Source organism: Lepidothrix coronata, unplaced genomic scaffold, assembly GCF_001604755.1.
Source record: "Lepidothrix coronata isolate B3197 unplaced genomic scaffold, Lepidothrix_coronata-1.0 Scaffold60, whole genome shotgun sequence".
Classification (NCBI taxonomy): domain Eukaryota; kingdom Metazoa; phylum Chordata; class Aves; order Passeriformes; family Pipridae; genus Lepidothrix; species Lepidothrix coronata.
Genome location: NW_016690240.1, coordinates 529,808 through 591,916, shown reverse-complemented (window position 1 = coordinate 591,916; position 62,109 = coordinate 529,808). Strand labels below are relative to the sequence as shown.

Below are 62,109 nucleotides of genomic sequence, written 5' to 3'. Positions count from 1 at the left end.
CCACACCTTCCCACACTTTCCCTCCCCACACCTTCCCTTCCCAAACCTTCCCAAACCTTCCCAAACCTTACCTTCCCAAACCTTCCCAAACCTTCCCAAACCTTCACTTCTCAAACCTTCCCAAATCTTCCCTTCCCAAACCTTCCCTTCCCTTTCTTTTCTCTTACTTCCTCTCTCAGCCTTTTGTTTTCTCTCTTGTCACAGAACTGTGGATGGTGCTAATGAACTTAATACTCATTTTACCAATGTCAAGTTGGTAAAAAGTACTTCCCAGTATGGAGAAGAGAACAGAAAAACACAAACAAATTGGATATGTTTGACAAGTTATCAAATCAAATTTAAGTGAAAAGATATGCATAAGTTAAGTTCAGAAACATCTTTGAAGATAAATCTTATGCATAACATTTCTAGACATAACATCACATTCAACTTACAGAGGCTGCATTACTCATGTGCATAAAATAGTAACCTTTGTGAATGGTCTAAACAAATTTTGCTCTTCAAGAAGCATATGACTCCTGATTCCAGCAGGAGGGAATTGAAAGGTAAGAAACTTAATTTCAGTATTTCCTTCAAAAGAAAATCTCAGTTTTAAAAAGAAGGCCAAAGGCTGAACAGCCTTTGAGATTTTGAGTTTCAGTCAGAGAGCTCTGCTGATGTTGCATTATTTTTCAATAAAACTAAGGTGAAGAAATAGGCTACTCTTAGTATTATTTGGAATTTAAAATCATCCACTTAGTATATGATAAGATGCAAATAAAAAATAGACTTTAATGATACACATTAGGCACAACCAAAAGCTGTAATGACATAGCCAAAACTCAGAAAAAATTGCCTATTAAATATGAATAATGTTTTGTATTTGATTATGTATTCACATATTATTTGTTTTTACAGATGTCACCTGGCATTTTCCCATACCTTTATCCCCTCTCTCTCTAACTTCCAAGCTACCTTCTCAGTCCAATGTCTTCCTCACAAGCGGTCCTTTAATTTGACTCCATTTTCACTCAGTTACGAAATCCTCTGTCAATTCACTGTTCACAGTAACAATCTCAGAATTTTTATTTGGGCTTAGACACCCTTAAACTGTCCTGATATCTCTTCTACCCATGAAGATCTCCATCTGATTTATTTGTGTGCCTTTTCTGTACTGGTTTTACTGGCTATGCCCTTTGCCAGGCTCCCTACCTCAGAGGGTAAAGGCTTCCTGCTTGCTTCCTAAAACCCACCCCAGTTCACTATTCAGTGGGATAGGTGTGCATGTGTGTGTGGACTAACTCCCTGCAGGTTTGGGACTGACTCTCTGGAGAGCAGCTTTGTTAAGGATCTGGGCGGAAGTAGCCTAAACATGAACCAACAGTTCATGTGCCCTGGTAGTTATGAAACCTAATGGTGTTTTGGGCTCTTTAACAAAATGAAAGGTTGGACCCTTCCAGCCAGGGTTCTTCTGTGGTTCTGTATTAATTGTGTTAGTGGTATTTTGAGGCAACAATTATTCTCCTATACTTGGCCAGATCCAGATATAGTGTTTGATGCACGCAAGACAAAAATAAGTATAATCCAGGGGCTACAGCACATTTCCTGTAAAGAATGTCTTTAGCAGTTGGGTTTCGTTCAGTCTGAAGAGGTTACTGCAGGGGGACCTCAGAGCCACTTATGAATAGGCTACTAAGATGGCAGAGATAAGTCTATCACTGAGGTGCATGGAAAGAGATCAAGAGATAATAGGCTTAACCAGAATGGCAGAGATTCTGAGTCTATATAAGGAAAAACTTTTTAAGTGTGAGGAAAATAAAGCACTAGGGTAGGTTGCCCAGAGACGCTGTGGAATCTGCCTCTGGAGGTTTTCAAGACCTGACAATCTGGCTTGTGAATTCAGTGTTGACCTTGTTCTTAGCAGAAGGTTGGACTAGACATGTCCTGAAGACCCTTTCAAACCTACATGAGTCTGTGATACGATGAAACCTCTGTTGAAAATGTTTTCCCAAAAGTTCCTTACTTGTCCGAGTTAGAATGGGTTTGGATTTATATCAACATTATGAGTTCTTTTAAAATTTCAAGCCTTTGCTCTCAGGCACAGAAGACTTGGAGCACTTCAAAGGAAAGACTGCCAGAATTTTTTCAGTGTATACAAAACAAGATTATCTCCCTGGAATCATTGTTGGATACTACTGAGTAGATTTGTCTGAAGTGTTTGAAGAAAGTAAAATGAAGTCCGAGGCAAAATGAACGTAATAAAAAAGTCTGATTCTCAGACTCTTGGTGGTCTACCACTAGTGCTACCAAAGTTGCTGCTAATCCTTCACAACCACAGTGAAAGCTCAGCTCCCCATACCACCAGCTAGACATCACATGTAGATAACCAGGCAATTTGCCAGACATTAGTCCTTTTTGAATGGGAAGTCTTGGTTTGGCAAATAAAGAGGTAAACCAGAATATAGCCTATTTTATCATCTGTTCTTATTGGTTTTAAGTGGTTTTGCATGGGATTAATAATTTAATGTACTGACCAGTTGTAAAAATTATGCCTGGTATCAGCTGTAATCTTATAACTGTATTTCTCCTCTCTCTCCGTGTCCCTCACACATCTAAAAAATTTATTACTGACCAGCTGTAAGATTTTCCTCTGAGATTCCTATAGTATTTTCAAGTATGTGTGATTATCTAAGAGATGAGTGCTAACATCTAGAAAAGTTAATAAAAAATGAAAACAAGGCTACATCTATAAGTAAAGATAGAGGATAGCCAGCAACAGAAAGAGAAAATAGGGTGCATTTTGTCATTTTTTATGACGCATAAGGTGAAAGATAGAGCAATGTTGATTAGGCTTGGAAGCTGGGGGTTTCTTATAGAAAAATGCCTAATTAAAAAAATGAATTGCAGAATAAATTAAACTGCAACCTGATGGGAAGTATCTAGAAAATGAAATAAACAAAGAAAAGAAAAGCTGAAATATAACACCTTCAAAAAGTATTTTCCTGAATGAAATCAGCATAGAAGAGAAAGGGAAAACAGAAAGATACTTGCCTGCATGTGTTTGAATGGTTATCAGAGACAAGAGTGTTGATTAAACTCATAAATGGTGTTATATTTGGAAGGTCCTTTGGGAGTTAAGAAACTGTATGTACTCTAAGCCTTACAGCTGATGTCAATAGTTTCAGTCCATATTTTCTGAAGAAGCCAAGGAAAAGCCAATCAGTTTGTAAGGTGTTCAGAATGGGCAGAATTACAGCAGAAAACCCAACTAGAGCTACAGATTTATGTGCAGCAATTTTCAGGTCTGTAATAGGCAATGGACTTCCTTGTATTAGAAGGGGCAAGTGAAAAACACCTTTAAAGTCCTGAAAACAGGAGTGAAAATTTGTAAAATTACTTTCAGAAAATCTGCCAGATTTTTCCTAACTTCAGGGATGCCACACTGCTTCTGCTGTAAGTATTCACCTGAAAAGCACAAAGACTCCATCAGACAACTCTATGTTCCTTGTGACTTTAGTTCATTTATACAAGTGAGGTGTGTGATGGCCTCTTATTGAATATTGGTTTGAAATTTAACTCAGTAGGGTTCTCCTTATCCATACCAATGCCTTGCACATTTCTGACTCACCTCACTTGAGTTTGAAGGGTTGTTTCAGGGTAGTAGCTTCCACAGTCCTTCCTCACTAGACATTTCCAGGTGGATATTGACATTAGTTCTTGTAGTCCAGGAATTTAGGGGCAGACATAAGTGATGGCATGCTTTGCCCTGAGTGAATACTGTGCATGTAACTGTCCGCAGCACTGCAGTCACTAGCCAGACCACCGTTTCCTGAGGCCTAGATAAAAATATTTCCTTCACCACAATGACCCTAGGGGAATGAAAAAAAAAATCAAAACCAAAACAAAACTGAACTTTCCATACAGACCTTTTATTTTAAACAGCCAATGTTATATTTCTGCCAAACTTAGAAGGTGTTTTTGATTATGTAGCTTTCAACTACCATGGAATTAATATAGAAAAACTTGTGTTCTTCAGGGAGCCCTGTCATACATCTGCAAAATAAGGTTCTTTTTATGTACCTACACATTAACATTGACATCCACTCCCTCATTTAATTAACAACATTTGAATGTTGTTTTCTTTCATGTAGTAATTGTATTTTTTTCCTAAAATGATCTCTCTTTTTGTAGAGAGATACAATTGGAAAATGTCAAGATTTGTCCAGAAAAAAAACAATAAGGGGTTCCTTTTTGCCTCATGGTTTTTGAATCTGGCCTTTCCTAGACTGTTTTGAGAAAAAATCTGATGTGGGAAATGAACCTCTAGATTTTGACATGAGGGGAGAACTTTCTAAATTTTTTTTCTTTCTCTCGGTAAGTGCAAAGCTAACATGCTGGGTCTGGAAACTTTCATGTCTTTAGGACCCTGGTAGCAACTATAAATAGTTGTGGTTGTTAATGTAGGTACACATGCTGGAGAATCTAGAACACGTATTACATGTTTACGAAGAAGTTCAATTCCAAAGAAGGAGCAGCTAAAACTGCATTAGTAATGCTTCACTTTAACAAGCAGATAAAGGATATATCGTGGAGGAATGCAATCCAGTGTTCACTACCTACTTGAATTTCTTTAATAAAGCCAGCGACCTCATGAATATTAAAATGAGTCCTGGGTTATGTGTCCTCATGTAAGGTATTCCTCTTGTATCTGATAAATAGTGTCTCTGCAGTTATTAAAAAGAAGAAAAGAGAGGAAAGTAAGGTTAGATCACAGGGGAAAGGTCAACCTGTTGGGAGGGTTCTTAGTACTCTTTGTTCAGTACTTTATCTAAAGAAGGAGGAGATAATGTGTAAATAGTTTGTGTTTTTTAAATTAGAATTTAAGTGTATGAAAGGGAATCCTTCCATTTATGAAACATATATGTGTGTACAGTAAGAGAACATTGTAGTGAGTTTTGTGGTTTTTTACTTAATTGAAAAATTTCTTCAAATTAAATACTTTTACAGATAGGTGATAATTATTCTCTTATGATAAGCCTAGTCTTTTCTAGTAATTTGTCTGGTGATTAAAATATGTATATAATTATCATAGTAAGAGAGTAGACGAACTTTGCAGCTGGAACAAAAATAAACTTTTTGAGTAGCTCTGGGATAAGATATCTGGACATTTCTCCAAAAATCCCTAATAAAAAAAATAATTTATTCTGAACATTTTTTTATTGAATTAGTGAAATTATTTAATTAATAACCTTATTTTTGTGTGAGGTTTCCTAGAAGTGGAAATTTCTAAAGTTCAATCATAAACAATTTTGAATATCCTTTCCAAGAAATTCGGAAAACTAATAGGAAGAAAAGACTTGTAACAGACATTTTTAACTACCTGTTAAAATGAAGAAATTCTTCCAAATGAAGAAATAAAAGTTCTGAACGGTTGTATGAGCAATATCAAAAAGCATGTTATGCTGAAGGTTTATTTCCAGCTCAAATTCTGGCACTTTTCTTAGCATATATTACCTTTCTTTGTCTCTCTCATCAGTCCCCACAGTCATTTGCCTTGAAAAGAAGACATTTTGCACTGTTTCCAGAAGAAAAGTATTTTTGATCAATTAGGTCAGAAACAGCTTCTGTATTTTTGAAACAAGACCTGTGAAAAAAAATTAAAAGCATCTTACAGGTAGTAGTTTATCCCCTTTAATACCTCCATTAATATTAAATAAATCCTGTAAATATGGTGTCTTGGTTTTGGAAAATATATTAATTGGGTGTGTGTCAGGAATAAAATCCAGGAACTCACTTTTAATATTTCCTAAATCAAAAGCTTCTTGTTCTTAACAGCTAGCCCATTTAGATTTTCCTTCCAATTGCCCCTTCCAAAAATCAGCTCCTTCAGCTGACTGCTGCACTCCAGTGCTGTCTGTATAGGTTACAAGCAGTGAAATACATTACAGCCATCCTCGTTTATACTTGTCCTGGTGTCAATGTTACTTCCATAGATGGCTGAAAAAATACACAATTTTTCTTAATGCTCAGAGCCAAATTTACTACCAAGCAGCTCTGTAAACTGCAATGAAGTGCTGAGGTTTTTTTGGGAGTCTGACCCAAAGTACCTTTCAAAAGCAAAAGAAGACTCTGAACATGAGTCTTTTTCTGATTTCATATATTTCAATGTAAATCACACACATATATTTGAAAATAATTATATAAATGCATGCAAAGTTGGTTAATTTTATTAAGGATTTTTATTATCAACTCTTAGGTCCTTTGGTTAGTAGTCTATGTTTTGGACATTGCTAGGCAATATTTACTGATAAAGTAGGAATCATGTAACACTAGAAGACAAATCTCTTAAAAGCCCACAACTTCAAATAAGTTTTCTTAAATGTACTCCTATGGACAGACCCATTACAATCAATGAAATTACTCATGTGCATAAATTTAAGCATATGCAAAAGTACTTGAAGACAGGAGATTTAGCTCTTAATTATTTTAGGTCACTGAAGGAAATGGAGGCCACCGTGTCTCCCAGAACAGGTGACAAATCTGCTTAGAAAGGTAATATGGAAGTGGCATAAGGAAACGATGTATAAAGCAGTCTCATCCAGGAATACATAAGCACACTGAAGCTGCCATAAAGGATACAGCTGGGGAATGGCTGATCTAGGTAATTATATCACAAAATCGCTAGAGGAGACATCCCATACAAATTTTAGAAAATACAGATTAGGGACTCAGGTAGCTGCTGGATGCATAATTCACTCCAAATAATTTGTTAGACAAATCTCATCTCCTTTTTCTATTTGTGAATTGTACAAGAGCGGTTTATGATTTTCTTAGATTTATTATTCAGAATTATTCCCTGAATGAAGGTGTATCATTTATGAACACTTCACCGTGAGTGTTTGATATTCAAAATTTGGCATTCAATATTGTTATGTCAGTTAGTCGGCGCAGAACACATCACATGTTGTGTTTCTCTGAGTGGAAGTAACTCAAAGTCAGGTTTTCTATTGTAAACCATCATATTTCAGAATTCAAAAATCATTTTCTACTCCCATTTTTCAGTAATCACAAGGCATCTCACAAACATTCTGGCTAAAGGCACATTTGTTCAAAATTAAAACATTATTTTCATGGAATTATTTTGTCCTATTATGTCTCTATTTATGTCCTATAATGTCTCTACTACTCAACTATAACAAGAAGGTTTATCAAAAGATATACCATCATTTAAAACCCCAAAATAACAGGGATAATTTTGTCCAGCTGTATAATCCCCCAGCTGGGATATTGTGGAATGTCCCATGCCTTATTCATCAGTCTTAATGTGTTAAGAACAAAACTTCCAAAAGTGACATCAATAATGACTTAAACTTCTAACTGTCTAAAATCAGTCAGAGGAAGTGTTTGAGAATGAAAAGGCTCGTATACGTCTTTAGAGTATTTTCTCGTGTGCTCATAAAATAAGAGATTTCTATCTTTGTCCTGTTTCTGGAGAGCTATTTCCCATAACATGGAACAAAACTTTTTTGTAGTTCTGCTGCTGGAAAATTCATGATAAATAGAAGATTGTAAAAACATGGGTAAAAAAAAAGGGGGGTGGGGGAGGAAACATCTTGAAATAGCTCCTGGCTCCTATTTTTTTTTTGAGGAGGAATAAAATGGCTAAAGAATCAGAAGCGATATATATAGAGAAATCATAGTGCTCTTAACACTAGCAATATTTAGTAATTTCTTAGCCCTGGCTTGCAGTCAGTCATCCTAATCATCTGCTCAGAACCGAACTTCTTCTTCAGTGTAGTTGAACTATATCAACAGAAACAATTTTTTCAGGGAGAGTAAATGTACTGCTATGAACAGTTTGATGAAAGACTGAATCTTTGTGTTCCTGGAAAGTAAGTCTTCCTGTAACAAGCAGCTAATGTTTGAACATGTCAAAGCAAGCCTTTTAGAACAGGAGATAAGAGCGCTTGAATGATTATTGCAAAGTAGTAACTGGCCCAAAAGAAAATGTTGTGTACAGTAATTTATTCTGGGAGTTACATTTTCCTCAGACTTGAAAAGATCTTTACGGTGAGTCAGTACATTGGGTTTCACTCCCACTCTCATTTGGGAGAATTGGGTCTGAAATACCCACTGTACAAGGAAATATTTTATTCCTACAGGCAATGTTATTGGCATAGACAGTGATCAGATAATGGTCAGATCCTTATTAGGAATGGCTCATAACATAATGTCAATCTGAGGTGGGGTGTTTATTCATGGTTTTAATTTTAACTATGCTGTTAAATGCTACGCTGCAGAAGCTTTAATGTTTAAGCAACTATATTAATCTAAAAGTACTGTTATTGATAAAAATTTTTTCTTTTTGAATTGGGGAATAACACACCATCAGAAATCTTTTATTGCTGGCATAAGTTACAGCTGTGCTAGAGGGGATAGCTACACTAACCTAGTGTCACTGTCTCAGCATGTGGCCTGTTCAAAGTCATTGTTTACCCGGACTTTCTACCATATGGAGTTATCAACATTTTCTTACAGAAACCTCAGTGCTGCTTTGTACTTCCAGAATGACAATACAGCAAGAGAGACTTTGTTTTCTCTTTTTCTCCTTTGAAAAAGTAAAAAAAGAGAAGGAAATATGGGAAAAGAAAGTAAAAGAAAGAAGAAGGTAAAGAAAAATATAAAAGAAAGAGTTCTCTCTTCTCTTAGTAATCCTGTCCCATTAGAAATGTATATCATAAATTAACATGTATAAGTATATACATATATTAATATATTGTAAAATCTCATATTTTGGATATCTCACTCCTTGCTCTAAAATGCCTGAATCTGACCATGGTGGCAATTTCACCTCTGTGAAAAGGAGTAACTCTTTCTCTGAGAGGTACCCCATGATTGTCCTGTGGGCTGGACCAGCCTCTGCACCCAGCAATGCCTGGGCAGAAAACATGCTTCTTTAGCACATACGACATCCTGTAAGCCCCAACACACGGGGCTTTCTTAGGTGGTATTAATATGTAAGTAGGTGGTTAGGACCCTGCCAGGCATTTTTGGGCATGCTGCCGAAGGCCCTGGTGTGGGTTGTGTGCAGGCACAGTGTGCTCTTGTCTGGTCCTGGGAATGCATTTTGAGCAAGTGAGGTAGACAAACCTCTGGAAACCTGAGTAAGGCAAACTGTTCCAATTCATGTTAAAAGGGGAAAGCAAATGAATAAACATTATAAATATTTGTTAGTCCAGCAAAAGCAAAAAGCATTATTTCATGCACAATAAAGAGTAAGAGAAATAAAAGCTAAGTAAGAGTAAAGGGAAATTTTGAGCCCTCCTCTCCATCAAGAATACCGTAAAAACACCTATAAAGATTCAGATGTGTGTAGATAAATGAATGTACTTCAAGAGTCTTTGTGAGCATGTGCACAGAGCTCCTAACAAAATGATGCATGGTGAGAAAAATATCACTTTGATAAATCTGAATGTTTTCCCAAAATTTGACAAATGTTTCTCTATTAAAAATCTGATTTGAAGAATATTTCCTTGGTCCACTCTAGGGCTGTGAAGTCTTCCATATTTACTGCTGAAGAAAGAGAAGCCTCGAAAACTTGAGCTGCAGCTCCTCAAATCTGGGCTTCAGAAGAGTAATAATGTAGCAGTTCCAACACAAAATGGTCTCTCAAGGCTTTTATGCCAGCAAGACCTACAAAGTAACTGGGTGGGAGTTCAGTAGTGGCTGCATTCCCTTCTGTCTGCCTTCCATGTGTGTTGCAGATGCATGCATATTCTGGTTCTGGAACATCACCTATCCAGGTTTCTGAAATGGGATTTTGAAACTCCAGTTGGTGAAAGATTGCTGAATATTTGATTTTATAATTAAGATGAAAGGAGATACCACATCAAAATACTGTAAGAAAAAATTGTGTTTTGCATAATTATACTCTAGCCTCCTTGGTGTTTTCATAGATCATTGATTAACTACATACAAGGAAACCTTCCTTTTTCAAGGAAATAACATGTATATATATAATTTTTTAGTCCCCACAAACACAGTAGCAATAGTTGAGATGGTGTGGAGATAAGCTTCTGATAGGGCTTTGGTATTGCTGGTGGGAGTATTCAGTTACTGGAACAAGTCCATCCTACGGATAATATAGCAAAATTACTCCAATGGCTAACATTGGTGGGACTAGGACAATGATTCAGATAACATAAAGCCACATACAAATAACTATGAAGATGGGAAGCATATGTGGCTGTATGGAAACTCAAAGCAGCTGGTGGAACAACTTAAGAGTAGAAAGATCAAAGTTACAGATATAACCAGTTAGATCAGAAAACTCCAGCAAAAGGACTAGTAGTAATAATGGACAATATACTGAACAAGGAAAAAAGACCGTGCTGTCACAGAAAAGACAAATGCTATGCTAGGTTGTGTTAATTGGAGCATCACGTATAATACAAGAAAGACAGTTTTTCCACTCTGTTTGATTCGGCTGAGCTTCATCCAGAGAGCTGCTTTTAGTTTGGGCTAACACATTTTTCAAAGGATACAGACAAATAAAACGGACTTAAGAGAAGGACATAAAAAATGATAAGAGATGTTGAAAATAAGGCTGAGGAGAAAAGCTTAAGAGGCTGTGATATGTTCAGGCTAGAGAAGAAAAACCAAAAGGGAGGCACAGCAACTCTTGATAATTGCATAAAGGGGTGTTACCTGGAGGAAAGGGACCAATTGTTCTCATTAGTCATTGGGGACAAAACAAGAAGGAATGGGCTTTAGATGCAACATAGATAACAGGGTTAAGTATTAAGAAAAACTTTACACTGCAGGAACAGTTAGGACGTGAAGCAAACCAACTAGAAGTTTTCCAGACTCACCTCCACTGCAGGATTGGAAGGCCAGACCTAATGTCGATCTATCAGCAAGGGTTTAAGTTTAATGAAATCAATCCTGACAAAATGAGGGAAGGAGAAAAAAAGACTGGGCTGAATGACCTGCATGGGGTATGTTTGCTGGTAATTAGCACTCTGATTCTCTGACCCTGTGCAGTACAATGAGAGGTTTATTTGTTATTGTGAAATTTTTTTCCCCTATCTGTAATGCCTGTCTTCATCTGAAAGAGAAAATGCAGACGTGTTTTCTAGACTTAAATTAATACTGATATGCATCTGCCTAATGCATTTAGAGGGGTGACCATGTTTCGCATCCTCAGAGCAGCCAGTGACTGGTGCGCATTTAGGTGTCAGCTGGGAACAGAAGTTTTCATATCTTCCAGACACAGGGTGACTCTTGGGTCTAAATAGTGTCTGATTGTGCCTGACACCTTTCTGCAGCCTGCTTCAGGCAAGGGTAGGATTTGTCTTTAAAGCCCTGTATTGCGTTTGCATGGCCAGGTTTTGGTAGAAGGGCTGGGAGGTGGCTATAAGGGTGGCTTCTGTGAGAAGCTGCCAGAAGCTTCCTCCATGTCCTGCAGAGCCAATACCAGCCGGCTCCAGGATGGATCCACTGTTGGCCAAGGCTGAGCCAATCAGGAATAAGAGTAACACATCTGTGATAACATATTTAGGAAGGAGAAAATAAGTTATTAGGCAGATGAAATTGCAGCCAGAGAAGAGCAGAGTGAGAACATGTGAACAACTCTGCAGACACCAAGGTCAGTGGACAAGGAGAAGGAGGAGGTGTTCCAGGCGCCAGAGCTAAGGTTCCCCTGCAGCCCGTGGTGCAGACCATGGTGAGGCAGCTGTGCCCCTGCAGCCCATGGAGGACCACGGGGATGCAGAGACACACCTGCAGCCTGTGGAGGAGACCCACATCAGAGCAGGTGGATGCCCGAAGGAGGCTGTGACCCTGCGGGGTGCCCAAGATGGAGCAGGGTCCTGGTGGGGACCTGCTGATGTGTGAAGAGAGGAGCCCACGCCAGAGTAGGTTTTTCTGGTAGGACTTGTGGCCCTGTGGGAGATCCATGCTGTAGCAGCCTGTGCCTAAAGGACTGCACCCTGTGGAAAAGTGACCCACATCACAGCAGTTCACAGAGCTGTTGCCTGTGAGGTGGACTTACACTGGAGTATTTCATGAAGGACTGTCTCCCATGGGAGGGACCCTATGCTGGATAAAGGGAAGGACTCCTCTCTCTGAGCAGCAACAGAAACAACCTGTCATTGAACTGACCATAACCCCATTCCCCATCCCTCTGTGCCACTGGGGGCGGAGGAGGTAGAACCTGGGAAGGAGGGATGGGTGGGGGGAAGGTATTTTTTAAGATTTATTTTACTTCTCATTCTCGTGTTCTGATTCTGTTAGTAATAAATTTAATATTCCCACTTTGTGCCTGTTTGGCCCATGATGGAGATCAGTGAGTGATCTCCCCCGGTCCTTATCTCAGCTCATGAACCCTATGTTATATTTTGTCTACTCTGTCCAGTTGCAGAGGGGAGTGATAGAGTGACTTTGGTGGGTGCCTGGTGTCCAGCAAGGGTCAACCCACTAAAGACCCTTTTGAGCCTTCACCTCCATACTTTCCATAAACTAGTAAAAGCACAGTTTATACACTAAACACACCCTTTCTCTGCTTGGAGCATGGCAAATGCTAAAGTAAATTTCTTTCAGGAACACAGATCCCCTAGCCCTATACTACCTGCTCAATCAGCACCATATATGTAACTTGGGCTGTTAAAACTCAAGATAAAAGCACTGTTCATCAGCATCTGTGAAATGAGCATTAGGACCAGTATCAAAATCCAGGACACTGGCTGTTTATATTAATGACAAACTTTTTCAATTACTCTAGAGCAATTCCCATGTATGAATGCAAATCAGATTAGTACTTAAGCCAAAATTCTGAGGTACCAATACACAATTAAACAGAAAGGGAAAGTGGGGTGTTTTTCTTTTCGTTGCCTACTGCACTGAAATACTAAGTGTCCTCAAACCACTGCTTAATGACATAGACTGGAAATGAAGTAGCTGAACGAACCCCCTATACGGACATGTTCTGCCAACAACCATTCCAGTGCCAGCAATAAATTCCCAGACTAAACAGTTTAAATTTGGCATTCTCATTTGTGATGCTGTGTTTATGCTACACTCAAGAGATTGATTCTCTAAATTCGAAGTATTCTAGCAAATGAATTATTAGAAATATGAAATTCTGGATGACAAACATATGTCTACAGTGAATTAATCTGATATTTGAATACTGTTCTTATGAAGAGAAATTTGTGGTTGTTTGAACAATAATACCTACATTCAAGGTCAGTCAGGTTTCCATTCTAATTCCTACTTTCAGGAGACTAAATACAAAGCTGACTGAGCCTGACAATCAGCTCTCAGATGAGACAAGATGCTTTTTTTAGTAACCAATGGAAATAATTTTTTTTGGAACCAAATCTTTGTGATTTTTTTTTTTCTAAATTTCACCTGATTTAAAAAAAGAAAATATTTCCCTTGTATAACTAAAAGTGTTTTGAATTTAAATTGGAATTTGTCAAAAGTCTAGCTCAGAGTAGTTTAGGTATTCCAACAAGGAAAAAGGAAGAACTATGCTTGAGAATGGACTGCAAAACAAAACAAACATAAAAAGCTTCATAAGCACTTTTAAATGTGGACTTAATATCCATGTGTAGCAGCTGGATTGACACAATGGACCCTAACGGCTCCTTCAGGTTCCTTTCATATTGTGTTATTCACTCTGCAGTCAGAGTACCAAAGACAACATTTTTAGGAAAAAGGCCTACATTTTTGCAAACAGCTGCATGTAGACAATGACACAGGCAATGTTATCATATGACTGTCACAGTAGAAAAGTGCTCTTGTTTAATGGAAATATTTAGTGTCCGGACATAAGGTCGTCCATGGGTAACATGGGATGCAAGTCAGAGCACTGTTTGGTCCAGGGCAGTGCAACCTTTAACTGACAGATTCCATAACCAAAAATAACGTAGCCTTGCCCTTTATTTTCTCACTTGCCAGTTTCCAAAGACCATTCAAATTTAAAAAACGTAGCTTACATAACTAAGCTCATTTTCTGTTAGAAATTATGAAAGATGTTTAGGATTTATTGAGTAGTTTTATCTGATTTATGAAAATCACTTTCGTCCACTCTTCTATTACAGGTGAGTGTACTGTACTGGGAATACTGAGCTAATGCCCTTGAGGAAGACCATGTGACTGCAATTATGTATGAATTAACATGTCACAAATTTGAAGCTTTGAGAGAAACACATTTCCCAGCTGCACATTTGTGACTTCTGAGTTTGTAAATGAAACACATGAAATAATGACTCGCTCTTCCTCTCTGTTCCTCTTATATACTGGTTAGTTTACTTGCTAGATATGTAAAGACAGGCACAAATACTTACGTAGATATTTATCATTCACAAGGAGTGTAAATTAAACATGCCATTACTTTATCAGCTATGATAATAAATGCTTGACACCAGACTGGATTTCTCTACAAGTGATGTTATCATTGTTTTTAATACATCGTTTGCCTTTAGAGATATAGAAATAATTTCTGAATGCTAATGCTGCTAAAAGACAACACAGTGCAGGAGTAAAACCCTGCAAATAAAGACTGAACTGCATTATAAAGCACAGGAATATGTGCTTAGTCAATGCTTTAACTTAATTTGTGCTCTGGGAGCTAAACAATAATTTGACTGATATTATTAGATACATACTTTTTTGGTTTGTCCTGAAAACTTAAAAGTCAAGCTGAAATCAAACTCAGATGTCTTAGTCGATAGCACAAACATAAAGGCAAGAAATAAATGTAGAATACATATGGTTTTGCGGTCAAATATAAACAAGTGTAGCAGATACACATACATATATATTTGTTAGCTGACTACGTAAATTGAGATGAAAGCCCATTTTCAAGCATGACCTGTGATAAACAAATGCATATAAATAAACAATAAACCAAGATAACACTAGAATAACATCAATTAAAACAATTACAACAACTTCTAGTCATCACGAAGTATTGTTTCAGTTCCATCTTAAAACATGAAAAGCTCTCGATTGTTCTTAAATCAACTGGTAACTGATTCCACATTTGTGGAGCCTTGAAACAAAAAGCTTTTTATCCCTATTTTGTATTCATTCTAGGGCATGGTAGTTCCACAGCATGAATAGAGTGTAATGTATAAGCTGCTCTAAAGGAAAGCAGCAGGTTGAAATAGTGGTCACTGATTGACACAGTACTCTAATTGTTATTTTATATCCATATTTTAAAAGTAAGACTTTGTAGGAGAAAAAAAAAATCATATCTAAAGTTGACACAACTGGCAAGTTGAAGTGAAATTCAGATTGATGGAATTTTACATAGCATTTGATATTATGCCAGATATACATTTGTAAGTACAGAAAAAAAACCCACAAAATCCCATAACTGAATATAATGTAGGAAAAAAGGCTTGGAATTCTGATAATCAGTCTGTGCTATTACCTAGAATACTTAAACTGCCTCTTCATGCCCATTTGAAGACAGTGGGGTATAGAGGAATTTAAAAGTGTTATACCTATGTGTTTGTCTGTGTATAAAATGTGCTTATTAGCTGTCTTTTTCTTTAAACATTCTTTTCTGTCCCTCAAAGCCATTTTTTTTCAGGTATTGATTTCCATGTTTTCCCTAGATAAGTCTTCAGGAGTCTGGAGAACTGCTAGGATTATGACAACAAAAGGGACAACAGATTGGAAGCTGTTTAATGACAGGAGGATGGGACATTTAAATAATACCCTTTAATTTTATTTTTTTCCCCCATACACACTTACAGGACTTAAAATCTTGACAAACACATAGAAAAAGGCTCAGTCAGCCCTTTGAGAAAGAGCTCTGAATACTGCCAGTTGCAAAGTTCCCTAAAAAGTCTTCATGAAAAGGAGGGGGTATCAAGATTTGATACTGTTAAAAATAAAACAAAGATAAGAGTGAGAAAGTTCAGTGGCTGTTGTTTTTTATAAATTACGAAGGCATTGTAAAGGATAGAGTAAAAAGAAGCATTTTTTACCCTTTTCCATACTTTTATAAAGGTCAGATTCAGGGGATTGCTGCGCTTCCACTGAACCCCCCAAAAAGAATACTCTGAGAATAGAAAAAAGAAGGGTGGCATGCCTAGAAAGACGAGATGTCTGTGTGAGAAAGGCGTTTTAGAAAAGAGCCTGTCGCCCACAAAGTACTGCAGCTTAAAGTACTGCAGCTTAAAGTACTCAAAGCTGCATCTGAGGCAAGCCATGGCTCCTGCAAACAGACAGAAGGGGAGGCCTGTGTTGTACCCTCCAGTGTCCATGTTGTTGGTACCCATCCCTGGGGAGGGCAGGATATCACCTGCTCACCCTTTCACAAGCTTGTGAATGAATCATGCCTTGGCCACAGCACTGCCACAATTTGTTACCACTCAGCATCAGCCACTTCCCTTGTGTGAACAGAGGAACAGTGCAGAAATGGTACTTTTACAGAGAGGGAACTGATGGGATGGAGGAAAAATGTCTATGTGTGTGGATTCATGACCCTGGTCCTGCAAATCTGCTGGACCACAGCCTTGCAAATGGAGTAAGAGGACAGTAGGTCACACTTAATACTTTTGCAGAGATAGCTCACTTTCCAATCACTCTGAGCCCTACCTCCCATGCTGCCGTCTGCCACAATGCCCTTTTATTCTAGTTTCTTACTAAGGATGAGGATTTTGAAATCTAACGCCATGTCTGTCCAAGAGGTGAACCATGCTATTTTTAGCTTCCCAGCACCTGCAAAGGCACAGAATGAAGCTGCCCTGGAAAGCAAGCAGTTTGGTCAGCCAAGCTGCCTGCAGTTGCTAACAGAGTCCTGTTTTATCCTCACTGTTACACACTTACACAAAAATCTTGTGTTTTCCTCTGTGAATTGAAAAAATTTTCCAGAGGGAAAAACAAAACACCAAGATCAAAAACTTGGACCCAGTGAAAGCAAAGGGACCAGTCTGCATCCTGATTCTCACCCTAAATATCAGGGAAGGTTTTTATAGTGGATCTACCTATCATTCGTAGTCTGATATTTAAATCTTGCAGAAGACGAAGGACTTAAAAATAAAGAAAAAGAGATATATTTTGTTTTGTTCATTCTTCTGGAGCAAACAAATATGAAATATGTATGCATCGAATTATGCAGTGAAGTAATAATTGTAGTAATAAAAACAATGATTGGGTTTAGGTTCAGACACATCATGATGAGAATATAGTGCTACAGTTAGATTCTGACTAGTGAGAACTGATCTAGTGAGAACTCTGATCAGAATTGAGTCTTTCTCAGAATCACTGTAGGGAGTGTAGAAAAATAAAAATTATCTGAGTTTAGAAAGGACAGACGGAAAAGTAAAAGATTAATATTACAGTCTCATGGAAATAGAAGGGTGTCTGTGAGTGAAATAATGATATTCAGTCTGCAAGTTCTGTAGATTGTCAACACCAAAGCATTGCAAGGGAGAATTCTGTTTATTGGAACGTACACTTAATCTGATTATATTATCCCTTAGTATTTGGATAGTCCTGGAGTCCTAAAGTCCAACAAACCAAAATAAAAGTAAATGAAATTAGAAGCAAAAAATCATTTGGAGAAAAGTTACACAGTAGGAGAAAATTGGCAAAAAATAGGTCAACTTTTGAGCTTGGCATACATAACCACAGTTATTTACCTTTCAGCTGTGCACCTTCATGAAGATCCACTTTTCTGAAATCTGGATTCAGAGAAACGGTCTGACTCAGTACCAGTACCTCACCTAATGGGTTACCAATTACAAGAGACTCTTTTGCTGTAACATGATAACCGTATGTTAACTCCACTGGAAACTAGAATAGCGCTGCAGAAAGCTTGAGCTACTGCTGAGGCATTATAACTTTACAACATGGTTGGTCAATAACTTATCTCCAATGGGTCTCAGAAATGGCAGCTGTAACTGTCTCTGGTTCTGTAACTTTAGTGTCTTTATTGTTCACACAGTTCCTTCCCTAGCATAATCCTATGATTGCTGATAGGAACCAAATACTCTTGTCTGAGTATATCTAGTAGTTTTGACTTTAATTAAACACAGTGTATCTTCACAATGGAAGAAGGTAAAAAGGTAAGAAGAATTCTCCAAACTTTAAATTGTTTCTTTCTACTCATACAATGGGAAACAAGAATATGTCTTTTTTGCTGAAAAACTGTGTTTTTTTTTTGTTGTTTGTTTTTTTGGGTGGGTTTTTTTTGTGTTTTTTTTTTTTTTTTTTTTTGTTTTTTTTTTTTTTTTTTTTTTTTTAAAGAAGCTACTTCTGATACAGCAATCACATTTTACATTAATTAACCCAGAAATCACTACAAGAGAAATCTTTTTTTCAGTAACTGCACTCCAACCTTGAAATTTCAGCCAAATTCTTTAGTTAAGATATTCCAAAGACAAATAATAAATCTTTTTTAAATCTCATAGCAGGAAAGGTTTTGTTCAGAAGCAAATGAAATTTTAAGAAAGGGCACTTGGGCACTTGTAGACATGAAAGTAAGCCAAGAAGAGTCCTTATGTGACTGCCATGGTCAGTCAAAAAAGGTTGAATTCCTGTCTTAGATGAAATCATGATTTTCTGTATGAAGTGCCTAGTTTCTGTGAAAGAAGAGAGTGAAGTTATCTACTTCCCAAAACAAGAAGGGACTAGTGACTGAACAGCAGCCAGGAAAATCTGGGACCAGAAACCCAGGCAAAGTAATAGCTAGAAGCAGTTGTGAGAGAACCTCTGAAACCCATATATAATCTGAGAGGGTATAAAGGATGCCTATACTGAAGATGCAGGAGGGAGGAGAGGACTATAGAGTCTTGATATCTTCTAGCAACATGGCATTGAGGTAGAAAGAATCAGCTTAATGTAAGACAGCTGAGGTGGAAATAGGGTCAAAGCTGTTCACCTAGTGCAGTCAGACGTTTGCTGGGTAATCTCAGTTAGGCTGAGTGATCTGAAGCATGGAATAGGGTCCCAAGCATTTTAAGGATTCCCCAAAGTCACAGAACATCCACTTCTTTGCCTAATTTTAAGTACTTGAAAGACAAGTATAGGTTAGGAGAACAATTATTCAAAACTCCCTATAGAAGAGAAACACATTTCCTAAGAGTAAATTCTATACTAGATAGGTTAACCTTATTTCAAGAGAAATTAATATCTCTGTTATTGGTTATAGAGCAAGTTGAGGGAAACTAAGAGTCAGCACATCTGTGATATGCATGGATATTATATTTTGGCCTTTGTAAAGAAGAGAAAGTTTAGTGACATTGGAAGTTTCTAAGAAGAAAAAGTTCATGATTCTAAATTTTGGAAGAAGAAGGTGTTTTTGCAACTACTTTATGGAATGAAAGTGGTGACACTTTGGTGAACCTAGATGGAAATAGAATGAGTTAGCAAGGAAAGTGGAGCAAAAGAGCTTTTGGTCAATGATTTCATCAGGGTAGAAACCAGTGAGTGAAGCATATAAGGAGGACTAGGATTCAGGCACTCCAGGCAGCTCCTTATCTTGCTATAATGCTGACAATGAAATCATGAGGGCAGAGGGGCAGAAGAATTTGACATAACAACAACAATAAGAATCTGGTAAAGGAACTAACTCCTCTTGTTCATCCACTTTCAGGTTAAGGCTTTTTTTTTTTATGATTTTTTTTGTTCTTTGTGTTTGTTGTTGTTTTGTTTTGGGTTTTTTTGTTTGTTTCTTTTTTCTTTTTTTAATGTTTGCTGCCATTCATAGTGCATACAGACAGATCAGGCTTAAACAGATTATTTGACTGATATTTTTCAATTTAACTGCCAAATAACTTGCTATGGAAGATAATGGCTTGCTTGAAAAACTGCTTTTTCAGGCCTCCAACAGGAGCTCCAGTGAAATTGAGAGAGGTCAAAAGAAGTCAGCTGCCATTTTCACTCCCATTTTTTATGGAAATGGGCAACAGATTGGCGAAGACATTGCAAAGGCTCTAAAGCAATCACTCTTTCAATTTGTCCAATATTAGTTTCAATAAGAACCGAGAACAGAAACAATTGCCAACAGCCCCTACTCGATTTGTTAAGACTCACTCTTGTCCACTTCAAATCACCTTTGACATTTACGAGCTCAACTTGGCAAACATCATTTGAGTATTATTATTTTATCTGATGCCTCTATTATGCCAGTGTCTAGATACCATCATGCTAAAAGCTATAGATAGGTATCAAGAACGCCATTGTTTCTTATGTCTCCACTTCGTGAAAAATGAGGAAGTTTTTATTATTGTATACAGACCCAATACCTTCAGTGTTACCCATGCGAGACATAGTAGTTTGTAAAAATTTATGTGTATATATTCAATTTGGAAAAAAGGAGATCTAATTGGCAGACATTTATACTAACACTAGCATACTGATAGCAAATTAGCTTTTCCCTGCACCTACATTCTCCTATGCAGAAAACATCTTTGTAGAACTCATAAGGTATAACAAGCAAATAAAGGCTAATAGAGATAATAATATTTAAATAAATGTAAGTTTTTACTCTTTGCAGCAGTCAACAGGTTGCATGCACTCACCTCTGCAGTCACAGGAAGAGGAAGAAAAATAAACCCATGCCAAAGAAGATAATGATGGTATTGACAAATATTCCTAAGACACAAATGCTCAGTGTGATTTACTCAGTATGAATCTGGTGCATGGAATTTAGGCATTGGAATAAAATATCTGTCTGGGTCAGACTTTGAGATAGTGTCCAAGAAAGACAGAGAGAAAATAATATCAGTGTAGGATGGGTGGTGTTTTGTAACTTGTGCAGATTCTTACAGAAAAGATGCCACTTTGTCTGAAGCCAAAATTCTACATTCCATTCTGCCCACGATATCCTGTAATGCTGAAATTCTGAGACTGTCAAAGAAAAGTGAAATTCTTTGGAACACAAATGATGGAAGAGTGGAATGGGCAATGCTGAGGACTACATTTATAGAGACCTGAATGGCTATGTGGGTTTAGTAACATACACTGTGTCTGCAATGAATTCTTTGTAGGAATACAGAGAGAGCCAGGATGGTTTTTGCCATGTGGGACCCTATGTAGATTATGGCACTTCTTGTCCTAAATAAAATTTAAGAAGAAGAAATAAATGCAAGGAAGGAAAGTTAGTATTTGCCTGAGAATTTGCACATAGCTATTGGAGAATAATAATGTTTTTGGGAATGCTCCCAAAGTTTTTCCTGAGAGAAAAACTTGATGATAAGGGAGTTAAGGTGGGCTGAGAAAAATTTCTATAGTATTTATAAGGAAATTCTGTTTGTAGCTCCTTTTTTAAAGTCTTACCTGCCCTATAAGTATCTAGTAACAATAAGCTTCAGGCATTATGGAAATGCACACTTGGAATTATTTTAACATAAGTTCTTTCTTGTGTGTTTGAAAAAATATTTAATATATTATTAAAATACTGCCATGTAAAGAGTAAATACATATGAAATCTGCAGAATTAATAGTAAAAAAAAGAGGTGAAGAGCTTTCCCCCCTTTTTGACTCAGGTAAAGAATAACACATGCTCTAAAGAATAAACCATCAAATATTCTTTATACGTAAGCCTTCTCTCATAGGTTGCAAGTAAGCTACAAAAATTTCTATTGACTGCACTGTGGATGGATCAGCGCCACTGAAACCTTGATATTTGCTCCCACTTTCCATTTACTTTTCACTTGTGACTTTAAAATATAAGTGACAATGAAGCATTGTCTCTCTGGTATATAAATGGGAGCTTATTTCCTGCATTTACTCTGTTTTTCTTAGGGGAAAGGGGATTTACAGTTAATAACAAACGCCGTTCCACATTTGGATTATTCCTGTGTACAGTAAAAACTCCTTGAATTTCAAATAATGCCAATTTCCATCTCAGCTGGAGAGGCAGTGGGGACTCTGGTGTGTGCTTTTTATCTCAGAACTGTAAGTGCTGCGGTAAAGGACTTGACCACAAATAATCCCACGTGTCACCAAGGCCAGTGATAAGCAGATGCTTGCGGAAAGGCCCTTGCCCCCTAATCTTCACAGACCTGCCACTCCGCACTGAGACAGGCTCCGTGGCAGGTGAGTTGCAGGGATCGGTTCAAGGCACAGTGGGTGCAGCTGCCCTGGTCTTCGCTCCCTTGGCAGTTCTGTGCACAAGTAGCATGGAAATGTCCACCACCCTCGCTCGATTGCTACCACTAATGGGTGGGCATATGGAGAATGATTTAACTGATTACCACGTCTGTCTCTAACAGTATTTTGTGAGTTGGCAGCAACGTGCAAAAGAAGGAGCCCAACAGACAATATTAAACCTACATCCCAACATTACATAACTAAAATCTTCATAAGAAGGGAGAGACAAATAAATAGAAACAATAAATAGACAATAAATAGAAATGCAATAATTTTGCATTTTTTTTTAAAGAATACATTTCTTATAAAAGCTTTTTTTTAATAAAGGAAAATGAACAAGAAGTTTATATTGAAATTCCAGTAAAAAAATCTGTTTAAAACTATGACAAACTCAGACAGCAGCAGAGGTATTGTTTAGTTTATCTGCTATTATATTACCTCTATTTAATAGCTTTGCCAGTTTTTTTCTGGGACATCCGTTATTAGAGTATACTAATATACGTTTAATCCTAGTACAATTAATTACATATTCCTTTAAACCAGTATCTTATTCTCTGCCAACAGAATTAAACCTAATGAAATATATCAATATTGAAGACTCAAATGATGGAAGTAACTTTTCCTACAAAATAATTACAACCAGTAAAGATCACATGGCTAATATTACAGTGGCAATATGTTAGAGTGGGAACAGCACGGTAGTGATGTTCAAACAGGAGCCCAGCACCCCTCAACACTGGAAGCACTAATAATTTCAGCTGGAACAATTGACAATGGGGAAATGAATCATTCCCTTTGACAAGAACAAAACCATATTAAAATGTAATAGTTTATTAAACAACTGACTTCAGAAGTTAAATTACTAAATTGTATCTCCATGGGTTTTAAGAAGTACTGTCTGATCACAATAATGGATTGCCTACAAACTTTTATCTTAGCCATCGCCTCCAGAGTTGCTGTATTTAATTATTTAAACATTGTATTAATGAAACATGTTATACTGGTAAGAAAACTACTTTTATCACAGCACATGAAAGAAAAAAAATATAATGTGTGGTTTACACTGTACAACTGCATTTGCATCCCCATTGCAAATAGCAAAAAACATCCTTTCCCTGATCCTCTCTTTCCAGCTGCTCTGCAGAACTAATTTAATGGCTGCCATTGTTCTTGATTCTGACTTGATTAAAAAAAGAAAGAAAAAGAAAAAAAAAGAATAGAAACCATTTAAAACCATTTTGGTGCACCTGTTGTGCTGCGTTATGACCCACTGTGATTTCAATTTATGTCACATGAGAACATGCCACTGGAGCACCAGCTTGCATCATGTGCAAAAACCCTAGCAGTGCTGGAAATTGATGTCATATCACATTTTACAATGCATATCTATGCATATAATGCATAGAAACAAGAGGCCTAAATTAAGATAAAGAAAAAGAAAAAAAGAAAACAGGCATGGCACAAATGAGGTTAGACAGAATCATTCTGATTTGTACTTGTGTCCTTTAGAGGCTGGAAACCTCTGCTGCAGAATGAAGATCTCTTGAACTATTAAGAACCTAGCAGCAATAGCAGATTGTCAACTTTTTTTGGTGGATCAGCTACAAGAGGGAAGCAAGACACATACTTAATTGGGTTTCAAGTGTTTGCTGACATTAGAGAGATACTGTAAATCAAGAAAATTTGGAAAAGTTCCATGTTCTAGACAGGGGTAGAATCTAGAGATGGATGCTTCTGCTTATCTCTGCTCGGAGTTGAAGCCTCTCCCTCAGGTTCTTTTCTGGTTCTGCCTTCTCCAGCTATTATCCTGTCTTCCTCCTTGACCAACTGTCCCAAGAGGGATAAAAGAATTTGGCAAAGTGCTCTGGAGCACACGAAAGACCAAAACTTAGGTACTTAAATGGAAAATGCAGAAATGAACAAAATATTAATCATATGAGCTTACAGTTAAGCGCCTTTGAGAGCCCTTAAGAAGAGAGATTTGGCTTGGAAATCTGCACTATGAACACACTCATTGAATAATCATGTTTTGTGGAAGGAGAATTCTAACACACTGCAAAATCCTGTACAATCCAGTAATGCTTTTTCTTCTCACAAGGCACAAGAAAAAACATGCCTTTGCAAAGCACATTTTGCAGACCTGCAGCCTCTTCACTGGCAAAATGATGGCACTAATATTTCTATTCCTTACAGTCGTGTTGCAAATGCTAATGATTACCAAGTTCTGCAAGAACTGCTTGGAGAGCATTTAAAATGCTAAAAATGCTAAAAAGCCATTCCTTAATGGCCTAAACAGTGTGTAAAAAAATCTAACTTCTATTAGGTGGCAACCATTTACAGCCAGAAGAGCAGATGCGCTGTGGATTAAACCAAAGAAAAGACCCCTTTATTAGGGAAGAAAGAACAAAATAACGATCTGAGTTCTGCTTGTAACCAGTGACACTACCAGTGATGTACTATGTCTACTTTTGACCACTGTCCTTAAAAACAGATGTGGACTATTTGGAGAGTAGAGGTCCGAAGAGAATGAGAATGATCAGAAAACAAGATCTGTGAATGAAAGGTGAGGGTATCATAGTTATTCTGTCTGAAAGTCTGAGAGAGAGTCTGAGAGAAGTCTGAGAGAGAAATGATAGCAGCTGAGAGATATGTAAGAGAAAGAGAATAATCTGTATGACAAGCCCAAAGTGGATAGGACAAGAAATAATAGCTTTGAGTCACAGCAAGAGGGATTTGGGTTAGACATTAAGAAAAAAATTGTAACGTTAAGGAAAGTTAAGCACTGAAGAAGAACACTCAGCTCACCTGAGGAGACTGTGGGATCTCCACTGCTGGGCGACTTCAAGAACAAATCGTGCAGATATCTTTCAGGCACATTCAAGGTTCTGCCATTTATATGGACTACTGATGGAGAGAGTTCTGTTTCCTGTGTTTCTAAGTTGTACTGTGTAATATGCACAGATAGTGAGAAATGGTTTGTTTGTGTGAGAGCTACAGAGACCAGCTGCTTAATGTGTAGAAGCCATTAATGAAAAGCAAATTTAATGGATCTTCCAAAATATTCACCTTCCTTTCAGTGTGGGAAGGTGACAGCCTATTGCTAAAGGAATCCTGCTCTACTGACAGGAAGAGATCTACAACATTAATTCTCCCTGGAAATTTCCTTCTATGAAGTAGCCAAGCCTACAGGATGACTTTTCCAGGATTGTTCTCCTACTTACAAGCGTCTACTGGGAAGTAGCTTACTGCACATTGAATAGATGGTAGATGGGTTGTAATGCTGGTGAACTTGTGCTCCAGGAGTACAGGAAGGAACTCGAATCCTCAGAGGAAGGGTTCTATTGTGCTATGACAGACAAGTTATTGAGAGTCTGCACTGAGGTCTACTTTCTGGCTTGAAAGACAAATAGCACTTTGAATTCTTCTTCAGAGTGAAGCAGAGACTACAGGGCTGGAAAATGGCCAAGAGAAAGGAACTCTGCAGGGAAAGCATGCCTTATGGAAGACTCATACTTAGCCAGGATTTCTACTTAGCTTTAGTGCCCTGCACCTGCCACATGGCATGGCTCACATATTTTAGTTTCTCTCTTTCAATGAATAAGCCTAGGTTAGAGGAACAGTTTCAATCAAGAGTCACCTGCTCCTCATAAGAAAATTGTGGTTTGTCTGGCAGATCAGAGAAGTCAGGCTACCATGACTTTTGGGGGTATGTGGTCCATGTATGGTGTAACCAGTGGGTCTAGGATCACTGGGTCTACAGCTCATGTGCTATACAGATACCCTCTCCATGGGTAGTGGCTGTTTATCCAGGATTTCTGTACAGTAGCTCATTGCTCTAACTGAATCATGAATGCCTGGAACTACTGAGCAAATTATTAGTGTCCATGAGATTTGCTTAGAACAGGAAAATAAGACACAGCAGTTTTTTTTGCAGGTCTATGGTAGTACTGAATTTGATTTTTTTAAATGGATAGTGGCTGTTCACAGAACTACCAAAGGTAGCCTTGCGCACTGTGGAAAGAAAACCTAAGCAAAAATGTAGTGTAGCATCAGTGAAAACTAACATGTATAAATAAATCTAGAGTTGAGAGACTGGTGAGGGCCTGTAGAGGATTAGGAGAGAGCAAGTAATTTGATGATAGTATCATAAGGGATGTTCCTATTGTCTCACCTGAAGGTGGAATACAACTAGAGAGTCAGAGGAACTATGAAGATATGGGAAATCTGCATCCCTACTCAAGGAAGCAAGTCCTGCACTAGGGCTGCACACAAAACTGACAACCTTTCCAGAATCTTGATTAGGAAGGTGCATTTATTGCAATAATAAATTCGGGAACCCCTCCGTGTTAAGAGCATCTTGCTTTCTGATGTGCTTTTGGAATCTCAGAGAACAAACTGACATGAGATCCAATCTATCCAAATGAAGTAACGAGTGTTGTTTCCATGGGCCCAGTGCTGTAACCACACCCATGCTCTTAGCAGAACCACACAAGGACTCTTCTCTTTCATCTTGCTTCTTTATTGCACACTTCTTAGAGTAGTCAAACGAAGATGAGAAGGACCCACAGAAAATGCATGAGTGATATAGAGAAGAGGTGAAATTCAGACAGGTGTTTATGAAGCTCTGGTTCAAGTGGATCTTCAAATACTCGTGTTTGGTAGAACTGCAGCCCTTAGGCAGTGGCTGGAAAGAAGGCAGTATAACCTTTGGTGCAAAGCTGGTGCAAAGACTCCACAAAATTTTGTCCTCTTGATCATATGAGAAATTGGAGCAAAAAGTTTCCCTTCACTAGCTTTCTTTCTTTTTAACCCGCATAATCAATTCTGTATCCCAAGGAGTTTTGCCTCTGCTTTGTCTTGGGAGCTTTCTTATGACTGTTTCTCTCATTTCCTCCTATTCTCCCGGTCTGTTTCCTCTTTCACTGAAGCAGAAATCAGTTCTAAACAACCTATAACCCCTGATTTTCCCACTAGAAAACCCCACACTGCATTTATCATGGGCTGTGGTTGCATATTTGGGGACAGGGTTTACTTGAATGCTTTTTGATATAACGTGTTGGAAGGGCAGGGTTTTAGAAGACTAGAGTCCTGTTTGTCAGTGCACCACAACACTGCTTGGGGCCTCTGGTGGTCTAGTGGTTAAGGTGCAGGACTCTCACTGCTGTGACCCGGGTTCGATTCCCGGCCCCCCGGGCAGATGGAGCTCGTCAGCCCTGTGTGGCAATCCATCTAAGAGAAGGTCACTCTAAACAAACCTAGTTCTGAGACCCTCACTGCCACTGTCCGAGTTTCACTCGGCCCCGGCAGATGAACCTCAGGATTAAAGGGTGGGCTCAGTTCAGCGCACGCTGTGTCTCACCTAAAAAATCCACTGCGCAGGCTCGAAGGGTCAATGACCTTTCCCAAATCTTCGCTCGCGAAGACTGGCCATTATTACAACACTGCTGCTTGAGCCATGACTACAAGAGGAGTCACCCAGCAATGAGATTTTGAGGCTGGATTATTGACAGTTGCCTATAAAGCATTTTGTTCTTTATGTTCCAGGGAGTACATAGCACTTTGGGTATCTGTTGACGGCCAGTCCTTCATTTGGGAGAGCGGAGGTGTGATATTACACTTCTGCTTTATCCAACTTGTCCTCCAAGTGGTAAACATGTGTGTGGGGGTATGCACATATGCAAAGAAACCTTAAAATAATTTATGAAGGAATTAAAAAATCCAGGATGCCATAATCTTATTTACTGAAGAAAAAAAAGAAAGAAACCAAAAAGCCCCTCCCACATATGAACAATAAACAGTACTGCACTTCAAAATACACCTGGGAAGAAGGAAACCTTACTGGACTTAAATACACTAACAAACTTACACTGCCACGAAACAGTGTATTTGAGGACTTCAGTCAGAGCAGCTATTCAGTGTTCTCCTGTTTTGTGAACATATTATGATACGAGAAAGCATTTGTAAATCCTGATATAAGAATGTACCATGAGTTACACTCCACCCAATATATTAAACCTATAACGTACAACATGTCTGAGTGTTAGGAAATTAGGTGCAATTTTGCCTCTGTTATTGAAGGTGAGGAAGTATTCATCCTCCTCTTTCCCTACCTTTGTCCTGACCCCTTCAGATCTCCCATGTCTCAGAGGTCCCCACAGCTCTCTCTACTTTCAATTACCTTTATTCAACCAATTCCAGCAATGCTAACCCAAAACCAAAACACATCAGCCAAATTAGAATGGTGTTAAAATTGAGTGGAATTAGATGGATTTTAAGGTTTAAAACACAGATTTCTCTTTGTGCTAGCAAGTAATATTTATGGCCAAGAAAGCTTTAAAATCCCTTTCTCAAGTTGGTTGATCTACATTTACTGCCTGGACATACGGTTTTGGATTGGAGTAGGGTGAGAGTTGATGTGGGTAAGTTGTGAAGCAAAATATTTTTCCTTATTGAAATTATTTGAGAGAGGTAGCTAAAGAGTATTATACTCATACCATAAAAAAGAGGAGTTGACAATATATAGTACTTAACAGCATTACAGTATGGTACAGATATCGCACTGGGAGAAGAATATTTCTTAATGAAGACTTACTGTTGCCTTTGAAACTGGAAAGTAAATTGACGAATTTATCTCATAGCATTCAAATATCGGATACAAAATAATCTTAAAATATCACCATAATGTCATTCTTCCTATATTTTCTAAGAAGGCCTGTTCCCTGAATTGTCTACAAACTGCCCTTTTAACCCTTTAACATAAATATTCCCCCCAAATTCTCTAAGGTAATATGTAGAGAAAAGTACTTATTAAAATAACATTGCAAGCCTGGCTAGAACTGATAAAACCAAGAAATTCGCAGCTAAGACTGAAACTCCATCTTTGAGACACTCCATTGTGCTTTGTTGCATTTTAATAAGTGTTCATCTGACCCTCTGCCAGTTAATTATGGGGATCTTCAGAATTTTGTTCTGGCCCCCTTGCTCTTCAGTACTGATGTGCTCCTTTCACTCCTATTTTTAGGGACCTTAAGGTGAGTTATCATTGTTAACCTGCTAACATCCAGATCTATTTTGACCTTTTAGATATCCTACTAAGATAGCTTTTAGTCTTTTTGTCTTACCACCCTAAAGTGCAAATTTGGACCTTAATGGAATCTCTTAAGAAAAAAAAAAAAAAAAGAGAGAGAGAGTGAGAGAGAAGAATCACAAAAAATCAGATCCCTTCTCTCCCCACCAACTTGCTAAAAAGTAGTTCCAAATTTTCAGTTCCATTAGATGAAAATCTGTTTATCATTTACAGTATGGCCAACAGAATTGAGATAGTGGTGGATCTTATTTAACCATATCCTTTGGGTCTTGGTTTTTGTTTCCTTGTTTGTTATTTAGGTTTTTTATCCCCTTTTGAAATTGCTTATTTTGCTTTACTTTGGATTTCCTATGTGAAATAAGAAGAGGCTGTGACGATGCTGTAAATCTTCCTATGGCACTACTTATCTTGTTCCAATTTTAAGGTGCAAGAATCCCCTTTTATCACCTCCACAGAGGTAAGAACAATACATGTATCTAGGAAAATTTTAATTCAGGGGAGAGAGAAAGAAAAAAACCCAACCCAACCAACCAAAAAAACCTGTGGAAGAAAATGTTTCCCAGTACCTCCTGACTTCCTGTAGCTGCTCTTTGCATCAAGATTTTGTGGGTTACTCCTGAAAAAGACATGGATTGGAGAATTAATTAATTTCCTCCAAAATGTAGCCTGTCACCAATGAGGAAACATTACTCTGCTTGGTAAAGCAAAGGAACCTCTTAAGGGGACAGAACTAAACCTAGACATCATTAAAGAATAACAAAAAATTCTGATTATTTGGAGGTTCCTGGATACAATGATGATAGAGACAGAATTTTGAAATGCTGTAGACAAACACTGATATTGTCATTCTTGTTTGAAACACTCCTCTGAATCTTCTGAGATTCATCCATCACTGGAAAAATTTAATGCACACTATTTTACTAGTGGAATTTTCCTATTGAATGTAAATTATTCCAAAATTTATTTTCAGAATGTTTCATTCTTGCCTTTGTCAGACAGCTGGTAGAGGAAAAGGGTTTCAAAAATAAAGAAAATTGTATGCAATGAATAACCAATTGCAGTAGACACTAGGACATTAAATGTATTTTTATTGTGAGGACATAATGCTGCTATAACCTAACCTTCTCCACCCCCATAGGGTAAAGAACACTTAATGAGAGAGAAGATGCTTTTACTAATCTGTAGTCAATTTCTGTGTTATATAAGATTCATCAGACATTCACTAGTAATTTCTTCTCTTTATCCCTTATTTCAGAGACAAAAATACTTTTTCAACCTTTGATAAGAAAAGACTGATAAACAGTTAACTAATACACATTGTCTGGGGTTTTTTCATATAATCAATAAGATCTTGACACAGTTACATTCCCTGTTATGTGGGAAGCCAACATGTTTTTTTTTTTTTTAGAAAATCTTTAAAGATGTGCATTACCAGTACTTCAAACTTCTTCTGTTTTTTGAGGATCTGTCAAACTGTATTTCTCAGAAGCAGTTTTCCTGGGTGTAGCTTTTTTCTGATAAAGTCAACTCTATGGCAGAAATCCCGCTGGATGATTAGAGAGACCCTGAGATTAGCTCAGTTGATTAGAGCCTGATGCTAATGATGCCAACCTTGTGGGTTCAATCCCTGTTATGGGCCATTCATTTAAGAGTTGGGTTTTATGATCCTTGTGGTTCCCTTCTAACTCAGAATATTCTGTGATACAAATAATATGATTTTCTGTTCATTTTTTTCCCTACAGTTTCCAAAGTGCCTTCTTTCCCTACTCAGGAAATATTAGATTTCCTAGTAGCTGCTGGGCTGAGCTCTTTGGTTTTGCCTCTACTCCTAAACAAAGTTAATACTAGCTTGTTGTCTCTGCTTTTTTAGCTTTGGTCCAAAGTTCATTTTCTGTTTACATTCAGACATTTGATCAGCTAGTTAGATGGTTTTATTACATTTTTATTTAAAACAATAATTATAGGAAGAATACCTTCTTATAGCAGAGAATATCTCATTAAAGCTGAGAAAGCCCCTGCTTTGGTAATTTTTTGAAAAAGAAAGGCAACTTTCTGAAATCCTAAAACATTATCAAATGAAGGGTTAAGTGATGGCATTGATTTTTATAGCATATTGTTGCTTCAGTGAACTTGCACAGTAAGTCTATGATTAACTTTTCTCTTAAATAAAAATCTAAATTTGATTTTTTGCTTTTTTATTTCTAAGGAGATTGGGTAAAAATATCCCAAACCAAAGTAATTCTACTCCTCACCCCTTTAGGGCTGTGAACACAGTGGGTTCCTATGCTCATTCTTGCTGACAGGATGTTACTGCTTTCCTTTGATATATAACTTTATAGTATCTGCTGCTAGTCAATTGCCCTTTAATACTTAATTTTATAGTATCTTCTACCAGTTTTTTAGACCTTTTTTATTGGTGTTGGTCAAATCAGGTGTATAAAGCAAGAACATCAGCATGAGAAGTTTGAGTTGAATGAGAATGAGTCGTCCATTAATTCTGATGGTAGGTTCCAAGTCCAGTGTTATGACAGATTTCTGACACCTTTTTCCATAGGTTTGTTAGCTAGTTTGTCCTGGCTTGCCCAAAGGGATACTGCCAAATCTTTAGGCCCTGATCCTGCAGCCAAATCTTCATGTTCGGGATCCTTTTGAACTCAGCAAGTTTTTAAGCAGATTTTAACTTTAGATGAACATGAATTTGTTCCAGGAGACAATCAGCTGTGTAGCTGCTGAGAAATTCAGATAGTTACAGATCAGGAAATGCACTGATCATGCAGGTTTTTGTCTTCTATATGGTCACAGTAGCAGCATCTGCTCTTGTGATGTTGGTGGGCCACAGGGACCCTGGTGTCTGTGTCCTCCGTCTCTCTCTCTTTCTGGATCTGTACATACACACTTATACATGCATACATATATATAGTAGCATACTGTGACTAATTTACATGCAGGTATACATATATACTTGTCTCCTGAGTGTGTTTATCTAGTTTCCAATTTGCTATATATTCTCCATTTGAGATGATCTGTTTTCTCCATAGGATTCTGGGCATGGATATGACTTATCTCAATCACACCACCTCATTCAGGTAAAGTAAAAAAAGTGAGAGAAAAAGTGAAAGAATAGAGAGTTATTAAATCGTTTGCATTAAAACATAAACACATAAGTAAATATGCTACATGCCAAAGTATCTTAGGGGGTTTTTTGTGCGTTTTTGTTTGGTTGGTTTTTTTGTTTTGGTTTGCTATTTTTTTTTTTTTTTGGTTTTCAGTTACAGTGTGCTGGAGGTATCTGAATTGGGATTTTGGATCTGATTAATTTCTTAAATACACAAATATAAATAAGGAGGAACACTGAGAAGTCCACTGAGGAAAGCCTTATAAGTCTATCAAAAAATGAAGCCTTTGTTTCTGGACTTTGGACTAATATTTTTATAGTTTTCTTTCTGTGGAAGTGACAAATGCAAAACTGACTTCCAAAACTCGCTCACTTCTTTTACTTATCCAGACTACGACTCTAAGATACAGCTCTAATAAACCTATCTAAAAAAGGAACTCTGATCTCCTAGGAGCACCAGAATAAAGTTTGCAGTGATTCCTGGTTACATACAATAGTTGTGTAATTAATAAAAAAGTATCCAGAACAGTTAGCACATTCTGGAGCCAAGATTATTTTACTTTACCATAATGAACATCATTCTGTTAAAGGATAGTTCATCCCTGTAAATAAAGGCACAAAACTTCTGTTAATTTCCTTGAGTATTTCATATTAAAAATATTCCAAGTGATATGTGTCACCATTTATTTAATCTATTTTTTTCAATGCAATCATCGACTTAATATAAAATACTCTTTATGCAACAAAAAACTTGCCAAGATTGAGTTCAGACGTAAACAAAATATACTGTCACAAAATACTCAGTTTTGTTTCTCTTAAAACAGGTGTTTAATTGTTAAAGTGAAATGATGGTAAATGTAAAATTGGAACTCAATTTTATAAACTCTGTTTAAAATGCAGAGTCGGTAACTTGGACAACATCTCAATGATACGTGAGGGGTGAAGCAGGAGGATTAGAGATACTGAGCAAAACCCCATAGAACTGATAATTTTCCCCACTGTATCCTTTTAAAAAGCTGCAGTTCTGGTTTCTTATAAATTTAGCCTCTTTATAATTTTCTTACTGCCTCAAATTTCTTAAAGAAAATGTGACATCACTACAGATAGCTTCTTTAAAGTGTTCTTAAACTACATTTTACTTTGTAAATATCTTTGAGTAACAGAAATGCAAGACTAGATCCTGCCATGAGCAGGAAATCCTGCTGGAGTTTACCAAGGTGAAACTAAAATTTGGCCTACCTTCCTTTATAGGGGGGTCAATGAGTCATCTTATTTTTACCTCTCTTTTTCTCCAAACTTTGGTGGGATGAGCCTTTGCTCCCCAAACAACTTTTTTTTTTTAATTAAGGAAGATGGAGAGAAAGTGAATTTTCAGGTCACAAAACTCTGCTATGCAAAGATCTACATGTTTATGCCAAGGACCTTCACCCCTGGCCATCTCAGAGAGTCAGAAACTGATGAAAGTTGTGGAGTTGAAGTAATATATAAAAGCTGGGAACAGAACTTGCTAAATTGAGCAGAGTGTTATAATTGACCACCTACATTCCATCAGACTTTGCTGAATAACCTGCTGTTACTAATATCACCTACCACAAAGGCATACTGCACACAATGATAATAATTTTGTGTTTATAAATCACCATGAAAATATACATTTCCATATGACATCAGTGCTCTATAAAATGTGCTATTGTGTGTTTTGTTTTGTTTTAAGAATTGAATTTTTCTTTGGAGTTATAATTGTAGTCCACCTTCCTGGGAAAACAGGACATTGTCCATATTAAAACACGCGGCAAACAAAATTAAAATTTGCTCTTTGTCTGAGATAAATTTTATGCTAACTTTATTTCATATAAAAGCTCTTTTTCCCTAAAAGAATATTCACAGACAAGGGATATCACAGCTTTATCAGATAAATACACTTTTAAGGAGTAAGTTTGCATCGTAAGGAGTCTTTCAGAGGTCCTGCTGCCCTGTACAAAAGATGTTCCAGAGGCTAAAAGTGAGGTCATTCCCCACTGTCAACACCTCCTCCAAAGCATGGGACAGTAGCAGCAAGGAGAATGCTGTACACCCTCTCCTGCAATGGAAACTGGCTTTAAGATCGATACTAATATTTAGAGAAAGAAATATTTACTGATATTCCCCATGCCAAACACTGCAGCTGTAACTACAAAGCACGTGAAGATGTCAAAGCAGCTAGACCCCTTCCTAAAAGTGTGTTTATTTATTTTTTTTATCTTCTAACACGTGACTGCTTTTCTGCTTAAACAGCTCTAAAGGGCTATGAAAACTGAAGTCCTTCAAAGCTGTTTAATGTTTCCTCAGATTCACAAGACAATTCTGCATTACAGATCTCCTAGCAAAATCTCTGAAGCATTGCAAGCGATACTCACATAATTTTCCATTAAGTCGGTATTTGTGTATTCAACACCTAGAAATTAAGGAAAGTGAATGTGGACAGGGAAGGGAAAAAACAAAGGCGAAGGGGGAAGGGCCAGGGGGAGAAGGGGAAAAAAAAAATAGAGAAACCCTGCCCTGAAACAGCCATGCAGCTATTAAACATATGCCAAAGTAAACAATAGTGTGAGGGTCTGCCATAGCTTTGCCCTGCAGGTAGACGGCAGGCGGCACAGAAGGAAAGCAAATGGCAAGGAAAAGAGAAAGATGGTACAGGATGTGGATGAGATGCCGAGCCCTGAGAGCATGAACGGCCTGATTGTGATCCTCAAGTCACACTATCAGCCATGCAAAACAGGACATACCTTTCTGGCTTGCTGGTTCTGTCGGCTGAAACAAAGCAGTCCCATTCTCAGCAGGAGGCCAAATCAAAATGAAATTTTATTTAGTCTGCACTATCCCCAGATTGGGTTTCAGAATGACTGCTTTAGGAGATAGCATGGATGTGGCTGATGCATGCTTTGCATATGAAACTGCAATAGAGGGGGAAAAAAAAAATCTACATAATCAAAAAAATCTGTGCCGTGTGGATGGCAAAAACCCCTGGACGTTAGTGAAGCAGCTACAATGGATGTTTTAAAAAATGACCTTCCTGAAAAAAATGCACGTTTGTGCTCTGCAATGCTATTTTCCATAAATATATATTAGATCATTTTGCATGTAATTATTCAGAAGCTGCCCTGAGAGACTGAAATATCAAATAATTTTTCTTATTTTTTTTTAAACACGGAGCAGAATTACTGTTTGGAAACAAATGCAGAGAAAATGTATATCTAAAGAGAATTTCTGTGTCTTGCGCTGGCTGGGTGTGATTGCACCTCAAAATTCTCTTCAATTTAGTGTTTTGTTTAAGTCCTGTTTCCTAGAGTACCCAATGAAAGGCCTATTGCAGTAAAAAATATGTTTTTTGTGCCACTGATCTAATGCATTCCACCTTACACTTTTAAGAAAGGATACATTCTTTGATTAGACACAGTTAATTTTACAGACTATTAATAAATAAAAAAGATCATCAACTGATCACACAGTATTTTCATTAGAAGTTAGAAATAACTTACAAAGGCAAGGAATAGTCTGTTGAATATGCAGGGCATACACCATGTAATGCCTTTGTTGTCAGTTATGCTGCAAATGAGATTTTCAAATAGGATTTGCAGAGGCAGGGCAGTGATCAACACAGTGCAACATCCAGGAAAGGGAAGTTGAGCACAGTATTCTGTGAAACAAGGGGGCAGAAGGGAGCCTGTTTGTAGATACGTATTATTATCCATAGAAAACACTTATCACGGCTTGATTTTGCTACACCAGCTACTTGGAACTAGGCGATACCAATAATTTTGTAAGTGCACATCTGTGTGGGCACATGTGTTTATATTTATCTGTGTGCAGGGCATGTAAGCCTGTAGTTTGTGCACATGTACACACTTGGACTGTAAAAGACAAGCAAAAAGCAGCACAAACAATACACATTTTCAATTGACAGATATGTCTGTGCTGAAACAAGCAGTGCTAATACCGTGCTCTATATGTCTATAGCATATGGACAGCCAAAGAATGGGAAAGAAAAAACCCCCAGAAAGCCAACACCACAAAATCTTTCAGAATGCAAAAATGCAAGATCCCAAATAAACAATATAGATAAAAACTTGCAGCAATAAGGAGATACAGTGCAAATCATTCACACAATGTGCTTTCACACAGCAATGACGGAAGTCACTGATAACAATGCAGCCATGTGCAGATACTCCTTGGAGAAACAGTCGAGCAAATTTTGTAATTCTATCTCCTGTGCTTTGGAGGCTGAGTTTGAGACTTGCTTTAACAAAATACATGAGAATATTACTGTTTTAAAATTAAGTGTTGGACATTATGGAAGGTAACTTCATAATGAGTTCTTCTATTGCTATTTAAAGCTAGAAATCCATAAAGACCACAGTGAAAAATATAACATTTGTTTCCCTTATGTCTTGGAACAACTGTTTTTATATTTGTAGTCTTCCTAACTGTTGTTCCAAACAATATATTCAGATAGTCCCTAGCCTCATGCTGTATCGTGTTTATACTGATGCATATCTTAGAGTGAAGCTTCAACTGTATTGAATTAAATTGATTTTTTTGGGGTGTTATTATTTTTATAAATGCTGCTTTTTCTTTCTTTTTTTTTTCTTGCAGAACTTCCCACTTTAGGAAAAAAGAAAGATGGGATTGCTTTAAAAACAGAAGACCAAATACAAAGCTAGTATTCCCAAAATTCAATGCACCTGGCATTCACTTTATACCTAATAAGCATCCGTGAATATGCAAATGTTCAATGTCTCTAGTAACCTCATTAATTTATTCCTCAGGCAATCAAAGAATGTGAACCAGTCCTCTGCTACTAATACTGGAAGTAGTAAGCCGCTCAGCATTGCTAGAATCATCTGAACGCACATTCTACATATTGAAAAACTATTTCATCTTTCTTCCTTCCTTTGCCACTGTAATTCAAACAAAGACTTCCTACCTCAGTTTACATAGCTGACAGCAAAAGTTGAAAAATGCCAAAAAATAATTAAGACATATATAATATATATCTGTATCACCATGTGCACACATGCATGCTGGGAAGATAAATAGTTTAAAGAGATCTCAACAGAATTTCAGTTTGAAAACCATCTGAGTTTTCTTATTTATTTATTTGGAAAGGGGGGAGCTTGGGCAGGATGGGGGAGGTGGGGGAGAAATGACCTGCCTCCTACTCGGCAAAGCAGCTGAATAATCTTTTCCTTTGCCCACATTAAAAGCCCTGAATAATGTTTATAAAATGTTAGGGAATCCCGGTAGGTTTCCTATTTAACAAGCCATGTATGACAAATCACAGTGTAATGTACTACGTTCTTAATCTTTAATTAGAATGTGAATATCTGCGCGAGAACGCAGTTAACTTTGACACATTAAATCTTCTGGTTAAAGTGCCTTACAGGAAGTGCAAAGATGAAACACTGCAACAATCTACTGCCTCTCTCCATTCACCCAGACAGTTGGGGAAGGATGATAACATCTTGTAATACCTGCTCTGTAGTAATTAATCGCTGTGGTATTTAGGACCATTCAAGTAGACAAATATGACAGAGACAGGGACAATTAGGAACCTTGTTCAAGCTACATTAACTTTTCCAGCTATTACAACACAGCAGCTCAAGTTTGCTTGTAAAAGCTGCAGAGGGATTGTTATGCATTAGCCGTGCGATTATTAATGAAAGAAAGGGAGAATTGTGTTTATTGTAGTTTGAAAATTGCAAATAAATTTCAATTATCTGCTATGTCATTTTGTTAAACATGCATTCTGGAAATGCCTTTGTACTCTAAATCATGAGCTACTTAGAGCAAACTAATACTAGAAAGCCTTTGGGAGATACAAAGTCAATATTTTTGTTGAAATGGCCTTCTTTCCTGTTCAAACCAGAGACAGACTGAAGGTATTTCAGATAGCTAGTGAACCCCATAGACACTGGCATTCACCCTAACTCCATGTACCAACAGGCAGTCAGATCAGACTGACATATCACTGGTGGAAGATGCACTCTGCTCCACAAGAATAAGAAAGCTCAACTTCCTTACTCATGGCATGCATAAAGTGCACACAGAAAAATAAATAAACAACCAGGGGGAAAGCCCCTCAAAATTTTTTTGCCTCTTTCCCATTGTTGCCACAGTCATCACCAGAACGGACCAAATGAAATGTGGGGAGAACATTTGGGATTATATACTGTAAAGGTTACAGACAGTACTTTATCATCAATAAAGAACAGAAGATGCGCTGCAGATTATAAAGTTTATACTTTAACTATACATTTGAGGCAGCACAATTTGCCATGGCTTTTGGCACCACATGAACATGTATTGGTTCTCAGCGTTAAAGGAGGATAGCCAGAAAACAACAGAACTGGACAAACATTGCAAAGATTTTGGCATGAATATTCACTTGGTGTCTGTTTTCTTTAAAGAAAAGAAGAAATCACCTAAACCTGTGGCCCCTTTATGTTCACTTTCTATGAATATTTGAACTAGGGTTTCTTAGCAGCATGAATGCTTGAAGAAAGCTAATTTGAAAGTCATACGTGTGAGTGTTTGTGGAAAACGAATTCTAAATTTGCATGTGCAAATATTTGCAGTGGGTATGCTGTCGTTTTCCCCCAGTCAGGGAGCAGCAGCGCTGCCACGTGTCTCACCCCACCAATCCTGCCCGAGGAACCCAGCTTGAGTTTCAAATATTGTGTCAAATTTGCCTAGTGAACTTGTTTACAATTGAGCCCTAAAGTAGAAAAAAAGAGAAGTGTTAAAAGTGTATGAAATGTACTTTAACAACAAATGTTTGCAGAGATGGGAGATGCATAGCTGGGCATTTTGAAAGCAGAAACAGAGGCATGCTGGCACAAAATAGAGTATGTTAGTAAGTGTTTGCTCAGCTCTGGTAAGACTGTTTTTACCTCCTCTCCCCTTCCAGAGGGTGTAAAAGAAAACTAAAGGGTAAAAATACCACTCAGGACAGGAAAACACTTTCTTTCCATCTGCCCACTTCATGGTCAATCTATTGAAATACTACCCTTCAAATTCAAAATATTTGTGAGGCTTGACATGCTTTCTGAATGTGTAGGACAGAACTCCACCATTTATTTGCAGGTGAGGTCTTTCATGTTTTTATTGTGGTATTTTTTCTTTTCAGTATTGGTAGTTGCAAAGTACATTGCTTCATGCATGCCATTTGCTTCAACCTACTTCATTGTAGTCTAGAAATAAAAAGAAAAGCCAGCTTAGCCCGGCAGAAATCTGCATCCCCACCCCAGAATCTGTTGTCACAAAATGAAGGAGGGAGGGGGCTGGGCTGGGAAGGGTGGAAAGGGAGGAAAGGAGCTCAGTGCACAGCAACAATTCCCCCTCTCAGCTGAGCTGCAATGATGTCAGCTTTCTGATTACAAACTGCTTATTTATGCTTCAACAGCTGCCAAGAGCAGCAAATAAGTGGCTAAAAGAGTGTCTAGACCAGGCATTCAGGCCCCTATTGTTTGCTGGTTGTTACCTGGTTGACAGCGATGGGTACAGCTGCCTGGTGTGAAAGAGAGCAAGGGATGGGGAGGCAGTGATTGACAGAAGGGCCCTCGGGGTCAGGCACAGCCAGCCCCGATGGCCCCATGGCTTTATGTTCCCAGCTCTAAAGGGAAAGCGATGGCTCTGCCTAGAGGTTGGAGGTGAAAGGAAATGTTTGAGGGTAATGAAAAAAATCCTTTAGCCAAATTTGTGATCATGAACAGTTACTCTGGGGAATTTAAGCCCAAGTGTTAGGAGTTTTCTCAATATGCAGAGATGGTTATTGGTAGCCACCACAGGAGTAATAATGTGTTACATGTACATGGGCAAAAATGTATCTTTGTGCAGTCCTTCACACAGGCGCTTAAAACTACTGGTGGTTTTATTTTTATTTAAGCTAAAAACTGATTACACTGCTAAAACCTGGTACTGTGCACTATGTAGAAATTCATTCTGCTTCGGGGCTGGCTTTAAAAACATTCCTAAGCTTTTCTGAAAAATATTCAGATATTTGGGAGGGAAAAATAGATATTCAGATTAGAAAATCATCTATTAAAACCTCCCAAATACTCACTCAGTGAACTTTGCTCTCTTCATTTAGATTTTGGAGGGACAGTGTCTCTGAAAATAACTCAGTGGACATGACTTGCCAGTGAACAGACTGACCAAAAGCCATAAACCACATTTTTTAGTCGCTATAGAGATGTCCTCAGTCTGGTTTTGATCTCATAGATGCTAGTGTGGTCCTGCATAGTTGTACTGAAGTCAAAGGAGTGACATTGATTCAAGCCAACTGCAATCACTGGCAGTTTGACTGAATTTCTCACCTCCTACCCTAGCTTACCCCCATGGTGGAATACTGTTCAGCAAAGAGACAAATGTCTCAGAAGTTTTAAAAGGATGAAGCCAATGAAATGTTTTTAATAGAACAACAAAACCAGATTCAAAAGTCTTTGAACAACAGGCAAAACTATGAAGATACAATGTACCCTGGGAAAAATGAAAGCTTTATGCTCCCTAGCAGGTCCACTGCTATCTTCAGCCAAACACATGAAGATTAAGTTGCTGGGGCATCCACGAGTAGAATTAATCTTACTTTCCTATTTGGCTTTTTCTGACACCATGTGAAGTTCTATGCCAAGAAAAAAGTTGATTTTTCAGGACTTGTTACATATGACAGAATTATTAAATGTTTTATGACCATATGGTGTAATTTTTTCACTGTAGTATTTGAAATAGATTGTAATTAACAAATGAGTAACCTTTCCTCAATAAAAGATGAGAAAACATTAAAAAATAATCTGGGCATCAGTGGCAGCTAGAGAGGTAAAAGTACAGCAGAGCACCTGAGTAGCACAAGCTTAATTTGGGTATACAGTGGGCTTTCTACATATCTGATGCAAAAGCTGTAGCTGAAATGAAATCATGTTAAATTATCTGTAAAAAATAAGTTGATTTAATTAAGCACAGAAAGACTTATTAGATATAATAAAATGTTAAAAAGTCAAATGATGTGCAGTTACATTTCAGCTAACACTGCTCAACAAATCCACTAAATTTATTCCTTTCAATAATGATCTGTTTTGAGCATTTAATTAGATAAATAATATTTAATCACTTCAGCAAATTTGAACTAGAAAAATTCCTTGTCATCAGTGGTGACTCATTCTTGCTAATACCTACCATCTAGTAAAACTAGATGATCTTCTGGAGCAGAAAAGAGTATGAGACTAGTACAAATGTGTCTCTGGGCCTCATTAAAAACAAGGTTTGCTAAACAAACTATTATTTACAGTGAGAAGTGTGCATATTTTACTGGGAAGGAGCATTCACATGTTTGCCTCTTTTCAACATCAGGCAGTATAAGTAGATGACAAGAAAAGATATTCAATAGATGTCCTATAATTCATCATAATACTGTTTCATTTAATAACTACTTTGCTGAAGTGATTGGCATGATTACAGGAAAATTACTTCAAATTATCCATCTCTTATCTAGCATCTAAGATGTCCTAAACTTGCATGAGAGTTAGTATAATGGGACCTATTAATTACTAATGCTGCAAGTCCTTCACTGCTTAAATATCCTTTCTACCAGGTGTGCTGTAATGCAAAAAAAGAAACAGAAGCCAAAATGATCACTTTCCAAGAGAGTGTCACCTAAAGTTTAATAAATGAAATACCGAGTGAAAAAGTCTGTCTCACCCATCAGTTCAAAATATCTAGATGTTAATATATTTTTTTTATGTTTCTCTGTATTTCTGTCTTTCTCATACGTATGTACATTTACAGGGGTGTGTACTTGCGTAAAAATGAGTATATGGACAGTATATGGTATACATATATGTATTTATTTTCTACTCAGAGGTATTGATGTGCAGGGTTGCTATAAAAGACAGGCTAAGTACCCAGCCTATGCCCTAAAAAGCACTTTTTAATCTCAAAACCCTATCCATCAAATGCTATCTGCTCAACAAAATTTATTCCTATGAGTAAACACTTCGAAGCAAAGAAGTATTATTATCTGTTAAGGGTGGGGAAGCTGGAGCAAAGATGGCCAGAAGCCATATTTGTTCCCTCTGCAGTCTGGATTTAAAAGCCGATGTAAATTAGAGCAGCCTTACACTTACACCCTTGGCTTTCTGAGAGCCTTGATGTAAAAAATCATGGCAGAAACCAGGGATAGGTCCGTCCTATCTTTCTTTCCAGCCCACCTGTGACATGCCCATAATTCAAAGGGTGGCTATGCTGCTTTTTAAAGCCACCTAAGATGCTGAATGTTCCCTGAGGGCCAGATTCTTCAGTGTCTTACACCTCAGAAACACAATCTGTGCAAAGGAGACACATGCAGTTACAAGCTCGCGTTGGCGCTGCTCTAAACTCCCATTGCAGAGGCCATGAAAAATCTTGCTTTATTTTATTTACAGAATCCAACCTCAAGTTCGCGATCAACTGTCTCCCTCTCTCTTCTTTGCTATTTTTTTTTATTATGATAGTACCTTAAGTTCTATTAATTATATTTGCAGTGTTGAAGTAAAGATATAGGAAATGTGGGACAGAAAAAAAATAAAACCAAAAAAAACTCCAAACCAAATGGTAAAAAGCATGTTGAGACCCCCCAAAAAAATCATTGTTACTGACATATGGCAAGTGACCAAGCCTAAAGGCTGTGGGCTTTCTGACAAAATCTAGCTTGAAGTGCAGCTTCTGAAAGGAAGGTGACTTGCCCAAGTGAATTTGAGGTAGGAAATTACACACTGGACTTCTAATACCCTCTTTACTAGAAAACGTAGAACAAAACAATCACATCTACCATATACAGAAAATCTAAAAAGGAAAGACATTCTTGAACCACACCTGAATAACAATTGGGGGTTTTTTATTATATTCTGTACAAGAAATGCGTGTAATTGTTTCTAAATGTGCAAATGGTCTCAATGAACAAGGAACCCATCATGTAGAAGCATTTCTGGGAGAATATTACCTTTAAATAGCCTGTTATTTATTAAGGGTAGGGACTGATAGTGAATTGTATGCTTTTGTTCTGAGTGACCACAACCAACTGGTGGAATGCTACAACTATAACGTCTGAATATATGACAAAGCAGCTTAATACTCAATCTCCTTACTTTTTACAAGTGAAAACTTTCAAAACTCTCTACTCTTGACTTTTTTACTTCAAGGTGACAAAGACTTTTCAAGATTCACAATAAGTTTTATTAGGTTGTCACTACTGAAATGGTACAAAGCCTTCTGTGACTGGTAAGCTTCCACTGTGGTTTTCCTGTTACAACATAAACAAAATACTGTCAAGGGATGCTATAGTGGGCAAGGGACTTCATCAAAACTCTACTATTTTATGCATTCATGGTTATTTACTGTATGGACTAAATTCATTTATAATTCTGCAACTACTAATAAGGACTCTGGTATTAGAAAACAATATGTTCCTCCATTCCAAAAGTTAGAATTCTGTAGTAAACAAAGCACTTGTAAGAAATTCCCCTGCATGGCCACGTGCAATTTTGTCCGGTTTTTCATACATGACATTCCAGAAACCTATTAGCTGGCCAGTAGATCTGTTTTTCAGTGCTGGCTGTTAACCATATTGTAAAATAGAGACTCAAGCAGTTGTTGAACATCACGAGCACCATGGTTATTGCAGACTTGGCTGAGCTCCCATGAGCAGAAACCCTTTCCTGCCCCAGTATGTTCCATATGGGCAAAGGTGCCTTCAAAACTAGTCTGGGCATCACATGAAGCAATCTCTTAGGTTACCTGTTTAAAATACATCATGTCCGCCACCTCAGCTCACTGAAACCAGAGATCTATCATATTTGTACATTGTTCCAAATAATCACCTCAGGTTTTGCCTAACAAAATAAGGTACAGTATTTCCCAATCAGATAGCTTGGACAACATTATATCATCCTTGGCTTTCTAGGAACTTAAAATTTTGCCAACACAATAGTGATTCAGGCTATCCCAAAAATAGGGATATTTCTGGTTGTTGTTTTTCCCCTCTTCAGTGCATCTCCACCATTTAGTAGACCCTGTGTGTAACAAAACCACAGAAATTATTTGCTTCATGCAATTCTTTTACAACCTTACCTTAAAAAGGCTTGCAAAAACCAATGCATATGGGATGCAGCAGGATGGAAACAGAATTTAAAATGTAATAATTAAAGCTAGCATCATTTCACATTGTTAAATAATAATAAGGGTTATGCCTGAGAATGCAAACTGATTCAGAAAAAATTACTCAGATCTCTAATTTTTGGATCTGTCTGCTTCTTTCCCTCTGGAAGCCTGTAATTCCCATATTCTGAGGGCTTTGAATTTAATCTACAATATATAAAATCTCTGCGCTGAAAGTGGTCTACAATTTGACCTGTGTACCACAACCCAGAATGAAGTGTTCATTGGAATGGAACAATGCCAGGAAATACCTTCAGCTAACTGTGTCTAAATGGAAAGCAGTTTCAAAAAGTCTTCTTTGGTTTACAGTCTTCTCTAATGGATTAGAGAGTCTTGTCCAATGGATCAATGAGAGGACTGGGACAACAGCAGGAGGAAATGTTGGGAAGCCATCAAGACCACTGACTGGCTAAAACAAATTGTTATGCTTAGTGCTAGTCCTTATAGAAACATAACTAAGGGGCCAAATTTACTGGGCATCTGTATCAGCTTCTGCTAATATTTGAAGTAAATCCTACCAGGAAAAGAATGACTTGGTGGTTCTCAATGCTTACCATATCAGCTGGGGTACAGCCTTTCAAGGAATAAAAACATTAATTTCTTTATGGCTTGAGCTGAACAGCCTGGATTTTTAGATGAAATATCTGGGAGGTAAGTCCTTTGTAAGTCAGTTTGGGGGAGGATACTCAACACATACAAAGAGTAGTTGGCAGCAAGTAGAGTCAGTAACTCCTACGGTCTCGAGGAACTCAGGCTTTCAGCCAGTTCTGCCTGCTGCAGGAACTTAAGGACTTTGTGATGCCCTTGAAATCTCTTTCTTTCTATTCAGTTTGTAATTGCGACTTTTGGTCTCTTTACTTACAGTGTAAAGCTCAGTACAGGATACTGGGAGGCCTGTGATAAATGAGGGGGTTGCTTTGCTAGACACATTGAATGTATGGTGTCCTGTGCTTGAAGAGATTGGACTTGATGATCCTCAAAGCCCACTGGCCTATACGAGGGCATCAGCAAGAAGCATGGTGGAATCAGGATACCACCAGATGCCTCTCTAAGAAAAGTTCTCTAAGCAGTGTTCTCTGCTGCAGGCACTGGAGGTGTACCCATCCCTCCTAACAGTTCGAGCTCATATTGCATGCCTGGAGGACAGAGACCCCCAAAAACAATGTGTCTGTTATGGGACCCGGGGACACATCCTCATGCAAAGATCTGCACTTGTGGCTAGAAGTCTCCTAGCATAAATCAGTGTAAGATTTATTGGGTGAGCAGAACTCTTCCTTGCCCTGTGATTTCCATGTAAGGCATGTGAACTCCCACTTGGGGTGCACCATGGAGTGCTCCCTTCTGTAGGAAAGAGATGGCCAAAAAGCACCTACCCTGGCCATGAAAGATGAATGACCCTGAGGTAATTACAGTGTGTCTGGAAACAACAGCTTCTCGCACCCCCTTGTAAGACCAATCTAAGTGGAAGAACAACTGTCTTAGTGGAGACATACTGACCTAGAAACTTTTTTTGCCTCTGATTCAAAACATTATAAGTCTTGCTATTTCAATGAGAAATGCTGCTTCCAGGTGATTCTAGGTGGCACACTGAGTAGGATGCACTGCTGTCAGAGCCCTGTGGACCTGAAAGTGAAGCCCTGTAAATAGTGCTTCATCATGCAAACAGGGATGTCACCTCTGTGCAGGCAGATGGTGGTATGAGTGGGCTCTAAGCTTCACTACCAAGATGAAGTGAGACAGCACTTGTGACAACTTAATGCTGACTGAGTAACATCAACACAAGTCTTCTTTTCTGTTGTAGCTGTCTTAGGATGTCAGAAGATATGGATCTGAGATTGAAAAGACACTTTTGACAGGATAATGGCTGAAACAGTTTTGAAACATTTAAAGCAACAATAAAACGCGAAAGGGGAAAAAAGGATGAGGATAATGGGGTGCGACTTCTCAAAGGACATGAGGTTTCATTTCTCTTTGAATAATTTTGTGTCTTCAAAACTACTTCTTTTTGAAAGTGCAAGTCACAATTTCCCAGAAAAAGTCTGCCACACACCTAGGCATCTTCTCTAGGCAACACTCCATCTTCATAACTTTTTCACTGTAACTCTCACCTGTTCTAGCTAAATTGATTTCATTTGCACAGGCATAAGTATGTAGAAAGATTTTTTTTCAGGATGCTCATAGTTCAGATGTACTGTTCAGCTTCCTAAAATCATGACTGACTTCGAAACCAATAGTAAAATGAAACAATAGACTTAGAACTGCACGTATTCATGCAAAGAAAACAGAAGAGGCGCGCAGGTCTTTAAACACAGCATCCAGCAATCTGTTTCTTGGAAGCCTGAGTGGTTTTAGCATGATTTTGGCTTTTAGAAAACAGAGAAACAAACCAAACTCTGAAACAAAACCTTCTGATTTTCACACCTGAGCTCCCTATAGAGGACCTCTCAATATTCTGGAGGAGTAATCCTCTGAAAAGAACAAATACATATAAAAATGCGATTAATGATCTAGAAAATGATGGTTATATCAAAATATAAACAGTGATTAGCATTTTGGCAGACTCCATGTTTAACCTGTGACTTTTTAACCGAACACTTTCAAATTGTTTGGGGTTCTTCTGGTTTTAATTTTTTGGTTTTATTTTGTAAAATCAATACATTCATCTCTCCTCCACCTCCTTTCAAGAAAGTATTTTTTTTAATGCCAAGTCTTTAAAAACACAGAAAAAAATCAGAAAAAATATAAGGAAAAGGCTTTAAAATTTACATTTAAAATTCATTCCAGAATTGTTGTATTCATTACTTTGATGTGGAGTTCAGAGGTATTAGTACTGTACTTCCACTGCAATGTGATTGGACTTTCAGAACACTATTCCACACAAATTAAAGGGAGGTTTTAAAAAAAAAAAAAGGTTTCATTCTGTGGGAAGTAGAGTAATTAAAACAAATTTAAAATCATTAAAAGAAATTGATAGATCTAGCTATTGTTTTCTTCCTCACAAAACTTAAGCTTTCTTTTCTATTTAGCACATTAATACATTTTTCCCCTGTTGGAAATAAAAGCTATAGGCCCAGTTCTGTCATGGCGGTGAGCAGGCAGTTGGATACGGTAATGCATGCCTGAAGCCTTCACCAAGGATGATAAGCCTGCATGAATTTTACGAGTCTCAGTATCAAGGTTGCCCTCGCCCAAGGGATTTAAGAATAAGGGGGGAAAAAAGAGAAGGCAGATGTATGAATAACTGGCATTGTAAATCTTCACCGTGGCAACCTAGAGCTAGAAAAAGTCTGTGATGGGTTCATGACTTGAGAAGAAAGCGACACAGCAGAATGTGAATGGATTTTCTTCAGCTACTTAATACACTGCTTAGAGGAGCTTAAGGGTGTGCATGTGAGAGAGAGTATGTGTGTGAGCGAGAGAGAGAGAGAGAGAGTGCATGTGTGTAAGGAGGGGGGGATCTGTGGAAATTTGTTAGAAGGAATTACTAGTGTTATACAGCTTGCTAGGGTTTTATTTTTTTTTTCTTTTTGGGGGAGGCTGTAGGGGAGGAGGAGTACCATTTAGTCTCAGAATATAAATGACTGGATTTTGCTTGAGAAAAAAAAAAGATGGTGGGGGAGGTGCAAAGAATTATGCAGGCAAGTAACAATGAGCAAATTGGACCCTTAACAATACAGCACAAGGTCATAGCGAAAGTCACCAGAGTGGGGTGGTGGGGGTGGCTGGTGGTAGAAAACAGATCATGACAAATAGCTTCCCATTTTGCAAAATCTGGTAGTTAATGAAAATAAGATGCATTTGAGTTGTCTGTGAACACCTGATTTTTTTTTTTTCCCTCTCTCTCTCTCTCTCTCTCTCTGGTCCTGCTGATGTATGAAAGCAAAGCACTGACTCTAATTGTGCAATTATAAAACGGAAATGATGCAGGTTTGGTAACAGAGAGAAAGAAGGCAGCTCAATAACATTGTTTAATAACAAGCAAATAAAGCTCAAAGGGGAAAGAGGTGACTATTTCTGCTTTAGACTCATTAAGGAACCTGAAACATATTGTAAAAGAGTGATATTTAATTATGGGCTGGACTGATAACATGGAGCAGGGCCTCACTGGGAGAAAGAGACCCTATGCTCCTAGGAGTGAGCAGCTCCAAACATCAATTACTGTGATTATCTACCCAGTGCTTAGAAAATGCACCCGTCTCCATGTTTCGGCAGCGACCCGTAAACAGTCATTGCATAGGCAAATTTATGGGCACAGTCAGCTGGGGCCAGGTGGGAAAACGAGCTTTCCATTGGAGGCTTCTGTGCATAAGGAGGAATGAAGCAAAAGAAAGAAAAATCTGTCTTCTGCACTACTGAAAGAGCAATTTATTACAGAGCATTTGCAGGAGAGAGCATTTGTTGCCCTGCTGCCTTTTTTGCCTCTGTTGGCTGTCTGAATGAGAAATGGGAGTATATTAACCAACTCATGGGTTACAGGAGACGGCTTGGCATGGGCCCATCAAACTTCGCCACGCTAAGGCAAGTCAAAGGTCAAGAGAGTGTTAGCAGCTGAGATTTAGAAACGAGTGTATCTCTTTAACCTTAACTGCTGAGAATGGATGGAGTCACTTTATTTCTTTAGTCAGAAACTTGGTTGCAGTGAAAGATGTCATGAGGAGGAGGAGGGTACCATCCAGCCTGGAGCAGATAGGAAACTATCTAATGCAGTGAGATGTCATATGCTTTAGAGGTCACATAGATAAACTTAAGGATTCTGCAGCTGGAATAGGGCAACCCTGGACGTATGTACAGACTAGGGAATGAGATGCTGGAAAGGAGTGCCACGGAAAGGGACCTGAGGGTCCTGGCCAACGGCAAGTTGAATATGAGTCAGCAGTGCCCTGGCAGCCAGGAGAGCCAACGGCATCTGGGAGGGCATCAGTCACAGCACAGACAGCCAGTCAAAGGAGGGGATTGTCCCACTCTGCTCTGCGCTGCTGTGGCCTCACCTTGAATATTGTGGCAGTTTTGGGTGCCACAATATAAGAAAGATATTAAGCTACTAGAGAGTGTCCAAAGGAGGGCAACGAAGATGATGAAGGGCCTTGAGGGGAAGCTGTATGAGAAGTGACTTGGTCTGTTCATCCTGGAGAAGAGGAGACTGAGGGGAGATCTCACTGCAGTTACAACTTCCTGGTGAGGGGAAGAGGAGGGGCAGACACTAATCTCTTCTCCATGGTGACCAGTGACAGGATCTAAAGGAATGGTCTGAAGTTGTGTCAGAGGAGGTTTAGGTTGGATATTGGAAAAATGTTCTTCACCCAGAGGGTGGTTGGGTGCTGGAACAGGCTCCCCAGGGAAGTGGTCACAGCACCAAACCTGACAGAATTCAAGAAGTGTATCATCAAGAAGATGATACAGTCAGGCATATTGTGTGACTCTTGCAGTTGGTCCTGTGCATGGGTAGGAGTTAGACTTGATGATCCTTGTGGGTCCCTTCCAACTCAGAATATTCTTTGATTCTATGAAGAAACATCATTGCTGTGCTGCAGATCTCTGTTTTCCTTTAGGCCTAGAGGCTGGATGTTTGTGCATCTTCGTTAATATATCATAGACAAAAGAAATAGAGACTAACAAAGAAAAGTAAGTGAGAAATCAATTTGAGGCCATTTAGTCTTTTCTTCTATTTGCATCAACATTATTTTCACTAAGAAAATCCTTAGCAAATGGAGAATGTTAATGACATGTGCACTGAACTTTAATGGCAAAGAAATTTCTCTGTCTGGAACTGCAATTTGTGAGGCACAGGTTGCTGTGACCTGGTCCACAGCATTCCTGGCTGCCTGGACCTGACACAGGGGTACTGCATGGCCTTGAACTAATCACCTCAACTATGTGTCTTCCTCCCTTACCAGTCCTTCTGCACCTGTGAGCTCCCTGAAATAACAAGGTCTGTTTCTGTGACATTTGCCACGTGTCCTGTTTTGCCTGTGGGCTGCAGGAATCACCAGGGAATGGTCTGGCTCCACGCCTAGTTCAGGCACTCAGTTTGGGTGTGAGTTCTATTAAGACATCATGGTACACTGTGCATTGAAGCATGAAGGCTTCTGTGCAGAGAACCATTTCTCAAATTATTGCAAAGAGGTATGTCACTTGCTGCTTAAAAGTAGCCTGATGTATATACAGATACGCGAATGCCCCAGCATGAGAACATTTTTGCTCAGAGTTTATGATGAAGATTTGAAATTCCCTGAGACACTCTGAAATGCAGAGCTTAAGGGGGAAATTTAGCTCTAAGTGAGGTCAAGATTTCATGCAAAGTGTATTGAAGGAGAGGTGTTATTTGTTGAATGGGATAACAGTCTTGAGAAAAGACCTGTTCTTTCGATCCTCCTAAATCCAAGCTGAGTTATTTTAGACAGCTTTAGGTATTCAGTGTCCATGGCCCTCTACTGTGGCTTGTCCAGTCTCAAACCAGTCAGGTCAATAGTGAGGAAAAGGGGATGAAGATACTTAAAAATAAGTACAAAATTCCTAGGATTTGGGCGGAACTACAGTATTTAGGCTAAGAATATTTTGGGTTTTTTTCTTTTTTTATTCCTCCACCTTTTTGGTCTATACAGTCCTTAACACAATGGGTCTTTGTGACAGAGAATAAGCAAAGAATTAAAGAATTAGTGAAGCTTTTTGTATGCTTAATAAGACTATGATCTCCACCTGCTGACTGTGAGACAACATCTGTAGTAAGTGTCAAAGTACTGGTTGTCCCTCCCTCAGCAGCTGAGAAGCAGAGTTTATTGTTCTGGCCTGAAATTATATATACAGAGAGATCAGGATAGAGGAGCTATGACATACACAAATGCAAGAATGCAACAAGGTACACAGTAACATTAGGACAGATGCATTTCCAAATTGGAAATGATCTAGCATTAGTCTCAACAGCATGAGAAGGAAAACTGCAGGAGTAATTAGACACACTTTATTGTTAATTATTCATGGGCAACATACCTTTGGCTCCCCAAATAAGTCGGAAGATTGAAAGGATCATACCACACCCCTACATCATCAGCAGCCCGTTGACCACATTATTCAAATCAAAAGTAAGCAAGTTGGAGAGTGAATAAACAGGAGGCAAAGGAGTTAGAGAAGGTGATGGAGAAATAATTAGAAAGAGGGATTCCATACTACTCTCCCAGCTCTGAATTATAAATACCTTCTTTATATCCCTCCTCCACATGTAGTGGTACATAGACAATTTCAAAGAGCTTGCAAATGGTTTGGTCAGACACTGGACCACTAAAGATAAAGAGAACAATTAAGAATATTGCATAAAAATGAAGCAATTTCTTTGCATCTGCATTCACTATGGAGATGCCTTTCTCTAAGCCAATTATTTGCAGATAATAAACATAAGGCAGTATCAGAGATCAAGTTGTCAAAAGAAACTTAAAGAAACTGACAAAGAACAATAAAAAATAAATTGCTAGGATCATCCATTGCAAAAGTTCCAAATAAACATTAAAATGGTCAATTTGGAGAAGCATGCTCTTCCATAAAACTGTCCATAATGTCTCACAAAGTCTTAAAAATGCACATGCATTCTAAAGAATTATAGATCAATTGACCTACTTCAATGTAAGATAAATCATCTGAAAAAATAACTAAAAATGAAATATTTTAACAGAATATGGCATAAGAAAGCCAGATTTCATGGTTTCTTAAAAGGTAAATTGTTTCTCTCTAATCTGTTGAAATTCTTTGACAACTAAAGAGAAGGCTAGAACTTTTCCAGTAAGCTGCCAGGATTTGAAGAAAAATGTGCCCTAACCAGTAGACTTAAGGAAGTTAAAGATTCCCATCTCTCCCCTCTCCCACCTTTTCACACACTAACTAACAAGGTGTGATACAGTCCTGGAGCACAGGACAGGAGGGCATTTGAGTAGTACCTATCCAGCTGAAATCTATGCTTTTGCATGAGAGGTTCTAGAGAGGACAGAAGACTTCCACTCTGAATTGCCTTTTGAGTCAATGGAAGAGACTCTCAATAACAGCATTGTTTGCTATTTTAAACATCAAGTTTTAAAGTTTCTCTTTCATACACAGCCACCCAAAGCAGAAAGGCCTGGCCAGATTTCCAGCCTTAATGGTGCTATGATTCCATGGGTTTACTTCTTTTTTTTTAATCTTGCATTTTTTATTTTGAATGTCTCCACTATAAATTGTTATTTACTGGTCAAATAGAACTGAGATAGTAGAGGAGATGTAAAGGATGGCCTCAGAGTGTTCTGACAATACAAACGATGAAGGGGGTAACACTCTGCAGCCCACTAGTGCTCTCCCAAAATCTCTGAGCACACAGCCTGTGCTCATATTTATGCCTAACCTACTTTCCAGTCACTTTTTGTGCCATCACAGAGCTTTTGTAGATGCACCACTGGGGGCAGGGAAAATGGAGGGAAAAAGTGTGTTCCAATTCTGTAGCTATTCACCTGATTCTTTTGCAAATTTGGCCCCATACTCCCTGTAATTCACCAGTTGATAGACACTCGGGAGACTCTTGCCAGCTAACATTCCTGTCAGCCGTGTCCCAAAGAACAAAGGCAAGCTGAAGTATTTTTTAATTCTACCCTCTCAGCTCATCAACGCTGAGTTTACATAAAAATGTAAGAACATTACACTACACACGCTGCTAATAATCAGAAACTGAAGCTTTGAAGTTTCCTTATTTCACAGTTACTGCCATGACAGATGCTTGCCAGAGAAAACTCAGGGGGCATTTGTTTGCAAGCATTTTGGCTAAGCATAGTGCCCATTGTGCCACTTAATATTTCAGCTATCTCTAGTGTAATCAGGGAACAGCAGTTACTTATTTATCTCACGTCTTGCTCCTTGCTAGCTACCTACTATCACCAGCATGACCTCTGAAGCACACACATTAATTTTACCTCAGTATTTCTATAGCATCAATTAATAAAAACTGACTATGTTTTCAACAAATGCACATGTACTGATGAATGAGGGTCCTGACTTAATTGCTCTGTAAATTAAGAGCTCACAGTAGTGACAATAGAGAATAGTTTTAATATTTAAAAACTCATTATATTTGTGTACATTTTGAATAATTAAATCACATGGCCATTTTAAAGAGCTAATTTAAATTTAATTCTTAAATGTATATCACAGAAGAACTTGATCTGCTGAAAATTATTGGTTAATTTTCAGAACAACTTAATTCCGTTCCATTCTTTCCCTGAAATTCTGTATTTATTTATATACTTATCTATCCTTTCTGTCTGCCAGAAATTCCTTTCAACATCAATTCTGCAACGGTGATACCAACCTGTACTTTTGTTAGTGTCCATAGAAAACACTGTAAAGCTAATGTTAGTAATGTGTTTTTCTCTTTTCTATGGTGGATTATAACTTCATATTTTAATCCTTCAGATCTCTATCAGATCCATTGTTTAGATTTAAATAGCGGCCATTTTGGAGAAAAAACTTGCTTTTTTTATGACTTGCAGCTCTGTGGAGATGCAGTCCAAATACCCAAGTATATGTTGTTTTGACAGAATTTGAAGGGTTCATGGAAACCCCATGTCCTTATAATTATGTAAACTCAAAGGCAATCAAGGTTAAACCTTCCAGCTGTGGATAAGTATAATTTCCTTTCCGTTCAGAACTATGACCTTTAATTTGTAGTGGTATTTTGAAGGACAATATCTGATTTTCTGGCTGTAAGCAGAGCTACTGCTGACAAAAAAATGGTTTACCCTCCTCACTTGATCAGTTTTGGGGAGTTTAAGGGGATAATTCAAAAAAGAAAGCTGGTTTCCTTGATGAAGCTCATCCTGTCGATAGGACAGAAACAATTTTCCGTCAGAGTAATTCACCTTTGTGCAGTTAACTTCTCTTTCTCCTGTGGCTCATACGTCAATCTTCATATTGTTACTAGTATTTAATCAGTGATTAAGCTGCCATAGAGTAAATACAGACAGATAGTGCTGCAACATTTCTGTGTTCTTTCAATATTATGAAGTGTAATATTCAGATAGGTGCTTAGTTATCAAAGTGATAGACACTTAATACCTGAAATAAATTCTTGCTGAATCATTGCAAAGCAACTTAAGTGCCTAGCTGTAGTTGAGGAGACGAAGTGTTGCTCACTAACTTTTTAATCAAAAAGGGAAAATAGTACAAATGTTATGTGACTATCCATATGCTTTTGAAAAATTAAATCCCTTCTGGTTTTATCTTCCTTGTGCACTGATTATCTAAGAAAATGCTGGGAAAACAAGTTCTGGAGGAGAAGAGGGACAGCCATGGTCTTCAGAACAGCACATTTAAACCTGTATTGGTGAATTTTCACAGAGTGCACTCCAAACTCCTAGTCCTGAGTAGTGCCACAGGAAAACTTAATTTCTGATGACACTCATGTGGATAGAAACATGTCATATCACTTGTGACTACTCAAAACAGCTCAGATTTTTGGCTATGGAGGACTTACACTGCTCACAGATCTTTCAAAAGCCACTTGCGGTGATCTTGTCTTTAATGCCAAATAGAGGTGGTGTAGCCTCTGCTTCTCTAAATTCCTTGTTTAATTATTCAGATTTCATATTTTACTCTTAGTAACCATAGTGCTGCATGGGACAGTTACAGTCTGGTGATTCCCCACTGTAGCCTGAAGTCTTTTTCAGGATCATTGTTTCTCAGAACAGATTTCCCCATCCTAAAAGCACACTCAATCTTATTTCCTTACAGAGTTATGCAGCAGTGAAGTGTATTTTGTTTGAACTGGAGTCTAGTTTCCCAAGGGGTTCTAATCTCTCTAAGGAATAATGCTGTACTCTTATCATCATTTGCCTCTCCTACAATCTTTGTGTCATCTGCAAACTTTGTCAATCACCAGTCCATGTTTTCTCCCTAGTAGTTGACAGGATGTTAAATAGTAAATGGTCACAGCTTATCTTTGTGAGACTTTGATAGAAACACACCATTTACAGCCATATTTGTGAGATCAGTTAAGTACTTTGAATCTACACTTTCTATTGCTCGACTTCACTAAATCTATTATGTTCAAGACTAATTGATAAACTTAATCTATATATGTCTACCATGTTGATATGATTACCTATAACAACCAAACTTGTCATCCTCCTGTGTCACGATGTTCAGAGGTTGTGAGTATTCTGATTAGCAGATCTGCCATTTGACAGAGCCATATGTCAGCTTTTTGTCTATGGTACAAAAGAAACAAAGACTACAAAGGGTACTTGGAAACCTCTGTTTGCTGCTGGCTGGTTTTAGGTATTGGGAGCTATTTCCTAGCTGCGATAATTCCTGGTTTTTCTGTTTATGCATGTTCAGCTGTCTAACAAATGGACTTCTGAGTTTTCTTCTAGGGCAGAACTGTATTCGATCTTGACAATCTTTTTCTAATGGGCTTCCAACATCAAGTGGCTTTCCCAAGACACCGTATTTTCTTAATTTATTTTTCTTGCTCTCCTTTTCACAAATGAAAAAGAAGAAGAAAGTGGCAATTGTTAACTAGCATTTGCAGTGATATTCCATTTCAATCAGGGAAATATGGAAATCTGGGAACAGAAACAACAAACTGAGAGTAATCCAGAAATGCAACAACACCATGGGTTCTAAACATACATATTGTATTCAGATACTCACTATTTTTCTTCCTTTTTCAAAACCTGACAATACTCCTTAGCTTAACTTGAGAACAAACCATGCTTTTTGTTCTTAAGAACAAGGTTTTAGGGTTCATAACACCTAAGTGTGTTTTATTATTCCATGTAAAGGACTGAATTTTCCAACTCAAGTCCTTAAAAGATTTACAAAATGTTATAGTCCTTCACCTGATGACAGGGGAGAGAATCAGAAAAGTGACGTTCTTTGCAATAATGCACAATACTTGTGTTTAAACCGCGTGAATCACGATGAAAGCAAAGTGATAAATTGTGAGGCTTCACAATATCTGGCAGCTTTCAGCAGCACAAGCGGGAGGATAAGAAAGAGAGAAGAGCACATTAGAGAGCTGAAGCTGCAGGGGAAGTTAAGCAGGCAGACTATAATTACCCAAGGAGGGTCTTAACCAGGAGAAAAGAATTAACACCCATAGTCTTGTGAAAATTGCTTATGATCTGTAATGACACAAATTGGCGTATTAACTTGAGCTTCATTGGTGAGACAGCATTAGCCAGTGGAAGGTGCCTCTTAAAATAAGCATGAGATCTACTTCTGGTATCTGTTTTGGCCTAATTTTACAGCTTCTTGAAAGACTGCAAAACCTGTACAGAGATGCAATGCTCGTACACAAATCCCTTCACACTGTTGTCTGGGGCCTTACACAGGAAAGGAGCATCTTTATGTTTTCTGGTAACACTTTATGCAGCACCTGGATTTTCTGAGTGATGTCCTAAACACTTAACTCTTTGTTTGTTGTGTTGTTCTTAACTAACGAACTGTGTCAAAATCATACGTAAGTTAAAACAGCTATATAGTATTATCTGATCTAATGTGTTTATTATGTGCAACTAGTACCAAAAGAGTGTGTTCATAATAGGAGCTTGAAAACATGATTAATATATGTTATAAATAGTGTGAAATCAATATACAAAATTCTACCACAGAGAAAAGATACAAAGACAAAATAAAATAGAATTTATAAGGAACATTTTATTTTAGTGGTATTTTGTATGATTCTGCGGGAAAAGTGTGATTTTCTGCTAAATATTAGTATTCTAATTCTACAGTCATGGCTGCCAGTGTAAGAATCTTGACAGATGGATGGTAGATGCATTATTATATTATACTCAGTAGGAAGTCTCCATAAGGGGCATTAAAAGAAAAGAGAAGCGAGATATTTGCTAATATATATTATATATGTTAGGAAGCAGAACTTTTGAATCAGCCATCCATGTTCCCTTTTGAACATATTTTGTTTGATACTTTCTTTGCCATGTTTTACTTTTTATTTTCACTAAGCTAATGTCCTACATTGACCTCCTTCAGCAGTTCCCCCATTCTCATACATCCAGACCAATCTCTTAGAAGCTCATCAAAATCTTCACAGCTTATAATAGATCATTTACATATTCACATATGATATCATAACATTGTCGGGGAAAAAAAACCCACGGCATAAAATTCACTGACTGAGGTAAATTAACATGTACCCTAAAAAACAATGCACAAAGTATTTTGAGAATCTATATGTGTGTGTGTGTATATGTGTATAAACACATTATGGATACACAAGTATTCATAAATGCTATATACACGTAAATGTACACACACACATACACACACACATCTATTTGTATTTGACATTTCTTGTTCCACCTTCATTCTGGCCATTACCTTTCCAGTAATGGATCCTGTTGTGCATTGAAATTCCCATTGTGGTCCATTACCACTTCCTTTGTTGACAGCTCTATTGCTTCACAAACTATTGTGCTACGTATGACATTGATTTGAGGCACTGGATACACATTAGCAACATTACAACACGCATAATAAACAAGGTGTCGCTCTGCATTGTGTATTAGGAACGGGCACAATGCTGCATAGTCCACTGCAGACTCACACTGGGGAACCATGGGTATTCCTCCTCCTGGGGGTTTGTTCTTCAAGGTCAGTGTCAGTTCAGAGCTGGCAAGACCAAAGGTGAGACGGTTCCTGGCTGCGGGGTCCTGCCCTGGCATGCTCCCCTAGTAAATGCCCAGACCTGGGGACCTGCTGCCTTTCCAGCACCTTGGCTGGTTATCAACTTAAGCTGTAGCAAACTAAAAGTTTTTTAATATTTTTTTCTCCTGCTTGTAGTACACATGCGTTAGTAGAAAAGGAGATGATATCAGGTGCTCTGAAACAGGTAGCTAACTTGTGGCAGCCTCCCCTGCCCATATTTGCTCCATGCCAGCATGGGCTTCTTTGGTGATGGTTCTCTCTGGGGTCCGATCAAAGACCATTAAAATGAAAGGAAGCTTTCTTTTAACATTAATGAACTTTGACTCAGACCTTTAAAATCAGGAAGCAAGAGAATGACAGCTGCAATGCTAGAAATAGATGGAAATCTTTGAAGTCCTGTGGTCCAAAATGCACTAATCTTTCTTGAGAGTGTGCAAGGCTGAGCAGCATGAGGAATATTGATCCCCTTCAGTTACAGTGAGCAGAGAAGCAACAGTACTCCCCAGTCAGGAGAAGTATTGTGTCAGTAATCTAATTCAGCAATGTGTAGTTTTGAGACGCCATTAACACAAGCAAAAATAAGAATTCTCAAAGTATTTTCTTAACTCTGTAGCTCCAACAGTAATGCTTCTCAGAGAAGACCTGTATAAATTACCAAATTAGGAAAAAAAAAATCAACCAGAGGCAAGGATTCATACAGTGCAAAAGCGATAGTAGTGTTCCCAATTAATACCTGTTTCTTGATTGAAATATTAGAGAGAGACTCCACACCAGCTCTGTTTAAACACTCACAACCTTGGCAACTTCAAATACTGACAGGCTGTTCCAGTTGGGTAATATTTTCCTCTCACTGTGTTTGCCTTCATCAGAGATGTTGGTGAATGCTGCAAATTCTTGTTCAGTGCATATCCCAAGTATCTTCCTGCCTTGTCTCTCCAGTTGTTTGTTCTTGTTCATTCCAGCTTTCACAGTCCACCCACCCAGGTCAACCGACTCAGCTGAGGACATTGAAAGCCTTGTAGTTCTCACTCCTAACTAAATTACTTCGCTCTCTCATAATTACAGACTGTTCATCCTTCGGTATTTGCAGCACTCCACTATTTCTCATTTCAACTTTTTCTGGACTCTGACAAAACGTGTCCTTATCTTGTCCCTCATTCCCACTGCAATTCAGTGTCTAGAGTGCACAGTACAGCACACTTTTCTCTACAATTTTCCAGAAAAGTCATGGGAAGAAATTTGTGGTTTTTTCTTTTATTCCAGAAATTATTTAAGCTATTGCCTTTAACCAGTGTCTTACCCTCATATTCTAGTCATTTATTGAAATAGTTTTAAAAGATATGCAAGAAACTGTGTGGAATAAATCCTTCTCTCTCATTTTCAGTAGATTCCTCATATATCTATTGTGCAGTGGATCACTGGGTATTGCAATCTGGTTTTTTTATTTCTCTGGTTAACTCCCAGAAGTTCTGTGCTTGGAATAAAAAAGACCTGGTAGTAGGTAGATGAATGTCTGATTTTTTTATACCAGTTGAAAGATACATTAGATATGTTTCTTGTATGGAAAAATTGCTGTAAAACAGAAAAAGTTTTGTTCTTTTTCTAGCTCTTCATTTTTCCCAAGGACTTTTGCTGGTTTAATTGTTAAACCTCATTAAACCTCACCCATTGTATCCGTGGGATAGGGAGAGCTCAATCTCCATCGCCTTTTAGCCTCTCGCTAAAATGCATGTGAACAGTGCTACTCCCAACAAACAGCACTTTTCCACTGTGCCACGGATTGCAAACACGCAGCTTGTTTCACAAAAGCAACCATGCACAGAGCAGCTGGTAACGCCGGGAGGAGCTGAGTGAGTCGGGCTGTGTTTAGGCCAGTGGCGGCTTCCAGCAACCTCTCGATTTCCAGCCCTGGACGCCAGCCTCCACCACCTGATTCACTGCTGCTTGTTCACTGCCCCCCTCTTCCCCATCAGGGTCACAAGTAACTTACTTTTTCCAAATGCCATTCTGCTGTGTGCTTTTACCTTAAATCACCTGGGAGACTGATCAAATAATAATGTATTAGCTGTCATTAAAGAACTGCCTTGCAAACTGTGTGTATTGCGCTACATCTTTCAATATTGTGTCATACAACTACTTATACTTGGAGTTTCTAAATATTGATTGTTTTTAATAAAAAACAGATTTTATCTGTTAAGGAAAGTTTTTCAATTGAATGCTGAGAAAGAGTCAAAGGACTTATTTTCTTAATCTAACAAATGACATGTGTATTGTCATTGCTTTAGCATTCTCCCTGCGGACTGGAGGACTTAAAAAATCCCCTCCAATAATGAATGAAAGAATGAACAAAGGAAATAAAAAAGTTTTGAAAGTTTTTCTTTTTTTAAGGTATAATTGTTGTCAGTCAAGTAATACTCAAGCTGCTGGAATTTTTGTTCTTAAAATCATTCAAATTATATAATTGTGAAGCCCACTATAATGTTTGAAGCAGTGGACAACTGGCATAAAATTTACATCCGTAGTAGAGAGTACTTTCTAGAGGTTCATTCTATGAAAATAATAATGATAAATTAATACAAATATAATTTTTCTGACAGTGCCATGGCAAATTATATAGCATCATCATTCAAACTGAATGAAAAAGCAGGTTAGCTCATAGATTTGAAATGGTAAACCTATTTAATTTTAAAATAGATGGTATTTTGATAAATGAAGTATTTAGAATTTAAAAAGTAGTAGTAGAAATATTTAACTAAGAGTACAAGGGCCATTATTGAAATGATGTCATACAATCTGGGAGGCATTGTCATGTTCAGTAAATTAGCATGGCCTAACCACAGCAGAAAATTTCCTTGAGCTGCAATAAAGACTAAATGCTTTCAGACTCCCATGATCCTTTGTAGTCATCATTTTAAAGCGCTGCCTTAGTGAGCTAAACCTGTAAAGTTTTCTTTTGAGCGGCTGTGAGTTGATTAGATCTATTTCAGCCTAGTGGTGGTAATAGGCTCCTCTCTGTGAAACTGCTTAGCCTCTGCTCCCCTGGCAGCTGGAGAAACTGGAATTAATCAGGTCTGCTGGGGACTTCTTCAGCATCTCCGCAGGCCAGCGACTCTGGAATCATTTACTACAGAATCTTACTGTCAACTCTTTGTCATTTAGGCTTTTGATTATGCTTGCTTTCTTCAGAAAAAATGGAAATGGGTGACAGATTATCCTAATGCAGAATTTCACTAGTTACTTTTATAGGCATCTATTATCCTCCTTTGTAATGTCCATAAAAAGAATGTAGGTGTGTGCAAAGATTTTTGGGGGCACAGATATGAAGCATACACTATTGAAATTAACATATTTCTTCTAATTAAAGTATATTTCTTTTTAATAAAGGGATCCTCCCACTTCAAATGACTGCATATTGTTTTGCCACTAGCACAATATATAGATTTCCTTCCTTTTTTTCTTAAAAATTGATAGCTGAGGAAAAAATTCTTGAATATCATTACTTACATTGCCGCTGTCCAATAACACTACTTTCTATTAAATATACTGTACAGATTGTTTTTTTCAACTGTATTAAATATGAGCCTTAGAATAAATGCATATTTACATAAACTGCTAACTACTCCGAGCTTCAATGAGCAGAAAGTAAACAGTCAACAGTGGAAAAAAAAAGACAATTAAATCTGCCTTCTTTTCAGCATTTCATCCCACAGATAGAGGGTTCTATAGACTTGTTTTCTGTAAATAGTCAATGGGCAGTCTGCTGCAGTCTTAATGAAATCATCACCCCTTTTAACATTCAAAAATTTGGAGCTTTATATTACAAACAGTTATGACAAACCCCACTTTATTTGTATAACAAGAAATACTGCTTGACATTCTGGGATACAGGCTTTTCATAGGTAGT

At 38.0% G+C, this 62,109-nt stretch overlaps 1 long non-coding RNA gene across 1 annotated transcript; it reads right to left on the bottom strand.

Annotated features, from left to right (window-relative positions):
- Nucleotides 1–3,612: 3,612 nt before the first annotated feature.
- On the bottom strand, nucleotides 3,613–35,222 carry LOC108498505. Its single transcript, XR_001875189.1, has 3 exons — nucleotides 35,066–35,222; nucleotides 5,494–5,623; nucleotides 3,613–3,848 (listed from the first exon to the last, which is right to left on the bottom strand). It is a non-coding gene; the product is annotated as an uncharacterized LOC108498505 (long non-coding RNA).
- Nucleotides 35,223–62,109: the final 26,887 nt, after the last annotated feature.